The sequence below is a fragment of the Hyperolius riggenbachi genome, chromosome 9 (genome assembly GCF_040937935.1).
Source record: "Hyperolius riggenbachi isolate aHypRig1 chromosome 9, aHypRig1.pri, whole genome shotgun sequence".
In the NCBI taxonomy this organism is placed as follows: Eukaryota; Metazoa; Chordata; class Amphibia; order Anura; family Hyperoliidae; genus Hyperolius; species Hyperolius riggenbachi.
Window position 1 is genome coordinate 278,973,805 of NC_090654.1, and position 71,051 is coordinate 279,044,855.

Below are 71,051 nucleotides of genomic sequence, written 5' to 3' on the forward strand. Positions count from 1 at the left end.
GATCACAGATCAAGAGATCCCGTTCAAAGAATGGCCATGGCGACGGGCTGGATGACGTCACCGACGTCGTGACGTCAAAGGGGTCTCCGATCCACCCCACGGCGCTGCCTGGCACTGATTGGCCAGGCTGCGCACGGGGTCTGGGGGGGGGGGGGCGGCTGCGGCGTGACGGATAGCGGCGGATCGGCGGGTAGCGGCGGCGATCGTATGCTACACGCAGCTAGCAAAGTGCTAGCTGCGTGTAGCAAAAAAGAAAGTATGCAAATCGGCCCAGCGGGTCCTGAGCGGTGCCTCCCGGCGGCATAGCCCGTGCTCAGCATGGGCTTACCGCCAGGGAGGTTAAAGGAAATAAAAATGGCAGCCTCCGTATCTATCTTGCTAGGGGTGAGTGAGAAGGATTTTGTGAAAAGCGAAATCGTCCTGCAGTGTGCTGGAGGGGCGGGCTGTGTATACGAGCGTTAGCTCACCCAATCCGCTGCCTCTCTTCTGATGCGTTCTATGCCACGTCCCACCTTCTTACACTTTTGCCTAAAGGGGCTGCCTGGAAGTGTAAAAAAGTGCCCTTTAACTATCCAATTTCCCGAATGATCGCAAAGCATCGTATCAGCCCACCAATGGGAGGGGAGGAAATCATAAGCAATTTAATTTTTCCGAGACTCGGATCGACGGAACAATCAATAGCATGACTGTTCATTGATGTTCCAACATCCAATTGTAAGGTTGAACATTCGGGAGATTGTACTGTTAATGGCACTTTAAAGCGGATCCGAGATGAGAAACTACCTATAACAAGTAACTTGTCTATATATCTTATCTAAAGTTTAGACAGTTTACACAGCATATCTAGCTGCAAACAGCTTCAACAGTTTATGATTATTTATTCCTGTGATACAATGAGAGCAGCCATGTTCTGTTTGTCACATTGCCAAAGGCTGAGGGCTGGAGATGCTACCAGCTTGCCTGTGTGTAAATCCAGTCCCCTCTCCTTCTCCCTACTCCCCTCTCCCTCTGAAATCAATGGCTAGTAACTTCCCCCTCCTCCTGCCAAGACTGAGCTCCAATAAGCCCTTGCTTAGTGTTGGGCGAACAGTGTTCGCCACTGTTCGGGTTCTGCAGAACATCACCCTGTTCGGGTGATGTTCGAGTTCGGCCGAACACCTGATGGTGTTCGGCCAAACCGTTCGGCCACATGGCCGAACTAAGAGCGCATGGCCGAACGTTCCCCGAACGTTCGGCTAGCGCTGTGATTGGCCAAACGGGTCACGTGGTTCGGACCCGAACGCGCTCTGATTGGCCGAACTGTCACGTGGTTCGGGTAAATAAATACCCGAACCACGTCATATCTCCACCATTTGTCTGTGGGTTTAGCTTTGGGTAGGCAGGCAGGGTAGTTCGCGCTCCAGCCACGCTAGCCAGGGTCCCCCCAGTCATTGTGTGTCGCTGCTGGGAACAGTAGTACACCGCTCGCTCAGCCACACTATATAGCATTGTGTTTACTGCCACTCTGTGTACCTCGCTCAGCCACACTATATAGCATTGTGTTTACTGCCACTCTGTGTCTGCTGGGAACAGTAGTACACTGCTCGCTCAGCCACACTATATAGCATTGTGTTTACTGCCACTCTGTGTCTGCTGGGAACAGTAGTACACTGCTCGCTCAGCCACACTATATAGCATTGTGTTTACTGCCACTCTGTGTCTGCTGGGAACAGTAGTACCCTGCTCGCTCAGCCACACTATATAGCATTGTGTTTACTGCCACTCTGTGTACCTCGCTCAGCCACACTATATAGCATTGTGTTTACTGCCACTCTGTGTCTGCTGGGAACAGTAGTACACTGCTCGCTCAGCCACACTATATAGCATTGTGTTTACTGCCACTCTGTGTACCTCGCTCAGCCACACTATATAGCATTGTGTTTACTGCCACTCTGTGTCTGCTGGGAACAGTAGTACACTGCTCGCTCAGCCAAACTATATAGCACACTATATGCTGCTGGGTTAGCGTTGCCGGTCGCTGTTTATTGAACCTCTCATCTTTATTACATTTATGACTGCATGGCGGCAAAAAGCATTGCTAAATCCGCACGCTATTTGTCCTCACGCAAGGCCTGGGATGTTGTGTCTCAAAAAGCGTGGCCTTCTCCTCCTGCGCCTCCTCCTGTTCCATCACGTGTGCTGCTGCTGCTGCTGCTGGGTTAGCGTTGCCGGTCCCTGTTTATTGAACCTCTCATCTTTATTACATTTATGACTGCATGGCGGCAAAAAGCATTGCTATATCCGCACGCTATTTGTCCTCATGCAAGGCCTGGGATGTTGTGTCTCAAAAAGCGTGGCCTTCTCCTCCTGCGCCTCCTCCTGTTCCATCACGTGTGCTGCTGCTGGGTTAGCGTTTCCAGTCCCTGTTTATTGAACCTCTCATCTTTATTACATTTATGACTGCATGGCGGCAAAAAGCATTGCTATATCCGCACGCTTTTTGTCCTCATGCAAGGCCTGGGTTGCGTCTCAAAAAGCGTGGCCTTCTCCTCCTGCGCCTCCTCCTGTTCCATCACGTGTGCTGCTGCTGCTGCTGGGTTAGCGTTGCTGGTCCCTGTTTATTGAACCTCTCATCTTTATTACATTTATGACTGCATGGCGGCAAAAAGCATTGCTATATCCGCACGCTATTTGTCCTCATGCAAGGCCTGGGATGTTGTGTCTCAAAAAGCGTGGCCTTCTCCTCCTGCGCCTCCTCCTGTTCCATCACGTGTTCTGCTGCTTGTGCTGGGTTAGCGTTACCGGTCCCTTTTCCTGGAACCTCTTCTCTGTATTACATTTATGACTGCATGGCGACAAAAAGCATGTTACCTGTGCAAAGAAACATGACATTTTCCACATTTAAAAGACAGTTTTTCCTTTGAAACTTTACAATCAATTTTCTAAAAAACTATAAGCTCTTTTTCAAATATTTTTTTCCTCTTGTACCCACTCCCAAGGTGCACATACCCTGCAAATTTGGGGTATGTAGCATGTAAGGAAGCTTTACAAAGCACGAAAGTTCGGGTCCCCATTGACTTCCAATGTTCGGAGTTCGGCGCGAACACCCGAACATCGCGGCGATGTTCGGCGAACGTTCGCGAACCAGAACATCTAGGTGTTCGCCCAACACTACCCTTGCTACAGTGCCAAGGCACAAAAGGAGCTATGGGCGAGGCTTGTTTAGTTTATAGGGAATTAGAGTATTATAACAAAACAAAAAAAGTATTTGGCTTGAGGAATGACCTATAAACTATATGAAAGGAACACAATTATGCAATGAGTAAAAGTTTATCTCTGATCCACTTTAAGAAGGTGGCACGCAGCATGGAGTACATTGCAAGGGAGGCGGTGCTAGTCTACTTTAGAGGACCCAGCAGAAAACCTCATAGAGAACAGTTCTCCAATCACAACACCCTCTTACAACACAAAGCACTGTGATTGGCTGAATAGTGTGGCTATAGTTTACTACAACCTATTGGAAGCCTATTCGTTCCAGAGGGTGCTGTCCACCCAATCACCTTAGTGGAATTTCCCTATGAGGTTTCCTGCTGGATCCCCAAAACTAGACCAGCCCCAGGGAGGCAGCTGCTTAGGTGTGTTAAATACTGAATACACAGCCCGTGCGTTTCGAAAAAATTGCTCTTGCTCATCTTTACCTCTCATTTCAGATGTGCTTTAAAAGACAACTGAAGCGAGAGGAATATGGAGACTGCCATATTTATTTCCTAGTTTCCTAATACCAGTTGCCTGGCTGTCCTGCTGATCCCCTGCCTCTAATATATTTAGCCAAAGACCCTAAACAAGCATGCAGCAGATCAGGTAATTATTGTCGGATCTGACAAGATTAGCTGCATGTTTGTTTATGGTGATATTCAGACACTGCTGCAGTCAAATAGATCAGCAGGGCTGCTGGGCTATTGCGATTGTTTAGAAAGAAATAAACATAGCTCCCAACTGTCCCTCTTTTGGAGGGACAGTCCCTCTTTGTGAGCCCTGTCCCTCTTTCCTCCTCATTTGTCCTTCTTTCAGGACTTTGTTCCTCTTTCTATGTAAATATATATGTTTATCTACTAAAAAATGTCTCTAAACTTTATTCCCATCCATTAAATTGATATATTACTAATTATAAAATGTTAATATGAAGGAAAATGAACCAGGATAGAGGACCAGTGTGGTTTGATTGATAAAACAACACATTTTACTTATGAAATCTTTATGGTATGCGTGATGGAGGTGTGATCAGGGGTGTGGCATGGGCACAGCTTAAGTGTCCCTCTTTCTCATATCAAAAAGTTGGGAGGTATGACTATAAATATGGCAGCCTCCATATCCCACTCACTTCTACATCAGTTGTCCTTGAAGAAGAACCACAAACATTAGGATATTACTGAGAGCTAAACAAAACCATAATAAGGTACTTATCCGTTAGCCGGGCGCATCCGGCAGGTGGCGCTACTTACTATTCCCCCTCCAGGCCGACATGGATAGTAGGGAAAGATGTAACTCTGGTGGAGTTTTGTCGCCACCTAGAGGATGCGCCCGGCTAACGGATAAGTACCCATAATAATACTAGAAACCTGTCCATTTACAGTGAGAAAAGTTTACTAAATAACTTTTAAATTGCTGTTAAGTTCTGACTGTGACTGGAGAGAACTCAGTGCATAGAGCAGCTCTATGACTCCGCCCCGCCTCCTCTCCTCTCCTCCTGCAGCAGCAAGGCAGCTCACTGTCAGGCTGCCTGCGCTGTGCGTTGTTAATAAAGTTTTCTCTTGTCGCTCGCTGATGACGTGTGTGTCAATGGCGGCGCCCTGTAGCGCAGCATGTGGCTGAGCAGCTGATCATAACGTCATACAGCGCTGAGCTTGTACCGTGTAAGTATGAGTCCGAGTAACGAGCTGATAACTATCCTCCTAGTCTGACCGCTGTCCTGGGGATGGGACACTACAGCTCCCAGCATGGCTTTCTTGCGGCTCACTGGTTACAATTCTGTATCTTGAGCTTTTTTTATTGATTACTTGGCTAAATATCCTCATTTGCCAGGGAAAAGGTTCAGCGGTTTTTGGGAATACCTCATCATGACAGTATATTAATACATAAATATATTTAATGGCATAGATATTGTCTGTCTGTATATAGAATAAAAGATAGATACAGGAATGAGATAATATAAATAATTAGATAGAAGAGGTCTTCCTAGTCCTGTGCAGCTCCCAGTGGAAGCACTTTATGTAGAAGCTCTCAGAGGAGCTGGTCTGATAAATATTTTTTTTGTAGCTGGTCAGTAATCAGGTCACATGTCACTGGAGTTTAATCTTGCTTTATCTGACCAAAGTTTGCATATAATCTTTCACGGTATGTCAGTTCCCAAAGCACGGTGCTTGGGGGTAATATTTGATTCATCTCTCTCTCTTTTTTATTCCTCATGTTCACTCCCTAACCAGCTCCTGTCATCTCCAACTCAAAAACATATCTTGCATGCAACCCTTTCTCACTCAAAACACAACTAAAATTTTAATACATGCCCTTATAATATCTCGTCTGGACTACTGTAACATACTACTTTGTGGATTACCTTCTAGCAGACTGGCCCGCTCCAGTACCAAACTCACCTGCTCGTCTCATTCATCTTTCTTCTCGATCTTCCTCTGCCGACCCTCTTTGTCAAGCTCTTCACTGGCTGCCAATAAACCAGAGGATCCAGTTCAAACTCTTAACCCTAACCTACAAAGCTCTCCACAATCTCTCTCCTAGGTACATATCCTTACTGGTTTCCAGATACAAACCCAATTGCAATCTCAGATCTGCAAATGATCTGTTGTCCTCCTCTAGAATCACCTCCTCACATTTACAAGATTTTGCACACGCTTCACCCCTCCTCTGGAATGCCCTCCCCCAACACATCCGTCACTCGCCAACCTTTGTATAAATGCTGTCCAAAAACTCACTTGTTCCTACAAACATGTGCTACCTTAGGCCACTTCCTTTTGTCCTAAGACCAAATTGCACTCCTACTAGGTATCGAAAAACACACTGCCTCTATAGATTTGTTGTATACTAACCCCTCCTCTTGCCTGCCCCCCCCCCCCCCCCCCGATTCCCAATTCCTTATTCCTTTTAGATTGTAAGTTCATAAGGGCAGGGCTTTCTCCCCCTTTTGTGTCTTGGAAATCATTATACATTTTTTTTCATCATGTTACTTTTATCACTGTCTTTACCAATTCTGTATTTTGTATTCTGTATGTTGTATTGTTTTTGTATTTTGTCACTAATTATGTATCTTGTATATTGGTGGACACCATTGTCTGTATTATTATGTACCCCATGTTCATTTCTTACTTTGTACAGCGCCACGGAATATGTTGGCCCTTTAGAAATCAATAATAATAATAATAGTATGTATGTGTTTGTGCTCAATATTTGCAGAAGCAGCAACAATGAAGCCAGGGAAGGTGCAGAGGCCCAATAGGGTTCACTCCAAGCTACAGCAAAAAGGGATTAAAATCTCCGGGAAATGGAAGCCAGTCTCGCTGGACCCGAGTGTCTTTGCGGAAGGAAATATGGATGAGATCATATGCTTCGAGGAGCTCACAGATTATAAAATGGTGAGGTCATCTAAAGAGTTATTGGGAAAAGGACAGAAAAGGAAACATGAAGCCAGTGAAGAGGACGAGGCAGCGCAAGAAGATGCCGAAGCAATTATTGGAAAAGGCAAGAAAGCTAAAAAGATGAAGAAAAAAATGAGGGCGAGGAAAGTGGAGGAGTCAGAGGACGAGGAAATATTCTTTGAAGAAGAGCATGGGGAGGATCTGGAAGAAAATGTAAAGGATGAGGTCGTCGCAGAGGAGCCTGTACAAGCGTTCACCGCGCAGGCGCCAAAGAAGAAAAAGAGAAAACGAAAGCCAAAGAAAAAAGCGGCAGCCCCTCAAGAAGAGCCTGAGGTAACTAAACCAGCAAAGAAGACTCAGAAGAACTGGGCTGCTAGTGCCTTGGCTGGTGCTAGCGGGCAAAAAGTGGATGTTTCAGCCTGGAACGACCTCTGTGTCCCCCAACCGGTCCTGCAAGCGCTTGGCTATTTGGGGTTTGCTGCTCCAACCCCCATCCAAGCTCTGGCACTGCCCTCCGCTATCCGGGACAAGATGGACATCCTGGGAGCAGCAGAGACAGGTGAGTTTAGAGTAAACCTGGGAAACCTATAGCAAGAATTAACATTGACTGAATGGGGTGTGAGAACACACGCTTTGGCACCACAAAGCAATCCACAGACTGTTAGAATAGTCTGCACAGCTGATTTCAAAATAAAGAATTTATCTCATAAAGCAAATCTCATCCACATTCTGACTAAGGCCTGGAACCCTCTAGAGCTCTTTTTTGAGCGTTTAGGGAGCGCATTAAAGAGACACTGAAGCGGAAAAAAAAATATGATATAGTGAATTGGTTGTGTACTATGAATAATTACTAGAAGATTAGCAGCAAAGAAAATATTCTCATACTTTTATTTTCAGGTATATAGTGTTTTTTCTAACATTGCATCATTCTATAATATGTGCACATTACACAACACTCAGCATTCAAAATGAGTCTTTCAGAGCAGTCTGTGAAGTAATGACCTCTCCTCTAGCAGAGGAAAAGTAAATAGTCCAGGAACCGTTGAGATAATAAAAGTCAGATAACAGCCCTCTCCACGACTAAAGGTAGCCATACACTGGTCGATTTGCCATTAGATCGACCAGCTGACAGATCCCTATCTGATCGAATCTAATCAGAGAAGGATCGTATGGCTGCCTTTACTGCAAACAGATTGTGAATCGATTTCAGCCTGAAACCGATCACAATCTGTGGAGCCGCCGCTGCCGCCTGTCCCATCCCCCCGCCCCCCGTGCATACTTTACCTGACGCTGGCTTCCGGGCGTCTTCTCCGCATCTTCTCCACGCTGCACCCGCTCCATCCCGGCGCTTCCTGTGTCACTCCGTGACCAGGAAGTTCAAATAGAGCGCCCTCTATTTGAACTTCCTGGTCACTGCAGTGACAGGAAGCGCCGGGATGGAGCGCTTGCAGCGCGGAGAAGACGCCCGGGAGCCAGCGTCAGGTAATGTATACCTGATTGGATCGGCCGCCGCTAGCGACGCGCTCCCTACCCGCGGGCGATCGAGGGTAATTTCCCGCACGGCACGATCGACAGACCGATCCGATTTTAGGAGGAAATCGGATCGGCGGGTGCGTTTTAGTGAGAACGATTGGCAGCAGATTCGATCTGCTGTCGAAACGGCCGCGAATCGGGCCAGTGTATGGCCACCTTAACTTAGTCGGAGAGCTTAATGGCTTGTTTGCATAGAGATAACAACTGGAGTTTCTCAACTCTTCCTGTACTGGAAACAATTACACTGATGTATCTGATCTTAAAGAGAATCTGTACTCTGAAATTCTTACAATAAAAAGCATACCATTCTATTCATTATGTGCTCCTGGTCCCCTCTGTGCTGTTTCTGCCATTCTCTGCTGCAAACCTGGCTTGTAATTGCCAGTTTTAGGCAGTGTTTACAAACAAACTAACCAGCTTCTAATAGGCTCAGCTAAGCAGAGTGTGTTAGTCACACAGAGCCTGCAGGGGGTGTGTACAGCTTCTAGCTAATCACAAGCAGCCCTGCACATTCCAGTCTGACTGCCTCAGCCTGACTGTGCCGACTATAGAGAGAAGATTAGATCATATAACAGAGATAACACAGCTACTGTGCAATTAGGAAAAGCTGCAGTAAGCCAGACCACATTAGAAAAGGCATAGGAACTTATAGCATAGAAGAAATAAAGATAAACAATTTGTTACAGAGTCTCTTTAATGTTTTATTTCTTAGCTGTACTACACATACAAATCATAATATCATTTTTTTTTCGCTTCAGTGTCTCTTTAAATTGTTAGCGATTTCCCTAAACGCTCTGACAATGTAAATAAATGTAACAAATTCCACAGTAGCGATGGCTATTAGCAAAATCACAATCGCAGGACATGCAGCATTTTGGGAGCGTTTGCGCATCACTGTAAAGTATTGAAGCGCTGGCAAATCGCCCATTAATCGCTACATATAGCAATTTGAGTGCGATTTGGATGCAAATTGTAAAATACATTATTATAAATTGAAAGGACTAATCACGATTAAAAACGCTAATCATAAATCAAGATCACAATCGCTGGCAAAAAGCTTACGCTTTTTAAAATCACTACCAAAAATGGCTGGAAAACGCTCAAGAAATCGCTTACATAACGCTAATTTAAAGCGCTAGCGATTTGTAGTGGGTTCCAGGCCTTCAGGGTAAGGACCAACTTCTGTGTGATGTATATGTACAGCTTTTATTCTGTACTTTGATAAACAGGACCAGTGTTCTCCCCAGAATTTTTTTCCAGCCGGGTGGCATGAAATAGTAGCCGGGTGGCATAAAAAAGTAGCCGGGTGGGGCGAGTTGAAAATGCAGGGCAACTCTGCTTACAGCATAGGAGGAGGTGAGAAAGTGAGCCGATGACAGCCGGGTGGTCACCAAATCTAGCTGGGTGGAGCACCCGGCTAAAAGAGCCTGGGGAGAACACTGAGGACGCTGTATAGCATTGAAACTTACTTGGACTGAATCATACTTATTTTATAGAATAAATCCTTTGCTTATAACATTATTTATGCCACAGCAGGTAATTTGAGCTCCGGAGGTGCTGGGGAAGTTGGGGCACTGCCACAGGTGCCCATGTTAATAGCTGTGATTTCGCACCCACTATTTCTAGCCATAGTTTGTAGAGCGGGCACTTTGGTGCCAACATTTTCAGTTATAGTCGCTGATCACGGTTATTAACATGGGTGGCTATGGTGATGTCCAAATTTCTCCAGCAGCCATCAGTGTGGATGTTGGCAAGGGTTGTGGTGGGGCCGAGGGTTGTTTTGGTTGGGTATTAGGGGGGTTGGTTGGGGTTAGGCAATTTGCAGCGCAGGGATCGTTAGGGTTAGGAATCGGTTGAGGGGGGCTCATGTGAGAACAGAGTTAGGTTAGGTGTTGGTAAAATATCTGTAAACCTTTCCAATATTTACTATTATAGTTAACCACTTAAGCCTAACTGGACGAACATTCTCGTCTAGTCGGGCTGTGCGCACGGCCGCGTGCGCTCCCACCGCCAGCCGTTAGCCCAGTGATCAATGAATGGAATTATAGATCCCATTCATTGACCGAAGCCCAACCCCCCCCCCCCCCCCCCCCTGCGGAAAAACCGACACCCTCTTGATAGAGGCTGCTGTTTTTCTGATTGTCAAAAAGTTTCCCGTCCTCCTAATGCGTCCTGGAAGCCTGATCGTACGCTTCCAGGACTTTTTGACTGTGGCCAAATAGTAAAACTACACCCACATCTATTTTTTATTAAACAAATGCATTATTTTACATTTAAAATTAGCTGTTTACCTCTGACACCACAAATTACACACATAAAATTTTTAATAAAAAAAATACATTACAATAAAAAAACAAATAAACAACATAAATAGTTACCTAAGGCTCTGAACTTTTTTTTATCTAAGCATGTCAAAGGAGTACATTAATATATTTTTTTTTACTTAAGGAGTACATCTAAACAGTGATGGACGCAGATTGAAAAAATGCACCTTTAATTCCAAATAAAATATCTGCGCCATACATTGTGATAGGGACATAATTTAAATGGTGTAATAAGCGGGACAAATGGGCAAATAAAATACATGGGTTTTAATTACGGTAGCATGAGTTAATTTTGAACTATAATGGCCAAAAGCTGTGAAATAATGATTTTCTTCCATTTCTTTCTTAATATTCCTGTTAAGATGGATTTAGAATAAAATAATTCTTAGAAAAATGTATCACCCAAAGAAAGCCTAATTGGTGGCGGAAAAAACAAGATATAGACCAATTATTTGTGATAAGTAGTGATAAAGTTATTGGCAAATGAATGAGAGGTGAAAGTTGCTCAGATGCAAAAAATTAACAACCCTTCGGGCTTAAGTGGTTAAAGAGGACCTGAACTCTTGCACAGGACAGAAGGAAAAACATTGAGAAATGCACCCTGTATGTATTTAGTGTGTTTAGCCTGTATAATTCACCCTCTGTAAACACAGGATGTTAACCCTATGTCTGCTTCCATGAAAGTAGACACTGCAGATTTATTGCAGTATTTGTATCAGCTGTAGCAAAGAAATGTTTTTCTTTATAGGTTATTATGCTGTTGCTTATCTTTCCTAGCAGAGAGGAAGTTCTGAGTTCAGGTCTGCTTTAAGTTTTGGAAAATTGGCTATTGTAAGAATATCCCACTTTCTCCGGCGCCCAAATTACCACATCGCTCGTTTTGAATAATTATGTGTGCAGACATTTTTATCTATCTGCTGCAGGGAAAACTCAGATCAGGAAACGGAAACTTTTGCTCCACTGACAGGTTAGTAGATAAAAGCAAAGGGACAGAACCCAACACAAGAGTCTCCAGCTTGGACCCTGGACAGGACACTCATTGGAATGGTCTTTGTGTTGGGTTTATACCCCCTCCCCCCCCCCCCCCCCCCTTCAAAAAAATAGGCAGGTGGTGTTGGTGTGTAAACTTGTTCTGTATGTAACTTTTTCTTTCTTTGTTTAGGAAGTGGTAAAACTTTGGCCTTTGCCATCCCGATGATCCACTCCATCCTGGAATGGAGGAAGATTCAAGAGTCTGCAGACACGGAGGAGCAGGCAAGTGACCAGGAGGAGACTGAGACCAGGAGTGACCAGGAGGAGACCGAGATGGAGGCTTCACAAGTGGAAGACGGCAGAAGCGAGGACAGCAATGAGGAGGAAAGTGATGATGATGATGATGATTCTCCTACTCCGAAGGCTGGGAAAGACATTCAACTTAATTTTAATCCCACCCCTTCTAAAAAGTCTCTCCAATGGGATAAGAAGAGACCGTTGCTGTGTCTGGTGGTCACGCCCACCAGAGAACTTGCCGTACAGGTGAAACATCACATCGATGCTGTAGCCAAATTCACCGGTGAGTCACTTGGGTTTGTGCTAGTGAATGGAGGGGGGCATGTTACATTTATAAAGGAAACCTCAGGTGAAAGAGATACCCTTGTTGCCTCCTTTCTGGAAGTGCCACTTGCTTGGCTGCTGTACTGACCCTCGGCCTCCTACAGCCGAAGGTGCAGAGTGAGTTCACAGATCAGTCGTCGTGAGTGTGACATATCCGCTAGCTGTGTGCTTGTTCCTTAAATTACTGAAATTACCTGTATATGCTCGCATATAAACCGACCTGTGTATAAGCAGAGGTACCTACTTTTCCCTCAGAAACCAGGAAAAAAAGTGAGTGACTCACATATAAGCCCCCTCCTCAGTAGCCAGATGTCACCCCCCCCCCCCCTCCCCATAGCCAGATGTGCTCCGGGATTATACAGCTGTGTCTCAAGAAGCCTCTAGATGCTGTCATAGATAGGAGACACAGTGATTGCCACACAGGAAGAATCCCTGATCATTGCACTGCTGACATGTTCCTTGCACGCTGCACAAGCCATTGGACACAGGTAGTCTTGAGCAGCACGCTCTGCACACCATGCTGCAGGCGATGGAGGGCACAGCCACAGCAGGGCGCAAACTGGTAAGAGCAGGATCTCTAGTGCCCAATCCTTATGCTTCTCTGCCAGCAACAAAACCCGCCCCACCATCTGTTTTGCTCCACTGACTCGCATGTAAGCCGAGGGGGTAACGTTTCAGCACATTTGTTATGCTGAAAAATTAGGCTTATATGTGAGTATATACAGTAAGTGCTTCCGAAGACTGGTGCATCCGTACTGCACACAGGCGACTCTGGACTCGTGTACAGATCCGTTCGTTTTTGGAAGCATTTGGGGGCACCAGTACTTTCTAAGGCTGCCCGATGAGAGCTGAAGACGTACTCAACCTGCTGGTGGGATAATATACAGGAGAGACAGCAGTGGGACAAGAGGCCGAAAAGAGGACAGGTGACACTCTCTGTGGTCCAGCGCCTTCCCTCTAAATCCTTTTTTTTTGTTTTTTTTTGCTTTGAAAATGAAAAAAGTCTCCAAGATGTTTGGGGTTCATTTTAGATTAACAAAGAAGTGCTTTTCCTCCCCTCATTTTTATGCTTTTTTCTTTAGGGATCCGGACAGCCATCGTGGTCGGTGGGATGGCTCCTCAGAAGCAGCAGCGGGTGTTGAATCGCCGGCCGGAAATCGTCATAGCGACTCCGGGGCGCCTGTGGGAGATGATCAGAGAGCAGCATCCTCATGTGTGCAACCTCCGGCACCTCAGGTAAGTGACTGTGAGCTGATTGTACCGCTGGCTTTGCATGTGACCATACACAAGCAGATGTGTTACCGAGAGCAAAGAGCAGGAGGCTATCGCAGCCTCATCACCGCGGTTGCTGGGAGACTAGCTCTCCCGGTTAAAAAAGGAAGGTTGGTTGCATCAGAGATTAGGAATATCTTAACCTCCTTGCCGTTCTAAAAAATCCGGCAAGGAGGCAGCGCTGCACTTTTTTTTAATTTTTTTTTTTTTTTTAAATCATGTAGCGAGCCCAGGGCTCGCTACATGATAGCCGCTGAGCGGCGGCATCCCCCCACCCACTCCGATCGCCGTCGGCGATCAGAGTATGCAGGGAATCCCGTTGAGAACGGGATTTCCTGCAGGGCTTCCCCGGTCGCCATGGCGACCGGGCGGGATGACGTCACCGACGTCATGGACGTCGTGACGTCAGAGGGAATCCCGATCCGCCCCTTAGCGCTGCCTGGCACTGATTGGCCAGGCTGCGCAGGGGTCTGGGGCGGGGGGGGGGGGCGGGTAGCGGCGAATCGGCGGCGAGCGGCGGCGATCGCGTACTACACGCAGCTAGCAAAGTGCTAGCTGCGTGTAGGAAAAAAAAAATTATGCAAATCGGCCCAGCGGGGCCTGTGAAATCCTCCTGCGCAGGTTACCCCGAACTGTGTTCGGGATAACCGGCAAGGAGGTTAAAGTGTGCCTATAGGGGAAAATGTGTTCCAAGGGGTACTTGCCCTCCACTGGGCCATTCCAGTGCTGTCCCCTCTGCAAATATATATTTGTCCAGTGTTGTTGTGGACAATGCACTAACAAACAGTTTTCTACCTAATGAGGCACATGTGGCATAATTTTAACCGGGACAAGTTGTAGAATACATTTTGGTGTGCCTAAAAGCTGTGAACCACGTCATATGAAAAGTAGGTAGGGACAAACTCAGTCAAACATAAAAAGTCATTTTCAAAATTATGGTCAAACTTGGGAAAGTTTGAGCAACACTACAAGAGACATATGTGGTATCATTTTAACCGTGATAAGTAGTAGAATAGAGTTTAAAGAGTTTTAGCGTTGAGGCGCATGTCTCCTGTATTTTTTTTTTTTTTAGTCACAAACTGAATCAAAAGAAATTAAATCTTGCATATTCTGTACCAAAATAAAAGACTTGTAAAATGAAAACAAAGTGACAGAATATGAAAGAAACAACATATATTGTTACCTTAGGAACCTGGCTTTTTAAATATGTATGCCATGAGGGTATATTACTATTATTTTTCAAGATAAGGCCTTGTAATCATTGATAGTGTACAACGAGAAAACAAAAAACAGAAAAAGACACCTTTATTTCCAAATACAATATTGTTACCATACAATTTGTGCTAAGAACATAATCTAAATGTTGCAATAACCAGGACGGTTGAGCAAATAAAATTAGTGGGTTTAGCTTATAGTCAGCACTGTTTAATGTAAAGCTATAATGGATGTAAATGGAGAAATAGTTTGTTTTTTCATTTTTTCCCCCTTACTTTCCCTTTAAACTGCATAGAAAATAAGGTGATTAAAAAACAAAATTAACACACACTAAAAGCTGAATTTGGTCTGAAAAAAAAAACCATATATAGATAATTTAGCTGTGATGAGGAGTGATAAAGTTATTGGCGAATGAATGGGAGCATCGCCTATATGTGAAAATTGCTCTCGGGCTGAAGTGGTTAAAGAAAAACATTTCTTTATTACAGCTGATACAAAATCCCACAATAAATCTGCAGTGTGTCTACTACTGGCTTCCATGGAAGCAGACATATTAACATCCTGTGTATACAAATTAGCTGTTATGCTAAGGCAGCCAGCTGACACAGCTGGGATAATTTATTTAGATCATTTAGTCAGTGTTTGCACATTGTAAAATCTTTCCTCACCCTGATCTACAATCTGAAATTTATTACAGGTGGTGACATCTTTGGTTGTGTCAGGTGATCTCTCCAGAGTTCCAAAGCCAGGATAAATTATACCTAGTGTCCCAGAATGCTCTGGGGGAGAATTCTGATTAGTTAAAACAGCTTAGCCTAAGCAGTGGGGTTACATACCTATATATAGACCTAGGAAGTGTTTCTGATGTGAAACCAGAATAATAAATGTGAAAGTGGGTATCCCAAATAATTTACTGCATTCTACTGTACAGTATGTAACTACAGTGCTTCTTTAACCAGGTTCCATGTCATTGCCATGCATATCTACACCCCTGAAAACATCACTTGTGGGTCAGGAGTGTAGATATGCATCTTTTTTTTGTTCTTCCAAGCTGCTGATTGCGCATGCACATCCGCTCACCTTCATCGCCATCCTGCTGGTCTGCAATCCGTGAAGGGGAACATGTTTTCCCAAAGCCGATCAAAGTGCCTCGAATGAATGATCACCAACATCAACAAAATGCCTGTGGTCATTCAGAAAGTGAAAGAAAATGACACGAAGGCCTAGTGCACACCAAAAACCGCTATTTTCTTATTATGAAGCGTATTGCTAGCGTTTTGCGGTTTTGTGTAGCGTTTTTGTTATGCAGATTAGATATTGTTACAGTAAAGCTGTTACTGAACAGCTACTGTAACAAAAAAGCCTGGAAAACCGCTCTGATCTGGCGTTTTATCAAGCGTTTTGTGTTTTTCCTATACTTAACATTGGAGGCAGAAATGCCTCTGAAATCCAAAAAAATGCGGCAGCCCGGGAGTATGCGTTTCTGCAAAACACCTCCCACTCTGGTGTGCACCAGCCCATTGAAATACAATACCCTAGCGTTTCCACATCCGCAAGCGATTCTAAAAACGCTACCAAAACCGCTCGGTGTGCACTAGGCCATACACAACACTTCCTGTGTACTGTTCACAATACACAGGTATAAAGTGTAGAGACATCTAGTGGACAAAAAAAAATGACATACACCAAAATACATTAAGATAAATCTCCCATCTCTTGAATTAAAATAAATCTCCCATTAGTTATTAACCCCCTCTACCCCCTCCCCCAAAGTTACCAGAAAAAAAAACTTAAAAAAACTAAGTGTTGGCATTTTAAATAAAATACATAAATACTCACCCCAGGGATTTTGTAGATCTGTATGTCATGAAGCGAAATTACTGTTGTTTTTGCAAATAACGGCGTGTAATTATTGATATAGTATAAAGAAATATAAAATGGAGGGATACACCTTTATTTCCAAATAAAATATCGTCCTCATACATTGTTCTAGGGGACATCATTTAAATATTGTAATAACCAGGACAACTGAGCAAATACAATGTGTGTATTTATCTACAGTATTTATCAGGGCTGTGGAGTCTGAGTCGGAGTCGGGCAATTTTGGGTGCCTGGAGTCGGAGTCGGGAAAAAATGCATCGACTCCGACTCCTAATGAATTTGTAACTGTAATTAAAATAGAAAATATGATAAAATGTTCTATTTCTCAGATAATAGTCATTAAAAATAATGTATATATACAGTGTATAGTAATAGCTGTGCTTAGTCCACAAAAATGAAATAAACCAATCAAAATTAGTTACTTGTGCTGCTTCAATAAAGCAGTCCTCGTATTTTTAAGGTCAGATATACATATCTGATTGTGACTGTATATATGATGTGTACACAGGAATCTCTTATATATACTAAATAACATCTATGCTGTAAGAATAAAGCCTGATGTGTAGCCGTGTCACTAATAGAGATGGTCAACGAGATGGAAATAATTCTGCATTGATGCTGGTTTCTGCAAATGTATGCACTCGCTTTGCTCAGGAAATCAAATAATTTGATATGTTGTTAAAATTTGGTTTAATGACTGCAAATTAAAGGGTACCTGAGACGGATGAAAAGTAAAGTTTTATACATACTTGGGGCTTCCTCCAGCCCCCTTCAGGCTAATCAGTCCCTCGCTGTCCTCCACCACCCGCATCTTCTGCTATGAGTCCTGGTAATTCAGCCAGTCAGCGCTGTCCGGCCGCATGCCGCTCCCACAGCCAGGAACATTCTGCACCTGCTCAATAGTGCTGCACAGGTGTAGTATGCTCCTGGCGGTGGAGTGTGTGCATGCGCACTACGCCCGACTGGCTCAAGTACCTGGACTCATAGCAGAAGATCCAGGTGGCCTAGGAGGACAGCGAGGGACTGATTAGCCTGAAGGGGGCTGAAGGAAGCCCCAGGTATGTATAAAACTTTAATTTCATCTGTCTCAGTTTTACTTTGTTACACAGTAGTACTATACTCTACATATGCACTCCCCACAGAGCTGCAGGGAATCCACTGAGAATGCTGTGCCCATTGAACACAGAGGTGTTGTCTGTCACCCATAAACCTTGTTCAGATTGTGCATGAAGAATGTGTAATAGAGGAAGAATCCCCTCATTCCCCTGCAGAGTACCTGCACATCATTCTTACATGTACCCACACTTACATTGCCTAGGGCCTGATGGATGTTCTTTATTCCGGTTTGTACCTTTTACAAGTACTCTTACCAAGGACTAGTTTTAGTCTAAAGGGAATAAATATAGTAGTCTCCATATCCTTCTCACTTCAGTTGTCTTGTAAAATTCCTAAGCGTTGGCAGTTAAGAGACGAATTTCACGTTACATACTTTTAATCAACAAAATTGTAATATGCAAATTAGAGGAGTCAGAGTCGGTGGAATCCTAAACTGAGGAGTCGGAGTCGGTGGATTTTTGGACCGACTCCACAGCCCTGGTATTTATATTTGAGAACAGAGGCGCCAACAGAATAAAAACAGTATTTAAAAGTTTTAAAAAATTGCGTGGGAGGCAGTGGTGGACTTACCTCCTGCAAGCAGACACAACAACTGTGTATTCAAACAAAGGGAATATTTATTGGTATACTCCAAAGGTAGATCGCAACGCGTTTCGCAGGTCAAGCCCGCTTCATCAGGCAAATGTCCAGGTAGCACTTGGCGCCTCAGTCAGTTTTATCTACAGTAGAACTTTTTATTTTTAAACTAAAATGACTGAGAAATATTTTTTTTTCCTTCTTATTTCCTTTAAAATGCATAGGAAAGCAAATGATTCTTAGCAAAATGTACTACCCAAAGAAATCCTAATTTGTGGCAAAAAATAGATTATTTTGGTGTGATAAGTAGTGATATAAGTATTGGCGAATCGATGGGAGGAGCAAAATGTGAAAAATATTGTGGTTTTTAAGGGGAATTAAGCTGTGGTAGGGAAGTGGTTAATCTGTTGATGTGTGTCTTGGTGGGACAGGTGTCTGGTCATCGATGAAGCGGACAGGATGGTGGAGAAGGGTCACTATGCCGAGCTGAGCCAGCTGCTGGAGATGCTGAGTGAGAACTACCACAACACCAAGAGGCAGACGTTTGTCTTCTCCGCCACGCTGACCCTCATCCACCAGGCCCCGTCCCGCCTCATGCAGAAGAAACATTTCAAGAAGATGGACAAGGAAGGCAAGCTGGAGAGCCTGATGGAGAAGATCGGCATGAAGGGAAAACCGAAGGTGATCGATCTGACCAGGAAACAGGCCACGGTGGAGACCCTGACGGAGACCAGAATCCACTGCGCCACGGACGAGAAGGACTACTACCTGTACTACTTCCTGCTGCAGTACCCCGGCCGCACCATGGTGTTCGCCAACAGCATCGACTGCATCAAGAGGCTCACCTCCCTGCTCACCATCATGGACTGCAACCCCCTGCCGCTCCACGCCAACATGCACCAGAAACAGAGGCTGAAGAACCTGGAGAGATTTGCCGAGAGGGACAGGTAATTCTGCTTTTCCCCAGTGTCTTTTGAATGGTATTTAGCCTCAAGGACAACTGACGTGAGAGGAATGTGGGGGCTGCCCTAATTATTTCCTTTTAAACAATACCAGTTCCTTGGCAGCCCTGCTGGTCTATTTGGCTGCAGTAGTGTCTGAATAGCACCAGAAACAAGCAAGCCAAAAATCCTCAAAGTGAACCAGAGACGAAGCACCCTCATGTATTTTACCATTTATATCAGTGGGAACATTAGAGAAAATGCCTACCCTACTCTGTTTCATTCTTCACTGCTCAGCCTGCTTGTTAACAGCCCTGATAAAAATCCCCCACTGAGCATTCAGTCTGGCTTTGCTCAGGAATCATTATAGCAGAGCCAGAAGGGGGCAGGCTTGGGCTTGAAAAGACATCAGAGAAGACAGACTCCGCTATGATTCCTGAGCAAAGCCAGACTGAATGCTCAGTCAGGGTTTTTATCAGGGCTGCTAACAAGCAGGCTTAGCAGAGAAGAATGAAACAGAGAGCAGGGTAGGTGTTTTCTCTTATGTTCCCACTATATATGGTAAATACATGAGGGTGCTTCATCTCTGGTTCACTTTAAGGCTTGGTAAGGTCTTGGGTGTCTGCAGTCACCAACGCAGTGCTCAAAAACAGATAAGGTGACCGCCACCCAGACAATAAAGAAACCAATGGTCACTAGATCATACACACAGTAACCAATTTAGTTCCAGGGAATGTTGCATAAAAACAGTATACAAGTACTTACATTGTGAGCCCTTATGACAGGGACCATTTTAGATGGAATGTGCGTATCTTGAATATAAAATACACTATAAAACAGGAATACAGTACACAGATGCCCAATCTCCAGTTCCCGACCAGTTTTGGCTTTCTGCTTTTGTCTGCCGAATCCCGACAACGGCAGACAGCCGAAACCGGTAGGGAACTGGTGATTGGGCATCTACTGTATTTCTATTTGATTTATAGGAAAGTTCCCTTCTTGTTCATGCACGGCTGCTCCTGCGCAGTAGCACGGAGCTGCGTCTGCATATCTTTCTCCTCTATACACGAACGGATGCGTGCTACTCCGCAGGCGCAGACAGGAAGGGCGCACTTGTACATGGAGAGCGGGCCGCAAGAGCATAATACAATAAGTTCTTGTCAGATTTGCATAGAGGGTCCTAGCGCTAGATTGGGGATGATGGGGAAAGCCGGCTTCCAAAAATCTATTAACCCTTCGCACTTTCGCATGCAAATGTTCAAACAAATGCATTCACAGATTCACTCATCCAGGCACCACTGTTATCCCTACAGCTAAGTTAAAAGCCGGGGTTTTAGTTCACAGAAGAATGCATTCTTATGCTTAGTCACCTATACTGCGCAGAAGTACTCAGGTAAACATAGGTGTCCTAACTCTGGCCCTGTAACATGCATAGTGCAGACATGCAAACACATTCATTGCATCAAACCTATCTAGGGATTAGGAGCACACATCCTGACGTCCTCTCCTGGGACAGATAGCGCATCTTACCAATCGCACAAGGGAGCTAACGTAATGTATCCATGTTCACCATGCGCATACACCAGCATAAGCTGTGTGCATGCTGACAAACACATACAGGGGAAGGGGGGAGTGCACTGGGTTATACCCTAGCCACAGGGGTCAGTAACAAGAAAAAAATACATATATCCAGGCACATCGCCTCTAGTTAGGACATTACATTTGCTTCCCTCTGCTAAGGGAGTGTCTTTTATTCCAGTTTTTCACTTCATGTACACTTTGAGTTTCTCTCTGTCTTTGAATCTGCCTCCCATTCCATGAATTCCAAATCAATAAGTCTAGTCCTGCCATAGAATCTCTTTACTAATATTTAATGTATATTAACTGATGTGGGTGTGAGATGGAGATTGCCATATGTATTTCCTCTTAACCATTTGGGGACTGGCCACCTAACCCCCCTTAAGGACCAGGCGTTTTTGCATGGGAGGGGTGCGCGTTTTGGGGGTCAGGCAGCCAGATCCCCTCTGGCTTGCTAGGCTGTATGTCCCCCCTGTCGCTGGCAGCCATCACTCACCTTCCAGGCTCCAGCGATGAGCCGCAGTTTTACCCCTCTGCTACGGCTGGCATCTCTGCTCCTACCGCCGCTCAGTTCCGAGTCGCGGCTTGATGACGTCATCAAGCCGGGCCACGGCGCTGACGTCAGAAGGAGCAGAGATGCCGGCAAGAGCGGTGGAGAGTGCTGATCGTCGCAGTAGCAGCAGGGAGGTGAGTGGATCCTCTTCTTTTCCCCCCTACCGCTGTAGTGATCACTACGATCCGCCGGCGGTTGTAGTGATCACGTGATCAGCAGCCATACGCAATGGCTGCTGATCACTGGGGCGAGATGTCAGCTGTCATATCACAGCTTAATCCTCCGGTGCACACGATCGTGTCGGGAAGCGGTAATGGCGGGCGGCATAGATCCTACACTGCATTAGGCTAGAACAGCCACAAGTACAGCGTAGGATCTCATATAGGCGGTCCGGAAAAGGTTACAGTGTACCAGAGCTGAAGCAAAGAAAAAGTTTGATACATACCTGGGGCTTCCTCCAGCCCTATCCGCTCGGATCGCTCCCACACCGCCGTCCTCCGCTGCCCGCAGCTCCGGTACCGGATCCCTTCACTTCAGCCAGTCGCGGCCAGTCTGACATGCGCGCTTTGCGTATCTCCAGCAGCCGCTGGACTGCGTAGACTGGCCCCGACTGGCTGAAGTGCTGGGACCCGGTACCGGAGCTGCGGGCAGCGGAGGACGGGGGTGTGGTAGCGATCCGAGCGGATGGGGCTGGAGGAAGCCCCAGGTATGTCTCAAACTTTTTCTTTGATTCAGCTCTGGTACACTTGAAACCATGCAAATTGATTGGCTGTCATGCTGATCCTCTGCCTCTAATTATATCCACAGACCCTGAATAAGAATGCACATCAGATGTTTCTAACACAAATCTGACTGCATTTGCTGCATGCTTGTTTCAGTGTGGGATTCAGACACTACTGATGCATGAGAGATCAGCTGGACTGCCAGGCAACTGGTATTGTTTCAAAGGAAAATAAATATGGCCGCCTCCATAATCCTTTTACTTCAGGCATCCTTTAACATTGAGCTTACCTGTTTTTCTGTTGTCGCCACAGATGTGTCCTCCTCGCCACGGACGTGGCTGCTCGTGGTTTGGACATTCCCAACATCCAGCATGTTCTACATTACCAGGTACAGAGGACAGACCAGAGTCCAGCCATGCAATGTTCTATTGGGGAGGTTGTAGGGGGTGGTGGGGAGGAGTAAGGAGGTTGCTGAGGTGGAACAAAGCATGTATAATAAACTTTGCATTAACTGGGGCTTTTATTTTAAAAAGATACCCGTATCGGGAGGAACTTGGAGGCTGTAGCCCGGCTGTCAACTAATAGGCAGTGGAGTCAGAACTGCCTCTCTGTAAACTCAGCCTGAGTCAGGGATTAAAGTGTAAGGCCCCGTTCACACTTGCGGTTTTGCAAAAACCGCACCGGATGTCCGGACCGCACCGGAGCCGGATCGGACCTGAACCGTACGGTTCCTGTCCGGATCCGGTCCGGATCCGGTCCGGTTGCATACGGTTTCCGTGCGGTATGAACACGGTTGCGGTCCGGATCCGGATTCTTAAAGAGATAACAACCTGTATAAATACCTGGGGTTCTGGGAGGTCAGCAGAAGCTCTGGGGTCATTGTTGGAGACAGCTGGACGTGTGGAGACCATCCTTGGATACAGAGACAGCAGTTGGGACCATGGATCCAGTCATTTTTTACGCTTATTACCTGGGAATTCTCTCCTTCCTGTTGTTTACCTACTACTATGTGGGGAGAAGGCGTGCTCCTCGCAGGAGATGGTGGGTGCACCCTCTACTAGCCAGGAGGCAGAGGAAGGGAGAGTTCCAGGCCCTCTACCGGGACCTCAGACGACACCCACAGAAGTTCTACAGCTACACTCGGATGTCTATTCCCCTGTAAGTATATAGGCCTAAATACACCAACCCCCACCATTCCTAAACACCCCACCCTCACCCCCACAACACCTCATCCCTGTATACCTAGCTAAACACACCACCCTGACCCCCACACCCCTGTATACCTAGCTATACACTACACCCCCACCCTCCACAACACTCCCAAACCTCTGTAAACACACCTCCCCCATCCTCCACCCAACACCTTGTCCCACAACATACTTTACAGCTTCTTCCTTTACATCTCCTGACAGGTTTGATACCCTTTTGGAGATGGTGAAGGATGACCTTAGGAAGAAGGATACCACGTTCAGGAGAGCAGTCACACCACAAGAACAACTACTCATCACACTGAGGTACGTAAAAACAAATTTTTTTATTGCAAAAACAACCACTTTCCAAAATGGAAACATTCTTCCAACATGGAAGACAAAAAAATAACATATCTATGGTATAGCCCGGTCAGTTTTAAGGAACACCAACCACCAACTTTGTGCTGGAAGAGTTGCAGGGCATAGCTGCCCAAGTGTCTTTCGGGGACACCAGTCCCTAATATTAAAGTGCTTCAAAAACCTAACCACTGGCACATGACCCTCTGAGCCATGGATGAAGGACACAGGGCAGTGAAAAGGCTAGGCCTCTCACCGACCAGTCAAGGTGTCCTTCATCCATGGCTCCAAGGGTCTTGTGCAAGTGGTTAGGAACAAGAACAAAGTGAGGAGCAAGAGGAACCGATGGCAGAGGTGCATGACTACAGGTGCAGTGCAACAGGCACAAGGTTGTGACCCAGGTAGTGTCTTTCGGGGACACCAGGCCCTAAAATTGAAGTGCTTCAAAAACCTAACCACTGGCACATGACCCTCTGAGCCATGGATGAAGGACACAGGGCAGTGAAAAGGCTAGGCCTCTCACCGACCAGTCAAGGTGTCCTTCATCCATGGCTCCAAGGGTCTTGTGCAAGTGGTTAGGAACAAGAACAAAGTGAGGAGCAAGAGGAACCGATGGCAGAGGTGCATGACTACAGGTGCAGTGCAACAGGCACAAGTTTGTGACCCAGGTAGTGTCTTTCGGGGACACCAGGCCCTAAAATTGAAGTGCTTCAAAAACCTAACCACTGGCACATGACCCTCTGAGCCATGGATGAAGGACACAGGGCAGTGAAAAGGCTAGGCCTCTCACCGACCAGTCAAGGTGTCCTTCATCCATGGCTCCAAGGGTCTTGTGCAAGTGGTTAGGAACAAGAACAAAGTGAGGAGCAAGAGGAACCGATGGCAGAGGTGCATGACTACAGGTGCAGTGCAACAGGCACAAGGTTGTGACCCAGGTAGTGTCTTTCGGGGACACCAGGCCCTAAAATTGAAGTGCTTCAAAAACCTAACCACTGGCACATGACCCTCTGAGCCATGGATGAAGGACACAGGGCAGTGAAAAGGCTAGGCCTCTCACCGACCAGTCAAGGTGTCCTTCATCCATGGCTCCAAGGGTCTTGTGCAAGTGGTTAGGAACAAGAACAAAGTGAGGAGCAAGAGGAACCGATGGCAGAGGTGCATGACTACAGGTGCAGTGCAACAGGCACAAGGTTGTGACCCAGGTAGTGTCTTTCGGGGACACCAGGCCCTAAAATTGAAGTGCTTCAAAAACCTAACCACTGGCACATGACCCTCTGAGCCATGGATGAAGGACACAGGGCAGTGAAAAGGCTAGGCCTCTCACCGACCAGTCAAGGTGTCCTTCACCCATGGCTCCAAGGGTCTTGTGCAAGTGATTAGGATCAACAAAGTAAGGAACAAGAGGAATCAAAGGCACAGGTGCAGGACTACAGGTGCAGTGCAACAGGCACAAGGTTGTGACCCAGGTAGTGTCTTTCGGGGACACCAGGCCCTAAAGTTCAAGTCCAGCAAAACCAAAAGTTAAAAAGCCCTGTGATGGTATCCTTCCTCCGTGGATCGGAGGTATTCAGAGGAGCATGTCCAGGAACAATTTGACTTTTTTTTTCAAATTGTATCGGCACCACTACTAGAAAAGGTGGGAGTTGCTGCCTGGAAATCTGGACTCTCTTGGGTGCTGGTCGTGGATGAGCTGGACCCTGACAGCGGTGGCCCATATTGACTGCCTCTGTAGCCGGTGTACATCTGTGATGATTGCCAGGTGGGCACCGCTGTTGGTTGTGGGGGTCTAAAAATTGGTGGTTGCAATAATGGCGTGTCCAGGTGCTGTTTAATCACCTCCAGCAAATTGGAATGGCACGCCATCAGGTTTTGTGAAGGCACCTTTTCTAGATATGGTATTAGAGACATCACAGTGTGAAAACACGGGTGTGCCTGCAACTTCAGTAGTTCCTTGCTTTGTTGATGCATTTGCTGCATCATGTTCTGCAGCTGGCCCACCGACTGATGATGCTGCGCACGCAGTTGGTCGATTTCTCCTCTGTGCATCTCATGCATCATTTTAAGCTCGTCCCTGTAGTGCCCATGTACAGCGTCGAGCTCACATTGCAGTGTAGTGATGTGGGACTTGTACTGCTCCATGATATGGCCCCTGTCCTCATCTTGCAACTGCCGGGTTATGAGAGTTTGGTGGCTCTGAAGAATCCCGAGAAGTCCGGAGACAGCCCCGGACATCTCGGACTCTGTCTCTCTCCTTGTTGGGGGGAGGGTACCTCGACGCCTCACTGGTGTGGTGGTCCTCACTGGTGGTGTGGCAGCATCTTCCCGTCCTCTGGCCTGTGTCGGGGTTGCCCTGCGCGCAGGTTGTGCTGCAGTCTCTCGGTGCTCCTCACTTTGTTCTTGTTCCCCTGGAGCTTCCATAGCGGTCGATTGTGGAGGTTCAGCTTCTTCCACACTCGGTCCTGCAACCTCAACATCCAAGCTCTCTTCTGCCAAGTCATCATCAAAGGACGGAGTTGTGATTAAGGACTCCCTCCTCCTACTCCTCGCCTCGGGGCAATAGGTTACATCGGCGACGTCATCATCCACCAAGCTCTCCTCACTGCTGAACCGTGCCTCCTGGGTCGGTTCCTCTTGCTCCAAATTGTCTTCAGTCCTGTAGATAAAAACAATATTTATTGGTGTGCCAAACAGCATGTGGCGTCAATTCACAGAGCTAGCAAACACTAGCAATCACTTTATCACCCGTTTCTACCCAACATTTGATAAAGCTTGTGAGAAAATTTCGCTAGCCATGGGAATTGAGGCCATAGCAATACATGGCCGAAGTCATGGTAAATGAGCTCTCAGTTCCTGCCCACAGTAGTGGTACTTACAGTCTAGGTTCCAGGCTTGCATTGATGAAAGACAATTGCTTGGCAAATTGGTAGTCTTTTTGTCGCCTTCCCCCGCCACTGCCACTTCGTTCGGCAAGTTTTTTCTTCCGTAGCCATTTCACATATGCATCCCGTATATTGCGCCACCTTGTCTTGTACCTTTCTCCTGTAACGACATGAAAAATTGATTTCGATTATTTCTCTTGTAGGTACATCGCAACTGGACAAACATATACATCGCTACATGTCACATTTCGTATTGGGAAGAGCACGGTGGCAGGCATCGTCGTGAGGACTTCGAGGATCCTTTGGACGCGACTGAGGGCCAGATACATGCCTGTGCCGGACACCACGAAATGGGAGGAGATCGCCCAGGGCTTCTGGACCGAGTGCAAGTTTCCTAATTGTGTTGGCGCACTGGATGGGAAACACATCCGGATTCAGAAACCCGTGGGGAGTGGCAGCCATTATTTCAACTCTAAAAAATACTTCAGCATTGTTCTAATGGCAGTGGCAGATGCGGACTACAAGTTTGTGTACGTGGATGTGGGGTCGTACGGTAGTTCCAATGACTCTGGAATTTTCCAGCGTACGACCCTTTGCCGGCTGATGGAGGAAGGCAGACTGCGTCTCCCCCGTGACAGACCCTGGCCTGGGACAAGGGCACCGGCCTACCCCTATGTGTTTGTGGGGGACGAGGCCTTCGCCCTGTCCGACCATGTAATGCGTCCGTACCCAGACAGGGGACTTGATGCCAGCCAGCTACACTTCAATGCTCGGTTGAGCCGTGCAAGGAGAATGGTGGAGTGCACATTTGGGATCCTGGTGTCAAAGTGGAGGGTGTTCCACACGCCCATGCTGCTGAAACCGGGCAACGCAGTTGTCGTGGTGAAGGCAGCATGCATCCTCCACAACTTTGTGCGGCAGGAGGAAAGAGAGACTCCGGAACCCCCGAATGTGCTTCCACTAATGCCCCTGCGGAGGTATGCAACCAGGCCAAGGGTAGTGTCACTGCGGAACAGGGACCAACTGAGACTTTATTTTACCACACCACCTGGACGAGGGTGAATGTTTGGTTTTTAATATGTTTTGTTGAAATGTGTTTATTTTGGAGTTTCAAGTTTGAGTGATTTTAAATGTATTAATTTTTTAAAATAAATTGATGTATAATAATTGGTCATTGTGTATGTTTTATGTGCACAGGTGGGGTACATCGCAGGTGGGTGGGATACATCACAGGTGGGTGGGATACATCACAGGTGGGTGGGATACAGCACAGGTGGGTGGGATACAGCACAGGTGGGTGGGATACAGCACAGGTGGGTGGGATACAGCACAGGTGGGTGGGATACAGCACAGGTGGGTGGGATACAGCACAGGTGGGTGGGATACAGCACAGGTGGGTGGGATACATCACAGGTGGGTGGGATACATCACAGGTGGGTGGGATACATCACAGGTGGGTGGGATACATCACAGGTGGGTGGGATACATCACAGGTGGGGTACAGGTGGGTGGGATACATCACAGGTGGGTGGGATACATCACAGGTGGGGTACAGGTGGGTGGGATACATCACAGGTGGGTGGGATACATCACAGGTGGGTGGGATACATCACAGGTGGGTGGGATACATCACAGGTGGGTGGGATACATCACAGGTGGGGTACAGGTGGGTGGGATACATCACAGGTGGGTGGGATACATCACAGGTGGGGTACAGGTGGGTGGGATACATCACAGGTGGGGTACAGGTGGGTGGGATACATCACAGGTGGGGTACAGGTGGGTGGGATACATCACAGGTGGGGTACAGGTGGGTGGGATACATCACAGGTGGGTGGGATACATCACAGGTGGGGTACAGGTGGGTGGGATACATCACAGGTGGGTGGGATACATCACAGGTGGGGTACAGGTGGGTGGGATACATCACAGGTGGGTGGGATACAGCACAGGTGGGTGGGATACATCACAGGTGGGGTACAGGTGGGTGGGATACATCACAGGTGGGGTAGAGGTGGGTGGGTTACATCACAGGTGGGGTACAGGTGGGTGTGATACATCACAGGTGGGGTACAGGTGGGTGGGGAACAGGTGGGTGGGCCACGGGTGGGTGGGCAACACGTGGGTGACACAAATCCATAGCAAAAGTTGAATACATCACAAGCTTAAACAAGACCCCCCCAAAAAACTTCTAGTCAACATACCCTCTGTGCCTTGCTGTCTCTTGCTCAAGTTCTCAAAGTCCTCCACATACAGCTTGGCAATTTTTTTCCACAGGCCTCTGCATTTTTTGATGTTGCTGTGGTCCGCATCCCCCTTGTCCCACAGGGCTGGTACCTGCTGCACCTGTAGGATGAGGTCTTCTGATGTGTAGGGCCTCACCCCCTCGCTATCAGACAGATCCTGCTCCATATTGCTGCCAAAGAGCTCCAGCATGAAGTCACTGCTGCTCCACTCTGTGAACGCTGGTGCCATGTGATCCCCATCCAAAATGGCCACCATACCATAGAGTCTGCATAGGAAGTGTGGTACAACATCCGGTTTTTGTAGCCAGTGTGTTGTGCGCTCTCCGGTTCTCATTGGTTTCCATTGGCCGGATGCAACATTCCGGCTCCGGTCCGGATACGTCAGCCGGACCAGCCGGACCAAAAAATAGCGCATGTTGGAACGGACGCCGGAGTCCGGATCCGGTCCGGCTCCGGTCCGGACGAAACGGACGCATGTGAACGGTCGCATAGACTTTCATTGCTATGCCGTGCGTCCGTTTCGTTCGGTCCGCATGCGGTCCGGCTCCGGCACGGCTCCGGCACGGCGATTCCGGATAGCAACCGCTAATGTGAACCGGGCCTAACTGTCGGGCATAAAATCAAAAATCAATTCTTTATTTTTATCTGGTAACAAGTAATAAGGATACTAACCAGGCAATCCAAAAGTTACAATCACTATTACTTTTCTTGTTGATAAATGATCATTCCCCAGTTTACCTGACTCTTATTTGGAACACACACAATTTGGTACACAAAAAGGAAGTTGCAGGGCATGCTGGGTTGTCCTTTTTTGCTTCTTTATTTCTCCTCAGACTTAACGAATGCAGCCTGATTGGCTGAAGCCTCTTTCCCTCCTGTTTTCACCTCTCACACCTCTGTTTTTCTCTGATTGGCCAATATTTCTCATGCTGAGACAATGCACTTTCTATAGCGGAGGGCGGGCAATGCATACACAATCAGGAAGAGGAGAATAAGGGAGGAAATGACATCAGGATTGGCTTCAAAATGAACACAGTTAAAATGGGAAATGCTAAGGATTTTCTCTCTTTTTACAGTAGAAAAATCGCTAAAATCAAAACGTGGACAGTGCAATACATGTGTTATATAAGTAGAGCAAGTATTTATCTACTTATATACTGTATTTGTTTTTCTTTCTGAGATATTGTGGCTGACAGCACCTCTTTAAGAAAGCATTAAAGTGGACCTGAACTCCCAACTTCCTCTCTGCTCTAAAAGTTAAGCAACAGCATAATAACCTTTACTGAAAAACATTTTCTGCAGTGTGACTTTCTGTTTTCATGGAAGCAGACATAGGGTTATCATCCTGCGTTTACAAATTAGCTGCACTGCTGAGGCAGCCAGCTGACACAGCTGAGATCAAATTATAGTTGTGATTAGTCACAGATGATGGGGAATTAGACAGGCTAAACTCTCTAAATACATACAGGGTGCATTTCTCTGTTTGTTTTATTTCTTCTGCCCTGTGCAAGAGTTCAGGTCCACTTTAAGAGCAGAGGATCAGCTTAACAGCCGAACAAAAGGCATTTATTTAAAGACCACTATCGCAACAACAAAAAAATACATTCATATAAAATGTACATTTCTCCCAGAGTAAAATGAGCTATAAATTGTTTTTCTCCTATGTTGCTGTCACAGTAGGCAGTAAAAGTTTGACAGATCTGACAGGTTTTGGATTAGTCCGCTGCCTCATGGGAGATTCTCAGTATTTCCTTTGTTTTTTTGTTTTTTACAAGACCACTGCCTGGAAAGGATCCCTACAAAGATGTTGGCCATCCTCCTTACTTGTCTGCACACCATTTTGGTAGTTAGATTTAGTAGTTAGCGTTTAGTAGATCTCCCGTGAGGAGATCAACCAGTTCAAAACTTGTCAGAACAGTCAGTGTTCTGCCTGCTGTAAGTGACAGCAGTGTGGAAAAATTTTTTATTTTATAATGCATTTTACTCTGGGATAAATGTACATTTTCTACATATGCATACATGTCTTTGAAAGTTACAATTTTTCTCAATAGTAGTCCGTTAACCCAGGGGTCCCCAACCTTTTCTGGCCCAGTGACCACTTTCTGACCAAATTTTTCTCCGGGGGAGGGGGTAAGTTGTCGTAGTGCGCATGTCTTGGTGGACAGTATCGTGCGCATCGGGTTACGGGGAGGGGCGGTGGCATAGCTAGTATAGTGTCCCAGTATGGGTAGTATAGTGCCCAGTATGGCTAGTGTAGTGCCCAGTATGGCTAGTGTAGTGTCCAGTATGGCTAGTGTAGTGTCCAGTATGGCTAGTATAGTGTCCAGTATGGCTAGTATAGTGCCCAGTATAGCTAGCATAGTGTCCCAGTATAGCTAGTATAGTGTCCCAGTATATAGTGTCCCTGGGGGATCCCGAATTCTGCTGCCATTCTTCTTCCTCTCTTCCGAGGCTCTGCTTCCCGCTGGTGAGAATGCAGTCTATCGTCTTGACAGCTGGCAATCTCACTACAGTCTCACAGCGCCACCCGGAGGATGGATGGAGAACTGCAGCGCTGGATCCCAGGGAGGTGAGAGTGCGCTGAGCTGCTGCAGAACTCCCCGGCAGCAAAACTCCCTTGCAGCAGGTTGTAGGATCTAAAAGCATGCAAAAAAAAAAATCGCTTTTAGACCCTAAAATCGCTTTTAGACCCTAAAATCCAGAAAGAATCAGAACGCCAAGGGGGGTTAAAGGGAGTCAAGTTGGCAGCCCGCATGTTCCGCTTATCACTGAATCAGAACAGCGTGCGTGTGGCCATGTTACTACAGGACAAGCTGCATAGCGCAGTGTGGATAATGTCTATCCTCTGGTTACTCAGGTGCCCCGGACGTCAGAGACCTACGTGCACCGCAGCGGCAGAACCGCCCGGGCGTCCAGCGACGGTCTCACCTTGCTTCTCATTGGTCCAGACGATGTGATCAACTACAAGAAAATCTTCAGAACTCTGGAGAAGAGTGACGAACTTCCTATTTTCCCCGTGGAAGACAGATGCATGCAGGGAATAAAGGTACGGAATTGTGCAAGGTTCTTTTTTCTTTGGAATGTTTTTTGGGGAGGGGGGGAGTGGTGGGGGGTGTTTATTTATTTTCTCTTCCATCTCACACCGTGTATTACAGAGTACAAGGTCATGTCACTAACTGTCAAGTGTCCCTTGAAATCCGGGGCCAATTTTAGGGGGAAGATTATTACTATACGTGTATGTTTTGGGGATGTGGGAGGAAACGGGTGTTCCTGGAGGAAACCCACAGACACACGGAGAGAACATACAAACTTACAAACTGCCTTGTTCAGTCTTGGGTTTTAAAGAGAACCTGAAAGAAGTTCCCCTGGGGGGGTAGTCACCAGTGCTGCTTGCAAATTTTCGCCCCAGTCATTTTCGCATCAAAAATCCCATTTTCGAATTCGGCGAATTTTCGCAAAAATCTTCAGAAATATTTGCGTTTTCGACCGGCATCGAAAATTGAAGAGACTTCGCTGTATGCAGACGCTTATGCGGTAAAATGTCTGCAATAATCCGCAAGAAATGTCGCTGTATGCGGACTATGCGCATATGCGGAATAATGTCCGCACTAATCGCCTGTCGAAACGAAATTAGGTGGAAATTTGGCGAGAAGAATTTTTGCATTTTCTTTTAACACGAGTAGTCACCTCGGGAGGGGGAAGCCTCGGGGTCCCAATGAGGCTTTCCCCTCCCCTGTAGCTGCAGGCAATCCAGCGCTGGCTCCCCCGAATCCTCCCTCGACAAGCCTGATAAACGCTGATTTATTTACCTCTCCAGGGGGCGCTGTTGCGGCTCTCAGCATGGAGATAGGCGGAAATAGCCGATCTCCGTCGGGTCCATTCTACTGCGGCCCGGCAGCGATTGGCTATTTCCGATACTGCACCTGCGCTGGAGACAGGAAGGTAAATATTTACATCCCCGCTGTTCGGAGGGGCAGAGCGAGACCACCGTGGGGCACAGAAGGATGGGGGAAGCCTCAATAGGATCCGAGGCTTCCCTCACCCGAGGTGAGTACCCCCTCCCCCCCCCCCCCCCCCCCCCCGCGATATGAAATTGTAATGCAAAATTGAGAAAAATCATAATTTCGTCTAATTGTTAATCATTCGTAATTTTGTCTGAATGTTCACTTAATATTCACTTCATTTTTTGCCGACTTTAGCGGTTAATAGCAATACGTGCTGAAGAAAAATGGTTTTTGAAGTGTCATTTTTCTGCATTTATGAAATCTTTGGTACAAAATAAACATATCCCCCGATAGATTTTACAAAATAAATACTATATTTGGTATTTTCGTAGCTCTGGTGTGCCGTTTTTTTTGTGGGGGGTTTTTGTTTTTACTGTTTTTTTACTACAACTCCATGCAACACAGTTAATCAGAAAAGCATATTATTTAGTGCGCAGTGTGCAAAATTAAGTCACTATTTCTAAGAACCTCTTATGACTAACAAATATAGATTAAAAAAAAAAAACGTTTTTCAATATACTCTTACATTACCAGCTCCTCCCATCACATCATGGCTCTCTGTGATGCTACAAATATACAGAACAGGAAAGCAGAGCCAGAAGGGGGCAGGCTTGGGCATGAAAAGACATCAGAGAAGACAGACTCAGCTATATTGATTCCTGAGCAAAGCCAGACTGAATGCTCAATCTGGGATTTTATCAGGGCCGATAACAAGCAGGCTGAGCAGTGCAGGGTGAAACAGAGAGCAGAATAGGTGTTTTCTCTAATTTTCCCACTGATATACATGGTGAAATACATGAGGGTGCTTCGTCTCTGGTTCACTCTAATGACCTTTTTTTTTATTTGCATTTGTAAATCTGTTTTTCTCAAACCAAGATTTTTTTGAAAAAAAATTTCTTTTGACTTGTCCCCACTATTCTCAACATATGTGGCAATAGCATGGATGGGGGCTTTGCTAGTCACTGCTAAAGTCGGCACAAAATTACAAATTATTATACAAAATCAATTGAATTTACAAATCTGATAGGCATAAGTGCGAAAATGTATGTGAAATTTTGCATAATCGTAATTGGCTGATTACAATCCTCACCATTTGTTGGTGTTCCTGTTGGAGAGAATTACCCATTTTCTGTTAGCGCAGGGAGAGAACTTACCGTATATACTCGAGTATAAGCTGACCCGAGTATAAGCCGACCCCCCAACTTTTACATAAAAAAACCTGGAAAAAATGGTCGACTCGATTATAAGCCGAGGGTAACAAATGCAGTTGCCTGTAGCAAGTCATTAAATTTAGCTTTTCTTTTTATGGCAGTAGTATCCAGACTTTCCATGGCATATCCCCCCCCTTCCCCCCCTCCCTCCATGGCAGACTATTGCAACCCTCACAATAAATAAATTAATAAAATATGTGATTTTTTTTTTTTTTATACCGTATACTAGTGTGGTGCTGCTTTTTGAGCTTTTCCTCCTTCTTACATTGATTACTGCTCTAGCACACACTAGTGGTGAGAGTGCAGTGTATTTTGCTATTCTATTAACCCTCACAACAATGTAAATAAGCAGCTAAGGGCTTTCCACTCCCAGCAATCACCATATGCAGAGTTGTAGAGTGATAAACATTTGGTATCTCTGCCGCCAGATTGAAATATGTGTCAGTGCCAGACCTGTCATGCCTCCCTTCGGAGTGTCCCCACCAGGAGGCCAGCAATACTGGCTGCTTTAGACCCCCCACGATTGCCACGTGCAGCAGAGTTGTACTAATAGAACATTTGGAATCTGTGTGACTCCCCCCACCTTTTCCCTCCCTCCCCACTGCTTGATTGACAGACCTGTCCCATGCGAGTGTCAGGATATGAAGAGCGATCTGTGTATCTATCCTGGCCATCCATGCTGTAAGGATTCCCCTGCAGCGTCAGTCACAGGCTCATTGTTACAGCGCCCTCTAGAGAAGCCTCCTATCACATGCACTGCAGGGATCATAGCGATGAGCCTGCATGTGACCGGCTGAGGAATACTGACACCGCGCGCACCGGCTCGTGAATTAGATCGCTCATCGTATCCTGACACTTGGATGGGACATAGGGACGCCACAGGTCTGTCAATCAAGCGGTGGGGAGGGAGGGGGAAGGTGGGGGAATCACACAAATACCAAATATTCTATTAGTACAACTCTGCTGCACGTGGCGGGTGGGGCTAAAACGGCCATTAATGCTGGGCTCCTGGTGGGGACACTCGGAAGGGATACATCACAGGTGTGGCAGTGGCACACATTTCAATCTGGCGGCGGTGGGGGGGATTTGTAACAGCATAGATAAAAATGCTTTATCGCTACAACTCTGCATGTGGCAGACGCGGTGGGGGGCGGGGTTAAGGCGGCCATTAACGCTGGGCTTCACATTGCGGTGCGGTGGGAGCACTCGGGGGGACACTATTGACTGTTGGTTCGAGTATAGGCCGAGACCCTCACTTTTGGGCCACTTTTGTGGCCTCAAAAACTCGGCTTATACTCGAGTATATATACGGTAATCCCTCCAGATAAGGATAATAAAGCCACAAAAAGTCTTTCCAACTAAATGAATGATTCCCCAGAGTATGTCAGGAGTGGTTTGTGAAGGAACGTGTCATGGTTTGTGTCGCTCTTGTGCGCAGGAACGTGTGAATCTGGCCCGACAGATCGAGAAGATAGAGTATTTCCACAGTAAGAAGAAGCAGCAGAACTCGTGGATGCAGCAGGCGGCCGAGGCGCTGGAGTTAGACTTGGATGACGACATTCTCATTGGTAACCAATCTTTCTTCTTGTGCTGCGTCTCTGGCAGATGCCTTATCTGTGGGCCGGAGATGATTCAGGCCTTCATGCAAACTTCATGTACATTTTGGCTTCAATTCATTTAGGCCTGTAAAAGTAAAATGACAGACTTGTGAGGTAAATTACAGACAGGTGAGGAAAAATAACTTAAATAAATGTAAATTCACAAAGATTAGAGCATGCGGTAACACAAGTGAGATGCTTAGTATTTATCTCAAGCCTGAAGTTGTTGGTAACTAAAGGGGGCCGTACACTAGCCGACCAACCAATCGACCATCCAATTTATTATAATCGAATTGGATGAAAATTGGTGCTGCCAAGTGCATGCCCGACCGACAAAACAACCAATTTCGGGACAGATTTTGGTCGCACGGTTGATCGCGCATGCTGGTAGATGTCGAGCCGAAGTTGGTTGGTCGGGTGCGAAGAGACGACGAATCCCCCGCTGCTGCCGCCGCAATGTATAAATGTATACAGTATGTGTGTGCATTTATACATTACCTGTCTGGTGTCAGCCTCCGCGTGGTTTCCGTCCATCTCGCCGGGTTCCGCATACACGCCGGCGGCGCATAGCGTCTGATGTCACAACGGCTATGCGCCACTAGCATGTATGCGGCTGTTACCCGGCGAAATGGATGGACACCATGCGGAAGCTGCTACAGGACAGGTAATGTATAAATGCACACACACTACATACATTTATACATTTTGTGGGCAGGGGCGGACGCGGCAGCTCAGCCGATTCCCTGATTTCATGCTGATATCTGATGGGAATCGGCCTGTAGTGTATGGGCAGATTCGACTAGAGACAAATTTATCTCTTGGTCGAATCTGCCCATAATCGTTCTAATGTATGGCCACCTTAACAAACAGCCATTCAGTGTTTTACATGTCTATCTCAACATGGTAACTACCTGAAGATGCAGGTTACAGACTTGCAAAATGCGTCACATTATATTATTGTGGAGTATACAATAATTTTTTCTTGTTTTATCTGAATCGGACAATTTGAGTCATCAGTGGGGAGTTAGGTTTTTAGTTTAGTTTCAAAAGACTTTTATTGAGGTAGAGAAAATGGTACATGGCAGTCCAAAGTCTACCGCTGCCCAACATAGGCAGGGCAGATCAACAAGAAAAACAGAAACGTTCACAACAATTGCACTAATCTACATCATAAAAGGGAACGTACATGAATAGTAAATAACAGATAACAAAGGGGACTCAATTTAAAGTGAGTAAAGTGCAGATACATAGTATAGAAATTTCACATGGTTTTTACCAAATGAGGGATATGGGGGTTACATTGATATTGCGTGAAGTTAAGGCTTTATATAATGGTAGAGAGCTCAGGGGGTGACCCTCCTGTTCAGAAAGGGCACAGCTACAAAAATCAAACCTCCAAAACCGTTGAGAAAGTGATGTTCCCTCGTAGATCCACCCATGGTTCCCAAATAATTGGCAAACTGATCCATAGTGTCCTTTATTAAAGCATGAAGGCGTTCGCAAACCATAATATGGTCAATTCTTTGTTCCAGAACTGTTAAAGACAGGGAAGGTTTTAACCATTGAGAGGCTATGTAAGTTTTAGCAGCTATTAATATAAACTGGAGAAGCCTATGTTTTGAGTTTTGGAGGTTTAAGACCTAACAAAAAAACCTTTAGGATCTTTAAAGAGAACCCGAGGTGTGTTTTAAAGAATGTTATCTGCATACAGAGGCTGGATCTGCCTATACAGCCCAGCCTCTGTTGCTATCCCAAACCCCCCTAAGTTCCCCCTGCACTCTGCAATCCCTCATAAATCACAGCTGTGCTGTGAGGCTGTATTTACATCTGTAGTGTCAGTCTCAGCTGCTCCCCCGCCTCCTGCATAGCTCCGGTCCCTGCCCCCGTCCCTTCCCTCCAATAAGCAGGGAGGGAAGGGATGCAGGCGGGGACTGGAGTTCTGCAGGAGGCGGGGAGAGCAGCAGACTGACACTATAGAGATAAACACAGACAGCTCTGACAAGCTGTTTGTCAGCAGCATGACTGTGATTTATGAGGGATTGCAGAGTGCAGGGGGGAGCTTAGGCAGTTTGGGATAGCAACAGAGGCTGGGCTGTATAGGCAGATCCAGCCTCTGTATGCAGATAATATTCTTCAAACCCACCTCGGGTTCTCTTTAATTAGGCGAGGAGAAAAAAGATCAGATCTTTCTCGTCAGTTTGGACCAAAATGCCGACACCACTGGGCAGGTCCATCAAATATGGTAGGTTGTACCAACAGCAGTGCAGCCCCTAAAACATTGAGGAGAGTGGGTTGGATCAAATTTGTGGAGGTGGACTGGGTCCAAGTAGGACCGGTGTAAGAGTCTAAGAGAGGATTCTAGGTTAGAGGTCTGCAGGCTCTCTCTAGAAAGGGTGTCCAGAAATTTAGACCTCTGTTCAATTGTCATTGAAAAGCCTAAATCCTTCTTCCAATCCAGCATATATGGGAATTTATAATTGGGAGGGGTTGAAAGAACAGTAGAGGAAGGACAAGATGACCTTGCGTAGTGGATCATTGAGGCGTATGTTCTCAAAGGGAGACTGCAGAACCTCCTGTTCAGTTTTACTATGGAGCTAAAGTAGTGTTAAACTTGGAAAACTGAGGGTGGCACGTTTCTCTCAGTAATAAATTGATCTAAGGCACAAAATGTACATCTTATCAAAAAACTCTTGAGAGAAACTAATCCTCGAGATCACCACCATCGAAATGCAAGAGGGTCCTGACCAGGCAGGAAGTGGGAGGTAGGTTTTTAAACTGCTTTTAGTGTGTTTTACTCTTTTTGGCACCTCCGTTTTTGTTCTATTAATTGTATAACAAGACATTGCTTACCAAGCCAAAATTTCATTAAAATTTTTGTCTTGCAAAGCAAGTTACTTGCCATCCAAGAGTTTAACTGTAATACTATTTAACCCATTCAGGTTCCGTGGTTTTCACGTGAGAAATGTTCACCTCCCATTCATTAGCCTATAACTTTATCACTACTTATCACAATGAACTGATCTATATCTTGTTTTTTCCGCCACCAATTAGGCTTTCTTTGGGGGGGGTACATTTTGCTAAAAGCCACTTTACTGTAAATGCATTTTAACAGGAAGAATAAGAAAAAAATGGAAAAATTCATTATTTCTCAGTTTTCAGCCATTATAGTTTTAAAATAATACATGCCTCCATAATTAAAACTCACGTATTGTATTTGCCCATATGTCCCGGTTATTACACCGTTAAAATTATGTCCCTATCACAATGTATGGCGACAATTTTTTCCATTTTGCATCTATCACTATTAACAAGTTTAAAATAAAAAAATATAGAAATATTTTATCTTTACATTGATATTTAAAAAGTTTAGACCCTTAGGTAAATATTTACAGGTTTGTTTTTTTTTTATTGTAATTTTTTTTTTTTTTTTTATAGAAAACATTTTATTTGGGTAGTTTTGGGAGGGTGGGAGGTAAACAATAGATTTATAATGTAAATGTGTGTTCATTTTAATTTATTTTTATTTTCAGTTGTAGTATTACTTTTTGGCCACAAGATGGCGGCCATTAGTTTTGCATGACGTCACTCTAAGCGTAACACACGCTTAGAGTGACGCATCGGGGAGGGAACGGCCAGAAAAGGCGCAGCTTCCGAGAGAAGCTGTCGCTTTTTCAGCGGGGGAGAGGAATCAGTGACCGGGCACCATAGCCCGATACATTGATTCCCTGGCTACCGAATCCGCGGCCGGGAGTGCACGCCCGGGAGCGCGCATGGTTCCTGGACGTAGTTTCTACGTCCAGGAACCAAAATAGGTTAAAGATGAACCCCAGTGAAAATAATGTAATAAAAAAAAAAGCTGCATTTTTACAATAATTACCGGTATGTGTAAATGATTTAGTCAGTGTTTGCCCATTGTAAGATATTTCCTCTCCCTGATTTTACATTCTGACATTTATCACAGGGTGACGTTTTTACTGCTGGCAGGTGATTTCACTGGAAGTAGCTGCTGTTGGCTTTTTTGGCAGTTGGAAACAGTCATTTCCCACAATGCAATGAGGCTCAGACAGGAAACTGCTAGGACCATAGTCCTCAGTTTCCTGTGGGAGGGGTTTTACTAAAATATCAGACATACAGAGCCCCCTGATGATCCGTTTTGTGAAAAGGAATAGATTTTTCATGGGAAAGGGAGCATCAGCTACTGATTGGGATGAAGTTCAATTCTTGGTTTCTCTTTAAGAAAATGAGCCATTTTATTCATGAAGTTACATTCGGTAAAGTTCCTCTGACTCTCATGTGACAATTTGCAGGTGGAAAGGATGAGCAAGAGGACTTTGCTAAGCAGAAGGCGCTGAAGTTCATGAAGAAGCAGCTGAAGCGACTTTTATCTCAGCCAATATTCAGGAATGTCATGAAGACCAAATACCCAACAAAGAGCGGGAAGCTGAGCCTGCCGGAGCTGCCGATCAGTAGATCAGAGAGCGCCATCAACACTGTCTCCAACCAGATCATCAAGAACCAGAGGAAGAAGCCCAAACAGGTCGGGAGATCCGAGCCCAAACCGGTTGGCAAATCAGAGAGCGCCATCAACACTGTCTCCAACCAGATCGTCAAGACCCACAGGAAGAAGCCCAAACACGTTGGCAGATCAGAGAGCGCCACCCACACAGTCTCCAACCAGAATGCCAAGAACCACAGGAAGATGACCAAACCCTGATAACCCTTTTATTCTGCTGTACAGTCCAAATATAAAGAGAACTATGCTTTTACTATCTGGTTGTGGCGTCACTGAATACACCTACCAGTTACATTCTCCATAGCTGATACTTGGGGTTACATTACTTTACAAATCTCCCAAGAATATACAGGATGACCAGCAAGAGGCTTATTCTGGTTTTCACACAGCTTGGAATTGGGCTAATGAGATGCACCTCATTTGCATACATGTCAGCAATATTGGTAGCTCATTGGTCAGCTCCTATGACGAGCGCCAGAACACCCTCCACACACACATCCAACTCCTAATGGCCTACAGATTGGTCTTAAAGACAGAACACAATTTGTAGGTGGTCAGTAATGGAAGTCTCGGTCTCATTGCAGGAGTGCTTTAACCCTTTTTGATCCACTTTGACAGTGAACCATTCCCACCCAGTTTAACCTCTCCCCCCGGTGTCCGACAAGGAGCAATATGGCTGTTGCTGGAGGTGCCCTCACCGGATATAATCACCACCAGCCCCAAGCTGTGCCACCAAATATAAAGATTACATGGGCACATTTGGGCTCCCCTTGTCTGTGCTGTTATTGGAGCCTGGTACACACTTTCAATTATGATTGCCAATCATAGTATTCGATATCTGTTGACTCTCATACTACATGGAGGTGGTGAACTGGTCAGGAATTGGCCAACCATAATTAAAAGTGTGTACCAGGCTTCAGTCCAACACAGCATAAGGCTACTCGGATTGAAGTGTAGGACTAAGTCCATCACTTCTATCCCCTCTGGCATCCATGCTGTGCCACTTAAAGCGGATCCAAACCAAGCATTTTTTTCATTCAAAATATGTAGTTGCCCCACTCTGACACACACAAAGATAAATAAACACTCCTTCAAGCCTGTGAGCATTTCAGTGCATGCTTTTCACCCTTCTCTTTCCATAACTAGGGTTATACAGGTGGCAGCCATTAGCAATTCCTCCTTTGCTGGACACCATCTACTCCACCAGTTTGCCGGATTCTGTCACAGCAATATGACAGGAAGGGAGGGGTTCCTCCAATAAATGTAAAATATGTTATATTTGTCATCATGCAGCTGAAAAAAGGCTGCTATTTATTATTTAGAAAATAGATTTTATTTCTGAAATCTTGTATTTTTAATTTGGGTCCACTTTAACTTGATCACATTTCACACTGGTGTGTGTGTGTACTGGCTCCACCCCACTGTGAGTAACAGAGGGAGGGGGTGGATCCCTTGAGCGTAGGCCAGTAGATTCTCAAGATCTAGGCATTATCTACATCCTGTTCCTTCTTCCCTGGTGCATAGGTTATAAAAGTTTGCGTAATGTGGCTAATCTTGAAAAGAATTTGAAAGTTAGTGATTTTGTAGTCAGTGGCGTAGCAACAGGGGTTGCAGAGATAGCGGCCGCATCAGGGCCCTTGGGTCAGAGGGGCCCTCCCTCAAGCACAATATTAGCTCTCTATTGGCCCTTTGCTGGTAATAATCATTCTATAGATGCTTTAAATAGTAGTAATTATTAACAAACTGTTTCCCATCTCCTAATTGCACCTCTGACACTGAAAATATTTGGCAGGTTTTGGTGCGCCGTATCAATTGTTATGTATAGAGTGCTTGGGGGTAGTGTTGATCGAACACCCAGTTAGTTGGGTCGGCTCGGCCGGACACGGTCCAGATGTGCGGGATATTGGGCCGAACACCGAGCCTAATTGAAGTCAATGGGGACCCGAGCATGCCTAAAGCAGGCATGCTTGGGTCCCCATTGACTTCAATTTGGCTCGGTGTTCGGCCCAATATCCCGCACATCTGGACCATGTCCGGCCGACCCAAGCCCGAATAACTGGGTGTTCGATCAACACTACTTGGGAGCTTCCATGTAAAACTTGCACCAGGGCCCATAGCTCGTTAGCTACGCCACTGCCTGTAGTAGATCCATGCTAATAAATATTCAAATGCTACTTTCAGAATATCATAAACCCAGTCTTAGTGGACAATTTTACAGCCATCTTAATGCTACAGGTCAATTAGTGTTGGCTCTTTTTTTTTTTTCCTCCCTCTGAGTCATGCTGGCTTCTCTCCACCTAAACAGCATGAGTCATCAGAAGGGAGGGAAAACTGATCACATGACAGGCAACATGTTCAGCTGTGAGTTACTACTGTTAAAGGAAGCTTTAGGGTAGGCACACTCAGCAGAATTGCATGTGTTTTCCACTATGTGCTATGGAAAATGCATATGCGTTTCTGCCTCGTGTGATCCTACCCTAATTGAGGAAAAAAAAGGCCAGTTACTTAAGGCTGGTGCACACCATAGCGTTTTTAAAATGCTAGCTCCCTGTTAACGTTTAAAAAAAAACGCTATGGTGTGCACCAGCCTTGAAAGGAACCTTAACTGAGGGATATGGATGTTTCCTTTTAAACAATACCAGTTGCTTGGCACTCCTGATCTCTCTTGCTGCAGTAGTGGCTGAATCACACACCTGAAACAAGCATGCAGCTAATCCAGTCTGACTTCAGTCAGAGCACTTGATCTGCATGTCTGTTCAGGGGCTGTGGCTAAAAGTATTAGAGACACAGGAACAGCAGGACAGCCAGGCAACTGGTATTTTTAAAAGAAAAATCCATACACTTTTCAGTTTAGGTTACCTTTAAGTAACTGGCCTTTTTTTTTTTCTCAATTAAGGGTAGGATCACACAAGGCAGAAACCCGCTTGGCTAATGAAAGTGAATGGGCTGGTGCACGCCAGAGTGGGTCGTTTTTTTCCACAAACGCAAACTTGGGGCTGCAGCATTTTTAGATTTCTGAGGCGTTTCTGCCTCAATGTTAAAGTATAGGAAAGCGGAAAACGCTAGATCAGAGCAGTTGTCCAGGCGTTTGTTACAGAAGCTGTTCAAGTAAGAGCCTGAGCCCACTAACGCACTTGTCTGCATTTCATTAGTGGGCTCAGGCCCTAACAGCTTTACTGTAACAATATTTGAAATCTGCTACACAAAAACGCTAGGCGTGTTTAGGAAATCTCTTAGGCTCCCTGCACACGATTCCGCTTTTTAATCTGTTTTTACATTAGATTTCGATTTTTAATCTTTACGGCATGCTGCCTTTTTTTTTATCCGTTTTTCTGTTTAATGTATTCAGGGAAAATCTGAATTGAAAATCAGATTTGGAATCACCAAACGGATTTGCAGTATGAATAGGGCCTAAACATGCCAGAATCGCTCTGAGAATCTGCTTCAAAAAACCTCTAGCGGTTTGCAGATCTGCTAGGTTTTTGTTGTGCACTGGGCCTTTCTTGGAGCTTCTTCCAGGCAGCCCCCTGAAGTATTCCTGGTCCCTCACAGCCATCCTGCATTGCCCAGTTAACCTGGTGTGTCCCCCCCCCCCCCCCCCCTCTCTAAATGCTGCATATGCAGCCTTGTGCTGCCTCCACCCTGTTCCTGTGGTTGGGAGTGCTCTGCACTTGCACAGTTAGTAAAAAGTGCTATTGCACATGCGCAGAACGCTTCCCGCAGTGTAGAGGAGATTCATGGCCAACTGGACAATTTTCTGTTTTGTACTCAAGTGTCCCTTTGCACAGAGGTGCCTGGCTCTTCTACTGATCACATATGCTATTGCTCCGTTGTTATTGCCTGATGAAGCGGGATCAAACCTGCGAAAGTCGTTGCATATGGGCTCGTTTCCACTATTGCGGTGCAGAATCGCCTGGATTCCACCGCTGATGAAATCGCATGCGGATGCGATTCCGCATGCGTTTTTTGCCGCGAATTCGCATGCGAATTGGCCTAGGTGAGGGTATATGCGATTTTAACCATGTCACTGCCTGTGTGAATTTACATTGGTACCTATGCGAATTCGCGGCAAAAAACGCATGGGGAAAACGCATGCGATTTCCCTATTAAATACATTGTGTGCGATTCGCCTGCATTCCACACGCAGGCGAATTCTGCAGGGTGTTCCGTGCAGATTTTCTCTGCACAATAAAACGCTCCCGCAGACGCATAAGTGGAAACAGGCCCATTCACTTATATTGTGTATGCGAATCTGCATACGCAAGACGCATGCGGATTCGCGATAGTGGAAACGGGGCCTATTTGGAGTTCATAAATAAAATATATTGACTGTCTTTACTACAGTCGTTGTGTGTCTACTTGGAGGAGGTAAGTCCACCACTACCTCCTCTATTTACCAAGAATTTGGTTTTTAAGCTCATTTAGCTTCCTTTTATCCTTTTGGCGCCGCTGTTCTGCTGCATAATATTGAGTCCACCCTGGGTGGAGGGTTGAACCCCCTTTTTCTCATGTACAGAGAGCGACTTCTTATTCCTGAGTGGGGTCAGGAAAATCTCCCCACCTGCCTTTACAGTGGTTGCCTAATGGTAACCCTGGTTTGTGAGTATTAATATTTACTCTATCTAGTAACCATTTACCAGTACATATTACACTATTGGGGCTCTTGGTGTTCCTTGTTTTTAAGTGTCCCTTTATGGCTGCAGTAATTTGAAAGGGCTTGGCAAGACCAATAAAGAGATCCTGGAGGAAGACATATCCTACTCTAACTGGATTAATTTGCGAGACAGGAAATTTGAGCACACCATGTACCACCATAGGCTGTAATGTAAATCACGGCTATAGCAGCGCTCAAATAGTAATTTGGGGCGGTCTAAAGACTGAACCCAAATTACCATTAACCTCCTTAGCATACCGCTTTGTCCTCAGGAATCCCCCATAATTAAATAATTTGCTCACATGGCTGTAAAACCTTTAGCTAGCACTAGGCTAGCTAGTAAAGGGTGTCTGGCACCCCTGAATCACCTGCGATCCCCCCCGTTATACATTACACAGCCTGGATCCAGCGATCGCGCAGCTTCCCTGCACAGCTCCGGTCTCTATGGGGAGGATTGGGTTTGCGCATGACGTTAGCGATGTCATGTGTGATCCTCCCCATAGTGAAGACTGGAGCTGTGCGGAGAGGCTGCGCCAATCGCTGGATCCAGGCTGGGTAATGTATAAACTGGCTGGATTGGGGGGCTCTGGACACCTTTACTATGGGGGCAAAAATCAACCATACCTCCTGAGCGGCGTAACGCTCAGGAGGTTAAAACGGCAAAATTCGGTCGCCAACAATAGCTGGAAGCTGGATTGCATCTTTCCCCATTATCCATGGCAGCCTGGAGGGGGAATAGGAATTAAAGGGGAACTTCAGCCTAAACAAACATACTGTCAATAAGTTACATTAGTTATGTTAATTAGAATAGATAGGTAATATAATCTCTTACCCACCCTGTTTTAAAAGAACAGGCAAATGTTTGATTTCATGGGGGCAGCATATTTTTGGTTGGAAGGAGGTGACAGGAAGCATGAGACACAGTTCCAACTGTCCTGATCACCCCTCCCAGCTGTGCACGCTTGGCTTCAAATCTCAAATTCAAAAACTTTTTTGCACCAAAAAGGAGAATCAGAAATCCCATCATGCTTTGCACAGCATCAGGAAAAAATGCCCGGGCAGTTTTCTTCTGTGCAGCTAAAAATGAGGCTGGGGTATGAAAAACAAAGTTCTGATGCTGTGAAACGGTTAAGCTACGTACACGTGAACGACGAACAAACTTAATTGACAAATTAAAAGAACGACCTGAGTAAAGTTAGTTTTAAAGGTGTGTAACGATCTGATCGTTAGAAGGAACGTTACATCACGTAAAGCAACTATTGCGCTTGCGCATAAAAATGAAAAGTTCCATGGAGAAATAGTGAAATGCGCATGTCAAGCCTAGTACGAACGACCGTTTCCAACGATGTACTACTTTTGCAAACGATTGTTGGGAAAAATCCGCCAAGCTAGATCGCTCGTTTTTAACGATCTAGCTAGTCCGTCGTTAGACTTAATGGTCATTGGCTGTTTGTTGTTTTTTTAACGATCGTTGGGAATGATCGTTTGAAACGACTATAGTCGCATGTGTGTACGCACCTTTAAAGAAACACCAAGCCTTTTCTGTGCTGCTGAGTATATTTTTAGTCTGGAGATTCACTTTAACGCCACCAAGAGTTTTGCAGGAGCAGGGTGAGCCTTTTTCAGCTTTACCCTGCACCCAAATTTCCTGGCGCCTTAATTACATGTACGCTTTGCCTGGACCCACAACAGTCACTTTAAAATATGTAGATTCATGGGAATTGGGCTTACCATAGGAATTTAATTTGTAGTGTATGCCTGGAGTTGAATTATTGCGCAAGCTGGCATCCAGTAGAACAGACAAGCAGCCGTCTGCTGTGCCAGCCGCCCGTGCTTCATCCATACAGCTAACATTAATTGTGTGTATGTAACTTTCTTACATGCATCTATTCAAAACACAATTAAGGATGATCAATGCGATGCTAATTATTCCAAGCTCATGCAGCTCAGAATTATGCATCTTTTCCATGAGCAGTTGAACTGTGCTCAGCAAGCAGTTACTAGGCAGCAGCAAGCAGTTGTGAGTTTGAGAGGCATTTCACTGCCTATCAACTGCCCATGGAAAAAATGCCTTAAAGAGAACCAGAGACGCCAGATAAAAGATTTTATACATACCTGGGGCTTCCTCCAGCCCCATACGCATGGATCGCTCCCACGCCGCCGTCCTCCGCTTCTTGTATCGGCCAGTTCCGGGTCCCGTAGTTTCGGCCAGTCGGCGTCAGCACGTGGCCAATTAGCCGCATCACAGGGGCTCCCAGCATACCATTACGCGTGTGGCTGCTTACTGCGCAGCCGCACACGTAAGGGTATGGAGGGAGCCCCTGCTCATGCGGACAATTGGCTGCGTCCGCCGGAAGTGACGGGACCCGGTACCGGCTGATCCAGGAAGCGGAGGATGGCGGCGTGGGAGCGATCCAGGCTTATGGGGCTGGAAGAAGCCCCAGGTATGTATGACATCTTTTTTTTTCTTTTTGTATGTCCGGCATCTCTGGTTCCCTTTAAAAGTGACACCTGAAGTGAGAATTATGGAGACTTCCATATTTGTTTTCTTTTAAACAATACCAGTTACCTGGCAGCACTGCTGATCTATTTGGCTGCAGTAGTGTTTGAATCACACCAGAAACAAGCAAGCTGCTAATCTGGTCAGATCTGACAATGTCAGAAACACCTGATCTGCTGCATGCTTGTTCAGGGGCTATGGCTAAAAATTAGAGGATCTGCAAGATAACAGGCAACTAGTATTGCTTAAAAGGGAAAAAACATGGCAGCCTCCAAATACAGGATCTCTTGCTACAGTTGTCTTTAAACCAGTTAAAGGGAAACCAAGCTGAGAGGGATATGGAGGCTGACATGTTTTATTTCCTTTTAAACAATGCACATTGCCTGGCTGTCTTGCTGTTCCCTGCCTCTATTACTTTAAGCCATAGCCCCTGAACAAGCCTGCAGATCAGATGTCTGACACGTTTAGCTGCATGCTGGTTTCAGGTGTTTGATTTAGGGTTCAAACCCACTAGAGCAATTTTGTAAACGTTTAGGGAGCGATTCAAAACGCTAGCGATTTCCCTAAATGCTCAGCTAATGTTAATGGATGGGCCAAATATTACTGGAGCCATTGCCAAAATCGCAAACTCAGGACAATGCAGCATGTTTATCGATTAGCATTTCTGTAAAGAATATAAACGCTGGCATAAATCGCTTGTCAAAACCTACACAGAGCGATTTTGCTAGCGTTTACATTACTGCACACACAAAAAAATAAATAAAAAGGACCAATCAATTAAAAACGACAATCGCTGGCAAAAAAAGCTTACTTTTTTTTAAAAAAAACGCTACCAAAAATGTCAGCAATAGTCATGAAATTGCTTACAAAGAGCTTGCGATTAGCAATAGCGTTTTGTAGTGGGTTCCAGGCCACAGACCCTACTAACCAGAAAAATCAGCAGGACTGCAAGGCAACTGGTATTGTTTAAAAGATGGCAGCTTCCATAGGTCTCACACCTCAGGTGTTCCTTTTAAATGAAGCAGGCCCCCTATTTTTATTGGTCCAAGCGACCTAGTTTAGGAAGCAAGCACAAGGATCATGTGGCCAGCAGGTTAGGCTGCAAATATTACTGAGGCCCAGTGCACACCAAAATCCTCTAGCAGATCTGCAAAACGCTAGAGGATTTTGAAGCAGATTTCAGAGCAATTCTAGGCAGGTTTTCTAAACATGCCTAGCGTTTTTGGAGCATTTTTGTGTAGCAGATTTCATATATTGTTACAGTAAAGCTGTCACTGAACAGCTTCTGTAACAAACGCTTGGAAAACCGCTCTGATCTAGCGTTTAAGAGCAGTTTTCCACTTTCCTATACTTTACACTGAGGCAGAAACGCCTCAGAAATCTAAAAAATGCTGCAGCCCCCGAGTTTGCGTTTGTGGAAAAAACGAGCCTCTCTGGTGTGCACCATCCCATTCACTTTCATTAGCCAAGCAGTTTTCCCCCTGCAAGAGTTTTAAAAACGCTTCAGAACCGCTCTGGTGTGCACCAGCCCTTAAGGCCCGTTCTCACCTGAGCGGGAATCGCACAATTCCCGCTCATGGCAAACCGCTACACAATGTAGCAAGTGGCAGTGTTCTCACTGCCGCGGTTAGCGATAACCACGTTGCATGCAGCGGTTTGCCGGCGATGAGTGTTCCAAGATTAGCGATCGCTCCAAAACCGCCGCAGTGTCCAGTGATTTTTCCGCGTTAATCGGGGGAAATCACTCCCGCAAAACGCGTTTTGCGATTTATAAGCGTGAACGGGCCCTTAGGCATTGTTTCTGGCATTTAACATGGAAGTGGCAATGCAGCAGCTGTGCACAAATTAAACTCTTCATAGACTAATTTCCCATGAATGTGGGTCATATTGCATTATAGTAATGGCTGCCTAGAGCAGTGATGGCTAACCTTGGCATTCCAGCTGTGACAAAACTACAAATCCCATCATGCCTCTCCCTCCCCAAGTTATGCTTAAAGAAAACCTGAACTGAAAATTAAAAGTCAAAATAAGCATATACAAGTCATGCTTACCTTCCATGTAGTCTACTGCTCAGTGTCTTTCTCCCGTCCCACGTCCTATTTGTTCACTGTGATCAAGGGAATTTTCCGTCCTCCATTTTGAAAATGGCTATTACCCATAACAGCTTTCTGGTCAGCACACAGTTAAACTGTAACATCGCCCACTTAAGCCATAGGGAAACATGGACATTACCGGCCACATCAGTTTTCCTCTCAGCTATAACTGACAGCAACTGATATATTTCAGATCTGACAAAATATTGTCAGAACTGGAAGGGATCATTGTCAGAAGAAAATGGTGAGTTTCTGAGAGGAACTGATGGCAAGGTAACTATGTAATGTTCATTTGAAGTTACCTCATGTGTTTGTTTTAACCACCCTGGTGGTATTGACGAGCTCAGCTCGTCCAGGAAAAACTTGCTGAAAGCGGTATTGACGAGCTGAGCTCGTCAATACTGCCAGGGAGATTTATTGTTTCTCTGCCCCGCCGGCTGCACTTTTCCCTCATCAGAGGGATTCCCCAGGATGGCTGGATGCCTGTCAGCACGCTGTGGGTAGCGATCTGTGCTACCCACAGCGTGCAGAACTAGCATCCAGCCACCCTGGGGAATCCCTGTGCAGCCATCGGAGCAGAGAATGTGCTCAGCAGCATGCGGGATTCCCCTTCTGTGCTGCGGGTGGCTGGTGCGGGGATCCCCTCTGTGGGGGGGGGGGGGGATGTCCCCTGCTGTGCTGCGGGTGGCTGGTGCGGGGATCCCCTCTGTGCGGGGGGAGGGTGTCCCCTTCTGTGCTGGCTGGTAGTGGCCGGTACCGGCGGGGATCCTCTCTGTGGGGAGGGGGGGGGGAGGGGGCATCCCCGTAATGTGCGTGCGGGTGACCCTGTAGTAGTGTTGTCCGGATCATGAACGATTCGGATCTTTGATCCGAATCTATTTTATGAGTCGATCATCCGAATCATCAAAATGAGTGATTCGGATCGCAAAAGGGGCGGGGCCAGGAGCGACACGCCCCCTCTCAGCGGGCAGCGGGGTTCGGGAAGCAGAGCAGGGATGGATCGCTCTGTTGGAGGGGAGGCAGCCTTGCACAGGGACAGGTAGATGAGAGAGAGGGGACATGGGTGCCACTGCCAGATATGTGTAGGGCACACATACTGGCTGAAGTGTGCTGCCCATTATAGGCTGTCTGTTCCGTAGTTGTGCACAGTGATTACATTGGAAGCTTTTGGCTCAGCACAGCTCAGTAACTTTGCAGGCACTGTGATTGCAGCGTAATATGATCCTCCTCCACTCGGCACTAAACAGCTGCACTTATCTTTGGGGAATGCTTTCTTTCACTGTGTGACGTTTCCATTCAAGGTATACAGATGCACATATAGGTGAAATATATGTAAAGCATATGATTGCAGCATGTGGGTATTACGTGCAAACATTTCTGCTCTCTGCTCGTCCCTCCTCCCTTCTCTGTCCACTCCCTGCCCTCTGTCCATCTTCTCCCCTTCTCTGTGTGTCCACCCCCTCCCCTTCTCTGTCCACCGCAGGGAAAGTCCCGTCCTGCTGGTCATTTCACCCCCGAATGCTTCCCTAGTAAAATGATCCGAGATTCGGATCAAAGATCCGGATCTCTTCAATGAACCGATTCGAATCATCCGGATCATTGAAAAGATCCGAACTTCCCATCTCTACCCTGTAGTGTGTGTGTGGGGGGGCGGGTATCCCCCCTATGGGGCGAGTCTTGGCCGGTCGGGGACACCCCCTTCTGTGCGGGGGGGAGGTGGGTGTCCCCTTCTATGAGAGCTGTGGGTGGCCTTTCCCTCCTCCCTCTCTGTCCCCCGTGCCCTCCTCACCCCCGATCCTGTGTCCCCCCCCGTCCCGTGTCTCCCCCCTGTCAGTCAAAAGCCCTGCTTTACTCACCTGAGGGCTTTCTCCTGCGCTGGCCGAGATGCACACCCTCCATCTCCATCGCCGAAGTCCCGGTCTCTGTAATTACAGTACGCGGCTTGGTGACGTCACCAAGCCGCGTACAGTAATTACAGAGAACACGAGACTTCGCGATGGAGGAGGAAGTGCGCCGCTTCCGCCGCAGGAGCAAGCCCTCAGGTGAGTAGATCAGGGCTTCTGACGGGGGAGACACGGGATTGGGGGGGGGGGGGGGGCACGGGGGATCGGAAGGGATGGGGGGAAGAGGAGGGAGAGGCCACCCACAGCCCTCATAGATGGTGACACCCACCTCCCCCCACAACAGAAGGGGGTGTCCCCGACAGACCATGACTAGCCCCCATAGAAGGGGATATCCCCCACACACACAGAAGGGCCACCCAGCCACCTGCACGCACAGTATGGGGATCCCCCCCACAGAGGGGATCCCCACCGGCCACTACCAGCCAGCACAGAAGGGGAGCCCCCCCACAGAAGGGACACCCGGCCAGAGTCAGGGGGCAATGGGGGGGGGGGGGCAGAGGCACCCGCAAACCTGGCTCCTTATACATATGACTCCCTACACCTGGCTGCACATCTGTCTCCTATACACCTGGCTGCACATCTGTCTCCTATACACCTGGCTGCACATCTGTCTCCTATACACCTGGCTGCACATCTGTCTCCTATACACCTGGCTGCACATCTGTCTCCTATACACCTGGCTGCACATCTGTCTCCTATACACCTGGCTGCACATCTGTCTCCTATACACCTGGCTGCACATCTGTCTCCTATACACCTGGCTGCACATCTGTCTCCTATACACCTGGCTGCACATCTGTCTCCTATACACCTGGCTGCACATCTGTCTCCTATACACCTGGCTGCACATCCGTCTCCCATACACCTGGCTGCACATCCGGCTCCCATACACCTGGCTGCACATCCGTCTCCCATACACCTGGCTGCACATCCGTCTCCCATACACCTGGCTGCACATCCGTCTCCCATACACCTGGCTGCACATCCGTCTCCCATACACCTGGCTGCACATCCGTCTCCCATACACCTGGCTGCACATCCGTCTCCCATACACCTGGCTGCACATCTGTCTCCTATACACCTGGCTGCACATCTGTCTCCTATACACCTGGCAAACATCTGTCTCCTATACACCTGGCTGCACATCTGTCTCCTATACACCTGGCTGCACATCTGTCTCCCATACACCTGGCTGCACATCCGTCTCCCATACACCTGGCTGCACATCCGTCTCCCATACACCTGGCTGCACATCTGTCTCCTATACACCTGGCTGCACATCTGTCTCCTATACACCTGGCTGCACATCTGTCTCCTATACACCTGGCAAACATCTGTCTCCTATACACCTGGCTGCACATCTGTCTCCTATACACCTGGCTGCACATCCGTCTCCCATACACCTGGCTGCACATCTGTCTCCTATACACCTGGCAAACATCTGTCTCCTATACACCTGGCTGCACATCCGTCTCCCATACACCTGGCTGCACATCCGTCTCCCATACACCTGGCTGCACATCCGTCTCCCATACACCTGGCTGCACATCTGTCTCCTATACACCTGGCTGCACATCTGTCTCCCATACACCTGGCTGCACATCCGGCTCCCATACACCTGGCTGCACATCCGTCTCCCATACACCTGGCTGCACATCCGTCTCCCATACACCTGGCTGCACATCCGTCTCCCATACACCTGGCTGCACATCCGTCTCCTATACACCTGGCTGCACATCTGTCTCCTATACACCTGGCAAACATCTGTCTCCTATACACCTGGCAAACATCTGTCTCCTATACACCTGGCTGCACATCTGTCTCCTATACACCTGGCTGCACATCTGTCTCCTATACACCTGGCTGCACATCCGTCTCCTATACACCTGGCTGCACATCTGTCTCCTATACACCTGGCTGCACATCCGTCTCCTATACACCTGGCAAACATCTGTCTCCTATACACCTGGCAAACATCTGTCTCCTATACACCTGGCTGCACATCTGTCTCCTATACACCTGGCAAACATCTTGCTCCCTATATACCTGGCAAAACATCTGGCTAAACTATTCCTGGCTAATACATCTGGCTAACTACACCTGGCTGCACATCTGGCTAACTATACATCTGGCTAACTATACCTGGCTATACATCTGGCTAACTATACCTGGCTATACATCTGGCTAACTATACCTGGCTATACATCTGGGTCTTATACTCACCATTGGCATGCTGATCCCTCGTCGCGTACCTCTGATAGCTTCCCCGGTGCCTTCTTCCATGTCCCTTGGCGGATTTTGCTTCTCCCTTGGAGATCACATGTCCCCCGTCGATCGGCGTTGATGGAACCAGTGTCACACAGCATCATCAAAATCTCGCAGCAAACACTTTTTTTTTAAAATTTAATTCAATACAATAACCTGTATTGAATTCAATACAAAAAAAAAAAGATTGCAAAAAAAAAAATTGGTTGAAAATTATGGGAAATTAATTGAACCACTTTTTGCACGGAAATCCTGGGGAAATAGAACGCCAGGGTGGCTACATATTTTTACTCAGTACAGGTTCTCTTTAAAGCTGTCAGAGTATTGCAATGTCTCAAGGGACTTGTAGTTCCACCACAGCTGGAGTGCCAAGGTTAGCCATCACTGGCCTAGAGGTTTGCAATTGCATGTATGAAGTTGCAACTTCTAAAGCAGAAGTTCCAGTTTAGAAGACTGAAATGTGAAATGGGGGGGGGGGGGGATGTAAAATGTACATAAGGCGGATGCTAATAAGATAGATACTTATCTTAAGTTATGTTTCTGGATATTCCAGAGGCGTCCCACGATCTCCTCGCTAGGCATTAGCTCTGCAGGAGCTTCCGGCCTATAGCCAGTGCGTTCCACATCGCTTCAATACTTTCTCTTTCCTGGTTTGAAGGAGGAAGTATTGGAGAGATGGAATGCAATGTGGAGTGCATGGACTATAAACAGCGACAAGACTCGTACCTATTCCTTACCCCATCATTGCCACATGCAGACCCTACTGGCCAGGTTCAACAAGCTTTGGTCAGATAGGTGATCATAATCACACTCCCCGCCATGTACTAGCGAAGCTATACAGAGAAGGTGCAGTATAAAGAAAGTCCCTGGCAGTAGAGATAAAGGACACAGGCGACTTCCCTCTTAGAACCCATCTCAAGTTCTCTTTAATGCCTGCATACACAGCCCATGCTTTCTGCAAAATACATTTCTTTAGTGGCAACTGCACACCTGCCACGTTTACCTTTCTGCAGCCCCTACAATGTTCTGATATGCATTAGGTGGGATCATCAGCCAGGTTTTACACCTGGAGAAGGTGATGCGCCAGCCCCTCACAATGCAAAAAACAAAAAGCGCATACTTAGGCCTGGTACACACCAAAAACCGCTAGCAGATCCGCAAAATGCTAGCAGATTTTGAAACGCTTTTTCTTATTTTTCTGCAGCGTTTCAGCTAGCGTTTTGCGGTTTTGTGTAGCGGTTTTGGTGTAGTAGATTTCATGTATTGTTACAGTAAAGCTGTTACTGAACAGCTACTGTAACAAAAACGCCTGGCAAACCGCTCTGAAGTGCCGTTTTTCAGAGCGGTTTGCGGTTTTCCTATACTTAACATTGAGGCAGAAACGCATCCGCAATCCAAAATCTGCAGCAGCCCGGGAGTATGCGTTTCAGCAAAACGCCTCCCGCTCTGGTGTGCACCAGCCCATTGAAATACATTACCCTAGCGGATCCGCACCCGCAAGCAGATCGCAAACCGCAGCGGAAACGCTCCGGTGTGCACTAGGCCTTAGAGCGCTCCCAGTGTTCACCAATCCAGAAATACAGTAGCTTCTGGCAGACATCACACCATAACCAGGGCTGTGGAGTCTAATGCTATGTACACACATGCGACAACGATCGTTCGTTGTCAACGACGAACGAACTTTTAATTGATGAAAGAACGACCTAAGTAAAGTTAGTTTTAAAAGGTGTGTAACGATCTGATCGTTAGAACGAACGTTACATCACGTAAAGCAACTGTGGCGCCTGCGCATAAAAATGAAAAGTTCCAGGGAGAAATAGTGAAATGCGCATGTCACGCCTAGTACGAACGACCGCTTCCAACGATGTACTACTTTTGCAAACGATCGTCGTTGGAAAAAATCCGCCAAGCTAGATCGTTCGTTTTTAACGATGTAGCTCGTCCGTTGTTAGACTTAATGTTCGTTGGCTGCTTTTTTTTTTTTTAAACGATCGTGGAACGATCGTTTCAAACGACTATAGTCGCATGTGTGTACGCACCTCAAGAGTTTGAGTTAGAGCATTTTTGGGTACCTGGAGTCAGAGGATTCAATGAATTGAGTCTGAGTATTTTTGTACTAATTCCACAGCCCAGGAAAGTTTACACTTAATCAGTTGGTACGCGTTTTTCCCATTTTCTCCATAGCAGTGCATTGTGAAAAAAATGTAAAATTAAAACATGTCAAGTGTGAACTGTGCAATAGGAAAGCATGGGTTTTACTTTAATCAGTTGCTCTCAGTTATAACTGAAAGGACAACTGATTTTCAAAGCACAACTGTAATGAGAGAGATATGGAGGCTGCCATATTTACTTATTTTTAAACAATACTAGTTGTGTAACGATCTGCTCTGCTGTCTGCACAGGCAGGCAGCTTTTTGACCATTTTTCAGGTCTGTATGCCGCAGGTCCCTGGAAAGGAGACCTGTCTTCACTCTGCAAGTTTGAGTTGCTGTTCTGGTTAGGGATTTGCATCTACTTGTTATGCAAATTGCTTATCTGCTTCCTTTGAGGGCTTGCAGTATAAATACCACTTCCTCCCAGAATTCCCTGCTGGTCATAAAGGTTTGATCCTGCTAGACTTACCTTGAGTTTCAGCCCTCTGCTTATTGTTCACGAATATGGTTTAGAGTAGTTATCCTTGGGAGTGCACTAGCATTCCTCCTAGAGCAGTCAGGTTGCTTATTATCTGTATTGCCTAGTTCGTCTTGTCTTATCTGTTGCGATTGCACTTTCTCCAACGGCGGCTGATAAGTGAATCGCTCTGTTTGTTTGGATCGCATTTGCCCTAGCGGTAGAGGCGGTGGATCCCTCTATACTCTATCTTTGAGTATAAGCCAGAGCAGCGGTTGCTACTGGTTGCTCCATCTGCCTGTCAGTTTGGATCGCATTCGCCCTAGCGGTAGAGGCGGTGGATCCTTCTGTACTTTGTCTTTGAGTATAAGCCAGAGCAGTGGTTGCTACTGGTTGCTCCCTCTGTCTGTCTTCTTCTTTAGTGTTCAATAAGTTAGTTAGGGTTGGTACGCTTTGTCGCTATTGCGCTTATCGTGTGGTGACCGTGTCTTGAACGCGCTTAACGTGTGTAGCTAGTCCTGTCAGTTCCTTTGTGTTGGATTGTAAGTTTGCTATTGGTTTTGTCTTTATTCATTCTATGTTCTGTCTTTACTCTGTCTTGTGTCTCTGCTGGCAATCGCCATTCTTGCGATTGTTTTCTCACTTTGGTCTTCACTGTTGTGTGTTCACCGTCGCCGGGTGGCGACTAGATTGGTGGACGTACATACATTCTGTCTCTGTGCTCGCTCTCGAGGGGCTATCTTGCCCTGTATTGCCTCATCTCGTACAATTTCGATCTGGCATCTGTGGCAGTGCAGGGGGTTTATTCCTCTGCACTCCACAGCTCCATCTGCCGGTTGGAATTTCTCTCTACCGGTGCTTTTGCACCAAAGCTGGGTTCTCTTATTTAAAACGCGTGGAGGATTTCCGCCGTGTCAGCGCACAAGTTGAGCACTGACCACGGAGATAATTCTCCATTCATTACAAGTTGTCTAGAGATTCTGCTGATCCTCTGCCTCTGGTGCTTGTAGCCATAGCCCCTGAACAAGCATGCAGCATATCAGGTGTTCCTGACATTGTCAGATCAGATAAAGTTAGCTGCATGCTGGTTTCTGGTGTTATTCAGACACTACTGCAGCCAATTAGATCAGCAGGGCTGCCAGGAAACTGGTATTGCTTGAAAGGAAAAATATGGCAGCCTCCATATTCTTCTCACTACAGGAGTCAGAGGTTTCATAAGTCGGAGTTGGATGATTTTTGTACCGACTCCACAGCCCTGAAAATTAACGGAGGGACGGGGGGAGGGAAGCAGTGGGCATGTGGAGAGCCCACTACACATGGCTGCTCCCCCCATTTTTTGCAAGTTTTCATAGGGGCTAAGGCATCCTTTAGGCTACTTACACACCAGGACGTTGCGTTTAGGGGACGTTATAGGGCACAACGCAACGCCTGGTGCTCTCTGATGTGGACGTCAGAGTGAGCCGCATTGTGCAGCTCACGCTGGCGTCTGATGCCGCGATGCGTACTCTTGGATGCATGAGGCATCACGTGGTCCTGCCCGGCCAATCGCCGCACAGAGCGGCCGCTCCAGGAAGTAAACACTGCACGTCACACCGTGCAGTGAATATTAATTAGCCATCTGCCCGGCGGCTCTCCCCTCCTCCCCAACATGACTGAGCATGAGCAAACAGTCTAACGCACAGCATGCAGCACTCTCAACGGATGTGCTGCGTTACAATGTAATGCAACGTGGGCACTGAACAGCCCATTGCAGTTACATTGCTGTGCGGTGGGACTGCGTTACAGGCTGAACTAACGTGCGCCTGTAACGTCTCACTGTGACAGCAGCCTTAAATTGCAAAGTTTGCATAATCCTGAATTAGCCTGAAACTATTTGCATGTCAATGATTGCACTCCAACTCACTCCCTATCCTAACATATCCTCTTGTACTTTAAATTTGATGAACTGTCCAAACAAAATCAACCATTTAAAAAACATCAATTGGATATGTTGGGAATACCGTATGGATGTCCAGACTCTAGCTAAAGTTTCAAGTCTGTTCACTTTCTCACGGTCCTCTGAAAATTGCACAAATTTCACTTACAGAACACAAGTTTGTTTTTTAATCAAAGTTTTATTAGGATTATATCAAAGAATAAAAAAATAAAGTATTTAAAATTAAAAAAAAAAAAAAATACTGATCTTGGCTTATGTCATTGCTCCGCCCCCTGGGCAGGCACTTTGTACAGTATTGTGTAGTGATCCTGTTTATACAACATGTAGACGGAAGGGGTGGATCCCTCAGGGAAGATGTGCCGATTGGTCGCACTGTCCACAGAATCTGCATACTCCACCTGGAGGGGGATGTCCAGCGCCTGCGTCAGGGCCGAGATGTGGATGTGGTCGCTCACCGTGGTCATCGGCTCCACATGCTGCAAGTACAGAAGTGGCACACATTAGTGGAAGTGTTTTTTAACTCCATTTCTCTGGTTACTAGTAGAGCCTGCCAATAAGATGCTTAGAATTCTGAGCAGATGTAAATTTTATGCAAATTCATGCGGCTTGGAAACAAACCAGTCAAATGCAACAGCTGGTTCATCTGACTTTCATTTGCAATCTGCATTAAAAAAAAAAAAAAAATTATAACATTTACACCAACTCAGGGATATTAGCATCTCTTTGACCAGCCCTTCTGAAACTCAAATTTCACCCCTGGTCTAACACATTAAACACAGCATAAAACTAATAAGCAAAACATGACCGATAATCAACCAGGACAGTAACTTTAAAAACAAGCTTCCTCTCCACTTTAGAAGCCAATTAATAAAATTGCCATTAACAAATGAGATTGCATTAAGCTGTATTTGCAGAGTAATTAAAGCTGAGAAACTTCTCCCGCATTCGGGGGGGGGGGGGGGGGGGAGCAGAAGTTTTTCTGCTTTGTTTGCTCTGCATTTATTTGCTTACAAGACAATCTGGGAGTTTGTTATGCAATTAGCAACGTTATCAATTCGCTTCTGTGGACTTTTACCTTCCAGTGACTTCATAATAGTCTGTTTTAGCTACTTTAAGCCCCCGTCTACACGGGGAGATGTGGAGGCGATCTGGCGGCTAATCGATTAGCCGCCGGATCGCGTCCCCGCTCGCCGGATTCGATCCCCCGCTCATCCCCGCTTATCTTCCGCTCGATTCCCTGCCATTGTCCCCTTGCGGGGAACAAGCAGGGAATCGGCAGTAGCAAGATCCGACCTGTCGGATCTTATCAATCGAGCCACACCAGCGGCTCGATTGATAAGCCACATCGCCGCCTCATCTACGCGTGTAGATGAGGCTTTAAAGTGAACGTGAGATGGAGATAGAGAGAGAAAAGTATACATATCTGGGGCTTCCTCGCCATCCTGGATGCTCCACAATTGGCCCTGGAAAGTCCTCTGGTACGGGGCGTACTGCGCATGCACGGCACAGCTGTGTGCACCTGTCACCATGAGCCAGCTGCACCTGCGCAGTTGGCTAAAGGCGGAGGTGCAGAACGTTCCTGGCGATGGGGGAGCATGCGTGGCCGGACTGCAATGACTGGAGGATTTTCCGAGACCCGTTGCGGACAATCCCAGCAGCGCAGAAGAATATCGAGAAAACAATACGCCTGCAGGAAGCCCCAGGTATGTATAATTTTTGTGCTCCATTTACCGATCGGCAAAGTGCTAGGGCAGTAGTAGTACTACCCCATGAGGGTGTTCTTACAGCAGCATTTCGATTTTTAGCAAGTCGAAAACGTGCTGCTCGTACCATTTTTAGGATTCTTTTACGCTGCAATTACAATTTTCACAGGATGCTAAAAAAAAAAATAAAAAAAAAAATGCAGGACTTTTTTTTTTATTGCATCAAAATCTCAGTTGCAAAAAAAAAAAAAGCCGGATCTGCTAGAGGTTTTTGGGGTGCACTGGGCCATAGTGTAAACGAACCTGAAGACAGGGGGCTCTGTACTGCGCACCCACGAGTGTACGAGAGGGCGCTCGCGCCTGTACAGTAGCCCATCTTCGGGAGCACTCTGGCACAACGGCATAGAGAGCAGAATTTGCCCAAAATGGTTGATTACTACAACCAGGAGCTAGCGCTGCAACAGGGACCAAGAGGGGAGCAGGAAGGCTCTATTGGACCCAGAGCCTTCCCTCTCCTTAGGTGAGTTTTTTTTTTTGTACAATATTCACTTTAAAAAAGGACGCATCCGAGGAGCTAGCTGTCCTCTGCCCTCGCCGCAGCTCCGCCGGTGGCCTGGAGTCCTCTCCAATACCAGAGGCTCTGCGCAGTACAGTCCCGATGAAGTCAGTGCGACTCAGTGAGCCGCATGGTGACGTGCAAGCAGAGGCCGACCTGGCGAGGGAGCCACTGGAGCTGCGGTGAGGGCACAGGATAAAGCCCCAGATAAGTGGCTTTTTTTTGTGACTCCTCAGACCTTCCCTTTAAAGTTTTAAAGCAGAGATGTAATTTTGAGTGTCACACCCCTCTCAGCCCATCTTAATAAAAGTCAGCCCCGTTGCGTATCAGAGACCTGCGCGCAGAAGTCCGTGATGTTCATCCCCTCCTCCACAAACGGCTGGTAGAATTCGGCGCGGTTCCTCAGGTAGGCCGATGTGATGAGCCTCAGGTATTTGACCACTGTGTCCGAGAAGTACGGGTGGTTAAACACTTTGTGGAGACCCGAAAGTGTGCCGTCCTTGTCTGCCAATTCTACAATACTAAGAAACTGCAGTTAGTTCAACTCTCTGAAAGGGGTTTATTGGTTTTCAGTAGAGATGGCCAATGGGGAAGCTGGGAATTCCACACAGCTTGGAACTGGGCCAATAGGAGAGAAACAGGAAGTGAATCCGATTGGCTCATTTCTAAGCTGCATGCAGAATTCCTGGCATTTCATTGGCCATGTCTGGTTTCCATTATAGTTTGACAACATTTGTTAGATGTCCAAAATGTTAGGCAATTCATAGTTTAACAGGACTGCACTTTGACCACTGATGACAGAATGCAGCAGCGACAGCTAGGAGCACACTGCAATAAGAGACCACACTGCTATGACTACTGTGCAACTATTTAAAGTCTACCCCAAGTCAAAGTTTAGGGCCAAGGCCAGATTTACAACTCAGAGACCTGTAGGAACAGGCAATCTATTGCACCCCCCCCCTTAATTAGGTGCACTTATCACCTAACACAAATAAACTTTCAGCACACTTACAAGCAAAATAAACTCAACGTAAGTTAGTTGTTCCAGATTGACTGCATTTCAATATTACTTTGACCTTAAACGGATACTGTAGGGGGGGCGGGGGAAAATTAGTTTAACTTACCCAGGGCTTCTAATGGTCCCCTACAGACATCCTGTACCCGCGCAGCCACTCACCGATGCTCCGGCCCCGCCTCACTTCTGGAATTTCAGACTTTAAAGTCTGAAAACCACTGCGCCTGCGCAGCTGCATACTCGCTCCCGCTGATGTCACCAGGAGTGTATTGCACAAGTCCAGTATGGTCGTTGGTCTGCGCAGTATGCTCCTGGTGCCATCAGCGGGAGCGAGGACACGGCAATGCAGGCGCAGTGGTTTTCAGACTTTAAAGTCAAATTCCAGAAGTGAACGGGAGGCGGGGCTGGAGCATCGGGGAGTGGCTGCGCAGGCACACGATGTCTGCGGGGGACCATTAGAAGCCCCGGGTAACTTCAACTCATTTTCCCCCGACCCCCCTACAGTATCCCTTTAATTATACTATAATTTTTGTTCTTTGGGAGCTTAAAAATGTAACATAGAAAAAAGGTGAAACCAGAGGTGAACAGGTGAAAAGGCTTTTTGAATCATGACCAATATGTCCAACTATCTTCCAAACTTGATAAGAAAAAAAAATCAAGATAAGTTGGGCGTGTGTACGACTGGCAAGCGAGAAGATGACCAATGGACAACAGGTTGTATACCAGATCCAACCGGTGGATCAATCTGACCAACTATCATGCAGGTTGGACCGTGTGTACAAGTCTTTTGAACAACGTTGTTGTTTTTGAATGCGGAAATATTGTGTAGTTTGTTGTTATTTAGCTTGCACACATAGTATTTAAAGGGCCCCCGAGCAGTGCAGAAACTATGGAAAGATGCATACCATTTTGAAGCTCTCTTTCCAACGCCAAATAAACCGCCACCCTACGCCTTTTAGTTTTCGCTATTTTCGCAATTGAAATTCACTACAGTTTCGATCGCGAAAATAGCGAAAACTAGAAAGGCGTAGGGTGGCGATTTATGTGGCGTTGGAAAGAGGAGAAAAAGCTTCAAAATGGTATGCATCTTTCCATAGTTTCTGCACTGCTCGGGGGCCCTTTAAGTGAGTTGGTTGTTTAGTTGGTTGGCGTGTGCGTACGCACTTGTCAGGTTAACAACTTGTTGGTCATGTTGTACAGTTGGTTGAGGTCAGTGATCTGAGGAGGGTGTCTGCCTCTCCCCCATAAGGCCCCTGTAGGCTCGTGCCTGCAGTGCCTTATGGAAAATCCAGCCCTGTTTTGGAGGAAGGGGGAAAAAAATAAATAAATAAATAAATAAATAAATAAATCGCAAACCCAAGAAGAAGGTGGCCTCTGGATCCCAGTGAAGCTTCCTTCGCTGTCCTCCAGTCCCCAGCCACCAGACATGGACCTTCCAATGATTACCGTCAAGTAAGTAATCTGATCGGGGCCGCGCTTTTCAAGTCCAAGTGCACCTGCGCGAGTATGGCCGCGCCTGCGCAGTAAGCTGGAGCACTTGTGCCTCTATGCCACTGCACATGCACAGCTGGGCTTGCGCCAGAAAAGAATAAACGCAACCCTGATCAGATTACTGACAAGCCCTTGTTGGTAATCATTGGAAGGTCAGTGCGCCATACGTTTGTCGCCCTTGGGCATAGTTTGCCCATCACTGTACTAGCCACACCAACTATGGTGGAGGATTGATCTAGTTGGCAGGAAGGAGTGTTTTATTAGCCACATTTGCTAAGGAATGCATGTGTATCGTCATACTGGCCACACTGGTAGGAGGGCTGGGCTAGCGCAGGGCAACCTACACCCCGTGACGCTGGAGGGTGGCGATCTGCTCCTTTCCCCTTCTCACTCCCAAAAATTATGTGCAGCGCACATACAAGAGAAGCAACTTATCCAATCACACTCTCCAATGGCAATCTCCGTGGCGACAGCAGTCATGTGACCTACTGTCAGGGCCAGTGCACACCAAAAACCTCTAGCAGATCTGCTAACGCTAGAGGTTTTTGAAGCAGATTTCCAGAGAGATTCCTAGGCATGTTTAGAGACGTTTTCTGAACGTGGAGGACTCCAATGGTTTCTTATCTATGCAGGACAAAGCAAACAGCAACACCAAAAACTATCTGCCCAGAAATCAAAATTGGATGTGTGTAGGTACCAGTAAAGATGGTCAACAAGATGCAATTAATCGGAATACATGCAAGTTGCATGCAGTTTGGAATTGGCCAATCCAAATCCTCAGGACCTGCATTACAATAGCTCATTACAGTGACGTAAAAACAACATAGGTGAAAGGTGAGTAGCACTCAGTCCAAAGAAACAGAAGGGCAACTTACTGTTACTTGCAGGGTACTGCATATTACAGCTGAATTAAATGAAGGTGAATCACAAAGCATATCCCAATGCACAAGAAGACGGACCAACAAAGGATGGGCTTTAGCAGCAGGAGACCAGCTAGAGTGCCTTTGGCATCACAGAAAAATAGGAAGAGACGCCCATTGTGGGCCCTTGCCATCATGCTCCACTGGTCTCAAACTGGTTTGAGGATAATCAGAGTTTAACCCGCTTCCATGGCCAGCTCAGTCCCCTGACCTCAATCCTATTGAGCATTTGTGGGGTGAAATCTAAAGATCACTTCAAAGCTTGAAACCGCCACCATCCAATCTGGCCCAACTTAGAGCTGCCATTATGTCAGCATGGGCCAACATTCCTCAGCTATATTGGCTGTGAACAGAGGTAAAGGTGTACCAACTCGTTAGAGGGTCTCTCTAATTTTTTTTTGGCCACAAAGTGTGGTTTTCATGCAAGTCAAGATCTCTAAACCTGCTTCAGGTCCCATTTTTTGGGTGTCACCAAAACTGCAAAGCCCTTCTAATCTGCAGGTATCCGGCCTATTTTAGAAGCACTCTGCAGTGTCATATGGACTGGGACCCCCCCCCCCCCCCTCCAAATTTAGTGCTCTCCACACTTACAATCTTGTAGCTCGGGCGGAAGTGATGTTCCTCGAATCCGGCGTTCAGAAGCTCATCCTGGCTGCCCACCAGACGATCCCTGAACCTGAAACACAATGCAGCTTGGGTCACACAGGTAGGAACGCACCGCTCTACATGCAGCCAGGCCCATAGCACCTAACTTTTGGAGGGACAGTCCCTCTTTGGGATCCAAATCCCCCTGTCCCTCCTTCAGAAACTATGTACAAATCTATTGGGGGGGGGGGGGGGGGGGGGGGTGTGAAGGAAAGCCTGACAGCTGGTTCGTAAAAAACTGTCACTTCTTCAGAGGCAGTGGGTTCTACTGCTTCCGAATAAGTGACAGCCCCCCCAAGCGGTATCTATCTACACAAGCTGCAATTAAGGGTTTTTAAGGAGTTTGGGGCCTTCTTTTTTTTACATGGAGATCCGTGTACATATATGTATTTTCTACCGAAACGTGTTTGACCCTTAACTTTATCTCCATCAATTAAATTGATATATTTCTTATTTTTAAAAATGTTAAAATGTAGAAAAAAAAAACTAAATTGGTGTGGTTTGAATGAGAAAACGACATCCTTTAACTCTGGATTCTTTGTGATTCGCATGGTGAGGGGTGTGGTTAGAGGTGTGACAGGGGCGTGTCTTAATGTGTCCCTCTTTCTTATCTCAAAAAGTTGGTAGGTATGCAGGCCTGATCTGTAACAGCTAGAGACACCCAATGAGACGCCAAAGATTCCGGCTAGCATCCAAACTTAGTGCAAATTGTATGCAGCTTGGAAATGCGCCGCACAAATAAATAGGAAGTGCATTTGGTGAACTCAACTCCAAGTTACAGTTTGCATGGATTGAAGGTTTTTTTTTTTTTGGTGGGGGTGGGGGGGGGGGGGGGATATGACATTTTATGCAGCTAATACAGTGGGGGAGTAGGGAGAAAGAGCAAAATCAGTAGAACACTTGTCCTCTCTTCGCTTGTCCTCTGGGGGGTGGCGACAGAGGGCCTTGGGCAGTGAAAAAAAGTGTTCAAGTCTAGCCCCCAGGTTGGAGGTTAGAATGCTGTCTTACCGGAAGACTTCTTCTTGCTTGCCAAGCAAGGACTCCAGGTGAGCAAAGGCCAGACCCCTGTAGAAGCAGCTGCCATCAGCTCGGGTCTTGCGTATCGCACAGTACCACTGCTGGAGATCCTGGTGGGTATGGAGAGGAAAAAGAAAAAAAAAAAAAAAAAAAAACAGTTGAATGCCAAATGATTAACAAACCCCTCCCATTCTAATGCTACTGTTCTGCAAATGTATGCAGTTTACATTTGGATCCGCCCCAACCATCAGATGTTGCAGTTAATTAGTCCATTCCCAAGGGGCAAACATTAGCATGGACTTAATGTTAAAGGAGTACTGTAAGCCCCCCCCCCCCCCCCCCCAAAAAAAAAGGAAGAATGAGGACAGGAAGATTGTCCCGGCGCAGGCACTGGACGTCTTCAGGAAACCGAAAGAAGCCCCAGGTAAGTTAAACTTTTTTTTTTTTTTTTTTTTCCAGGCCTACAGTACTCCTTTAAAGAGGCCCTGTAGTGACATAATATAATGCAGTAAATGATTCAGTCTCCCCTTTTGTGTCTTGGAGTTCATTACACATTTTATTCATCATGTTACTTTTGTAATGGTCATTACCAATTCTATATTTGTGTACATTTGTCTGTATTATTATGTACCCCATGTTAGTTTTTTACTTTGTACAGTACCACAGAATATGTTGGCGCTTTATAAATAATAAAATACCCACTTTTGTGGTCATGTTCCTGGTTTCACTGTGATGCTAGGTACACACGATACATCCTTTGGTGGAAGGAGGAGAATTCGATATGGCAGGTAAATATAACAAAATTGTATTTTGTGTACCTAGCATAAGAGATCTAGATTCTAGAAGATGGAAAGATCTATTTTATGTAACCCCATCCTCCCACTGCTGCTTAGCCTAGGCTGTTTAACTATACAGCATTCTCCTCACTGGCTTCGGGGTTCTCAGAAACAAAATATTCTGCAGTGATCACCTGACAGCAGTGAGGATGTCACTACCTGTGATAAATTTAGGAATTCAGGGTACGGAAAGATTTTACAATGGGCAAAGACTGACTAAATAATCTGTAAATGATATTGTGCAGACATTTTTTTTTTATCATTTTCACTTGTTCTTCTTTAAGGTGCCTATTAATAGTACGATTTTCATAAATGATTCTTTACGTCGATCAGATAAATCTGCAAATCATAAATATAAAAGTTTATTTATATAAAAGTCAGCACGAAAATGAGAGAAAAAAAATTTGGAAGGATCGTATCTGAGGTTATTTAAAATAAAAAATTGTACAGTTTTTGGATCAATACGATCATTTCCAATCAATTACTTCAAATTTAAACTACAATATAGGACTGCATTTTTTGGGCTATAAGACTCACTTTCTCCCCCCCCCCCCCACCAAGTTGATATAAAAAAGTCACTGCGTCTTATAGTCCAAATGCAGGGAGTTCCCGACTAGTGAACGTCTGCCAATACTAACCTCCAACCTGTCGCAATGCCGGGGACTCTCTGTACGGTGCCCATGCAGAGGAGGACACAGGGGGACAGAGGGAGACGCAAGAGGTACAAGGTACAAAGAGGACATAAACCACAAGATGCCCCTTCACCATGGATGCACCAGGTTTAGTATATATTTTTTCCCCTGGTTTTTGTCCTCTAAACCTAGGTGGGTCTTATAGTCCTAAAAATACGGTAAATATTGTTAAACAGTAGCATTAATGGACATCTTTATTAGCATCTCATTCATCATCCCTGGTCACCATGGAGATTACTCAGTCGCATTACCTTTAGTTTGGCTTGGTACTGCGGTTCGTTGGCGTGTTCTTCGATAAACGCAGCAAAGTCGACCTTCTCAGATATCAGTTCAAAGGAATCATCGCAACTCTGAGAAGATAAATCATTCCGGAATCAGCAAATATATAAATAGAACCAGAAGCAAAGCGGCAATGTACAAGCATGTGTCAGGATACAAGTGCCAGAATATAAGCCAATAGTATTTCCAGATCAAGGTGTTGGCTCTCTCCAATGTGTGACATCATTGCCTGGGGAAGGGGGGCTGGACTGGCTGTGCGCATGCATAAACTGGTGCGCTCTCACAGATGTGTGCGCCATCACTGCCTTTGCAAGGGGTACTGGACTGTCTGTGCGCATGCATAAGCTGGTGCGCTCCATCAGTGCCTGGGGAAGGGGTGCTGGACTGGCTGTGCGCATGCATAAACTGGTGCGCTCACCAATGTGTGCCATCAATGCCAGGGTGAGGGGGACTGGCTGTGCGCATGCATAAGCTGGTGCGATCTCACTGATGTGTGCGCCACTGCCATCAGTGCCTGGCCTAGGGGTGCTGGACTGGCTGTGCGCATGCATAAACTGGTGCATCGTTGTGCGCCAGTGAACTACATGCATGCTATAATATTAAAGGACAGTAGGACACCTGAAGCGAGAGGGTAGGAATACACTAGGCCAGTGATGGCTAACCTTGGCACTCCAGCTGTAATGGAACTACAAGTCCCATGAGGCATTGCAATACTCTGACGGCTCTAAGCATAACTCTGGGAGTCAGAGGAATGATGGGATTTGTAGTTTTGTCACAGCTGGAGTGCCAAGGTTAGCCATCAATGCACTAGGCAGTGCGGGAAAGGTCGCGTTTTGCAGCATGTGCATATTTAGTGCGTTTGCAGTTTTTCTTGCGTTTTAATGCATTTGCATATATAAAATTTCGCATGTTTTCTTTTTTTATGCAAACCACTAAGTCAACAGAAAGCGAAGCAGAAATACAATTTTTTTTTTTTTTTAAATGGCTAAAAGCATACAAAATGCATAAAAAAAAAAAAAAAAAAAAAAAAAAAAAACGCCCTAAAAACGCAATACCCCTACGTCACCATTGACTTTCATTATGCGCTTTTTAGATGCATTTTCAAACATATGCAACAAAACGTGAAAAAAAAAAAAAAAAAAAAACACACACACACACACACACACACCACACTGCAGAACGCAAACCGATTTTTTTTTTTTTTTTTTTTTTTTTTATGCGGCCTATTGAGTTGCATTAGGTGCAAAACGCTAGTGTTTCTACCAAGTGTGTTCCCAACCAGAGGGATATAGAGGTCAACATATTTATTTCCATTTAAAGGGACCCTGGACAACCCCCCCCCCCCAAAAAAAAATCTGAACTCACCCGGGGCTTCCTCCAGCCCCCCCCCATAGCTCACAAGGTACCTCAGTGTCCTCCTGGTGCATACATATCAAATCGGCGCAAGATACAGCCGCGTATGGCTTACCCTGCTGCTGCGCAAGTTCCCGGCGTTAAATACTATTCCCCCTCCAGGTCCACGTGCCATGGATAGGGGGGGGGGGGGGAGGGGAATGATGTAATTCAGCTTCCAACGATTGCTGGAGGCTGAATTAGTGTTTTATATGTAACTTCATCTCAAACAACAAACAAACACAGAACATTTATATCGCGCTTTTCTCCTGGCGGACTCAAAGCGCCAGAGCTGCAGCCACTAGGACGCGCTCTATAGGCAGTAGCAGTGTTAGGGAGACTTGCCCAAGGTCTGGCTTACTGAACAGGCAGAGCCGAGATTCGAACCCTGGTCTCCTGTGTCAGAGGCAGAGCCCTTAACCATTACACCTTCCAGCCACCATCTCAGTCTTCTGACGGCGCCGAAGTTACTCACTGCTGCGCCGAAAACAACTGCTCCGATCCTGGTCCCCTCCGGTCTCCCACTGGCAGCTCCGTTAGGTGCGCGACATTGGACGAATCATGCGCCTGGCGCTGTAAATGTTCTGTGCAAGTGCGTTTCATTCTTTCGAGAACCCCGCAAGCGCAGAGTGTTCCCTGAAGCCGGGAGCATGCACGCGATTTCAGCCGAAGTCACGCACCTAACAGTGCCAGAGGCTGCACTCGGGCGATTTCTAATAGACTTCATGCTGAAATCGATCAAATCCTTGTGCAATGTGTGGGCACTGCAGGCAATAGATTGGTCGCTGATCAGATAGTGAACTAAAGGGGCCCATACACTGGTCGATTTCAGCCATTGATCTACCGATTCTATAGCATCGATCAGAAATCAATTCTTTCAAATCTATCAATCGTTGGCTGATTTCGATGGATTTGATCTGACAGGATGGAAGATCTAGGTCGATCTGCTGCTGGTAGCAGATCCATGGCCCATAGAGTTGCATTGGATCTAATGGTCCAATAATGCATTAAAAAGGTGGCCACACACGATACAATAAAATGATCCGATTTTACGTCAATTCAATAAATATAATTAAAAAAAAAAAAAAAAAAAAAAAGCTTTTTTTCATGCGACTGAAAAATCCGATTGCCTTTCCCAGTTTTTTTTCTTTAATTGATCCGGAATGCTGGAAATTTTGCTTTAATTTTTCTAAAGATTGTATAGTGTGTTAGATTGTCAATTTATTAATATACACAGCCTAGCAATTTTCTCAGCATGTCCAATCATTTTTATCATAATTGGGGAATAATTGAACATAGGTGTACCTCGGGGTGTCTTCTTTCTAAAATGGGGTCATTTGTGGGGTTCCTATACTGCCCTGGCATTTTAGGGGCCCAAAACCATGAGGAGTAGTCTGGAAACCAAAATCCTCAAGATGACCTGTAAAATCCTAAAGGTACTCATAGGACTTTGGGCCCCTTAGCGCACCTAGGCTGCAAAAAAGTGTCACACATGTAGTATCGCCGTACTCAGGAGAAGTAGTACAATGTGTTTTAGGGTATATATTTATTCATACCCATGCTGGGTGGGAGAAATCTCTCTGTAAATTGACAATTGTGTGTAAAGAAAAAAATAAATAACTTTCTACCACCCAGCATGGATATGTGTAAAAATACACCCCAAAACACATACTATTTCTCCTGAGTACGGCGATACCACATATGACACTTTTTTTTGCAGCCTAACTGCGCTAAGGGGCCCAAAGTCCAATGAGCATCTTTAGGCTTTACAGGGGTGCTTACAAATTAGCACCCCCAAAATACCAGGTCAGTAAACACACCACAAATGACCCCATTTTGGAAAGTAGACACCCCAAAGTATTCAAAGAGGGGCATGGTTGGCGAGTCCGTGGCAGATTTCAATTTTTTTTGTCGCAAGTTAGCAGAAATGGAAACTTATTTTTTTTAATTTTTTTTTCGTCACAAAGTGTCATTTTCTGCTAACTTGTGACAAAAAATAAAATCTATGGACTCACCATGCCTCTTGGTGTATACTTTGGGATGTCTTCTTTCCAAAATGGGGTCATTTGGGGGGTATTTATACTATCCTGGAATTTTAGCACCTCCTGAAACCTGACAGGTGCTCAGAAAAGTCAGAGATGCTTCAAAATGGGAAAATTCACTTTTTGCACCAGTTTATAAATGCTATAACTTTTACTCAAACCAATAAATATACACTGAATGGATTTTTTTAATCAGACATGTAGCACAATAAATTTGGACAAAAATGTATATAGAAATTTTACTTTATTTGAAAAATGTCAGCACAGAAAAGTATAAAAAAAAAAAAAAAAAAAAATTGACAAAATTCATGTCTCTTTTGATGAAAATAATAATAATAATAATAAAAAAACAAAAAACAAAAAAAAAAAATGCAGCAGCAATCAAATAGCACCAAAAGAAAGCTGTATTAGTGACAAGAAAAAGGAGGTAAAATTCATTTAGGTGGTAGGTTGTATGACCGAGCAATAAACCGTTAAATCTGCAGTGGTCTGAGTGGAAAAGAAAAAAAGTGTCCGGTCCTTAACCTCTTGACGACCAGCTAACGCCGATTGGCGTAAACTGGTCGTCTGCTC

General features: G+C 46.2%; 2 protein-coding genes across 2 annotated transcripts in view; one reads left to right on the plus strand and one right to left on the minus strand.

The window, feature by feature from the left end:
* Positions 1-4,802: 4,802 nt before the first annotated feature.
* Positions 4,803-40,184, plus strand: DDX24 (DEAD-box helicase 24). The gene is made up of 9 exons (XM_068254653.1): positions 4,803-4,892; positions 6,445-7,185; positions 11,646-12,035; positions 13,159-13,312; positions 18,568-19,083; positions 22,243-22,318; positions 31,460-31,648; positions 35,256-35,385; positions 39,723-40,184. The coding sequence occupies exons 2-9, from the start codon at positions 6,456-6,458 to the stop codon at positions 40,127-40,129; spliced, it is 2,592 nt and encodes an 863-aa protein (XP_068110754.1). The 5' UTR covers positions 4,803-4,892; positions 6,445-6,455; the 3' UTR covers positions 40,130-40,184.
* Positions 40,185-58,048: 17,864 nt separating this feature from the next.
* OTUB2 (OTU deubiquitinase, ubiquitin aldehyde binding 2) overlaps positions 58,049-71,051 on the minus strand; it is a 16,000-nt gene continuing 2,997 nt past the window's right edge. The window contains exons 2-6 of the mRNA XM_068252318.1: positions 67,017-67,115; positions 65,229-65,347; positions 64,167-64,251; positions 60,484-60,678; positions 58,049-58,366 (exon numbers count right to left, since the gene is read on the minus strand). Of these exons, the coding sequence (XP_068108419.1) occupies positions 58,148-58,366; positions 60,484-60,678; positions 64,167-64,251; positions 65,229-65,347; positions 67,017-67,115 (717 nt within the window). The 3' untranslated portion in view covers positions 58,049-58,147. The remainder of the gene's footprint in view (positions 58,367-60,483; positions 60,679-64,166; positions 64,252-65,228; positions 65,348-67,016; positions 67,116-71,051) is intronic.

Bases quoted from the DNA above. Each gene is read 5' to 3' on its own strand.
- DDX24 (XM_068254653.1), top strand. From the start codon at position 6,456: ATGAAGCCAGGGAAGGTGCAGAGGCCCAATAGGGTTCACTCCAAGCTA. The intron at 13,313-18,567 runs GTAAGTGACTGT...TTGGTGGGACAG, and splicing joins TGCAACCTCCGGCACCTCAG to GTGTCTGGTCATCGATGAAG. The intron at 35,386-39,722 runs GTAACCAATCTT...GACAATTTGCAG, and splicing joins GGATGACGACATTCTCATTG to GTGGAAAGGATGAGCAAGAG.